This window comes from Diachasma alloeum, unplaced genomic scaffold, assembly GCF_001412515.2.
Source record: "Diachasma alloeum isolate Michigan unplaced genomic scaffold, Dall2.0 Dall_scaffold_00284, whole genome shotgun sequence".
Lineage (NCBI taxonomy): Eukaryota > Metazoa > Arthropoda > Insecta > Hymenoptera > Braconidae > Diachasma > Diachasma alloeum.
Window position 1 is genome coordinate 615,809 of NW_021680423.1, and position 72,089 is coordinate 687,897.

The 72,089-nt window shown below is 37.7% G+C and overlaps 2 protein-coding genes across 2 annotated transcripts in view; both read left to right on the plus strand.

Annotated features, from left to right (window-relative positions):
* The first annotated feature begins 10,613 nt into the window (after positions 1–10,613).
* On the plus strand, positions 10,614–44,015 carry LOC107038444 (fatty acid synthase). The gene is made up of 13 exons (XM_015257539.1): positions 10,614–15,349; positions 16,554–16,924; positions 21,995–22,271; positions 22,642–22,892; positions 25,058–25,289; positions 27,185–27,897; positions 29,100–30,594; positions 30,746–31,141; positions 36,036–36,703; positions 37,695–38,996; positions 40,796–42,094; positions 42,614–43,120; positions 43,221–44,015. Exons 1-13 carry the CDS (start codon positions 10,831–10,833, stop codon positions 43,410–43,412), a joined length of 12,222 nt encoding a protein of 4,073 aa, XP_015113025.1. The 5' UTR covers positions 10,614–10,830; the 3' UTR covers positions 43,413–44,015.
* Positions 44,016–59,270: 15,255 nt separating this feature from the next.
* LOC107038445 (fatty acid synthase) overlaps positions 59,271–72,089 on the plus strand; it is a 27,092-nt gene continuing 14,273 nt past the window's right edge. Inside the window, exons 1-5 of the mRNA XM_015257540.2 lie at positions 59,271–59,454; positions 63,782–64,032; positions 64,163–64,394; positions 64,483–65,195; positions 70,896–72,089. The exon at positions 70,896–72,089 is cut by the window's right edge and continues 295 nt beyond it. Coding sequence (XP_015113026.1) covers positions 59,271–59,454; positions 63,782–64,032; positions 64,163–64,394; positions 64,483–65,195; positions 70,896–72,089 — 2,574 coding nt within the window. The remainder of the gene's footprint in view (positions 59,455–63,781; positions 64,033–64,162; positions 64,395–64,482; positions 65,196–70,895) is intronic.

Genomic DNA, 72,089 nt, shown 5'->3' on the forward strand with positions numbered 1-72,089 from the left:
GCCGCGGGCTAGTGGTTAAAATTTTTATAATGTAGGCTTTCTACCGCAACGATTTTATTGTTCGAAATTTTAGGGGAAGAAAATTATCAACTATGAAAATCTCCTGGTATATTTTCCCAAAAACTGTAATTCCAACATAATTTTTTAATCATTGATACATCTGATAATCACTTCAATGCAGAATCATCCGTTACATGATTAACAATAGGTAATGGGTATATTGTTTAGTCGATGCTCTGATTCGCTTCAGAAACACTGCTAGAAAAAAATTGAAACTTCAGGTATCGTTTATTAATAATATTTAGGAGAGTGAAATTAAATTCGATTTAGAGGAGTGGGGGGAATGACATCATAAATTCTTAAATCTCATTGAAAAATCAATCGAATTCTAAATTTTTGAGTAGCAGGCAGACGGGAATTGTCCAATGTACACTGTTAGAAATTTTTCGAAATTTCATGGAAAATGTGGTAGTAATTCTCATGGGAGTGACATTGAATCCGATTTAAGAGAAAAATGGTTATGAAATTTCAAGTTTCAGGTAAAATTCAAGGAAATTCATGAGTTTTCAGTGGCAGCGAGCCAGAAATTTCACAAGTTGACTGAATTTTCAATGGAACATGAATATTCAGAATTAAAATGACAGGAATCTTCACTTTTTCCCTAAATTTTCCTGATTTTTCTGAAGTTTCACGGAATAATTGAACTGAAAAATCAAGTATTTTATTGATTTTCATATCATTCGAATAGGAAATCAATGAAATATATGATTTTTCAATGACGAGGTTTCCTGAAATTTCGGTGGAAATGAAATATGATGAAAATTTCCGGGATTTGACACAGAAAATTCAGACGAAAATTTTTTACAGTGTAGGGCAAAAAACAGAGGGTTTCTGATCGTGAGTAGTATCTGGGAGTCTATTCTCGAGTTGAAATTGTGCCTTCGATTTCGGTAGATCGCCTGCCACTCATGGTACGCCTTATGGGCCGCATGCGACTTGTCGAAATCGAACGCACGATTTCAACTCGAGAATAGACTCCCAGATCATATATTCAAATTTGAAGAGGAACCGAATTTATCGATTTGATAGGCGGTGAGTGTGATCAGAATTTATATGTTTACTATCCCTACCCTGAAAAAAACAAAGTTTTGTAAGAAGTACGTCTTTATTTATATTAAGAAACTGGTGGCTTGAAAATTTTCAAGAGCAAAATATCTTGCACTTGGAAAAAAAAACGTTTTGTCAAGAAATTTTGTACTTGTCTTAAAGACGAAGACAATTTATTGATGACAAGAAAACGATTTCTCAAACCAAGTATAATTGAATTAATTCATTTAATAGTTTTTTAGTCTCAATTCTAAAAAATTGAAATGCAAAAACCACTTGACTTGATTTGAAAACTCCTTTTCTTGATATCAACCAATTGCCTTCATCTTTCGGACAAGTATAAAATTTCTTAGCGTAAGATTTTTTCTTAGTGTGAGAGATTGTGCGCTTGGTAATTTTCGAGCCATGAATTTCTTGATATAAGTGAAGACGTACTTCTAAAGAAACTTTCATCTTCTTAGTGTAGAAACGAAGGTCGGTTACTAGATACTCTTGGGCTCACCTGATCAGAAACCCTCTCCTTTGTCTTATCGGGGTTTCCAATGAAAAATTTTTATGTCACACTGGGTAATAAGTCTTGTCTGTCGCACGGTGTGACATGAAATAGTATAGACCAAAAGGGCATAAATTTTGTTTTCAACGAATCTGAGTACAGACCTCGCCTTCGGCTCGACGTGTAAACTTCACATTCATCGAAAACGAAATTTGTGCCCTAGTGCTCTAGTGTACTATTATCAATGAACTCAAAATTTAAGAATACTTTTACCTGCATTTTCCTGATTTTTATCAGCTTCCATGGAATAACCGAACTGCAGTTGATGGTTAATTTTCATTGAGTTTTTTCATTGAATTGTGAATTTTCAATTACAAAAAATTGTTAAAATTTCAGTCGAACTACCGACGTCGGTGGCTGAGTGGATTAGACGCAAGTCTAGTGTGCGAAAGGTTGTGAGTTTGATTCCCCGTGGAACCGAAATTTCAACGGAAGGCTCCGGCGAGCGGGAGGTTGCTAATAGAGGAACCGCCTGTGTACCAGCATGGGTTTTCTGTGGTTTCCCCATGCTACTTCTATGTTCTGTAGGAGTGCGAATGCGGTACAGTGTAGAATCCACAGCCGCATGCATAGGGTTGGATAGAGTGCCGAATGGGACCCGGAAAGGGTCTCCGAGGCCGTAAAAAAAAAAAAAAATTCAGTCGAACTGCCACTGAAAATAAATTTGCAAAGAAAGAGGGTTCCTACAAAAAATTCAATCAAAAATTCTCACCGATGATCCGCACTGTTAGAAATTTCTTGAAATTTCAATCACAGTTTCATCTGAATTATTGATGTGAGTTCGAAATCAATTTCAAATTGAAACATTCATAAAATTTCTTGTTCATCTTGAAAAGTCAAGAAAATTGGGTTTTTCATGTTAAATAATCATTGATTTTCCAATGAAAACTTGAATTTCCAAACTCATTCGGCAAATTGAACATTACATACAATTTAATTTTCAATAGATTAAGAATTCAGAAAAGTTTTCTGAATTTTAAGAATTTTCAATATTTTTCAGTGCCGTATAGACTTGGAAATCGAGAATTACTTGAATATTCAAGAAATTAACTGATTTGTCAATGAAGAAATATACAGCAATTTCATGCAACTTTGTCATTGTTAAAAATTTCAAACTTTTTCCCTTGAAATTTCAAGACTAATTTTCTAACAGTGCATCAACCAGTAATCAAACCTCATCCCCTCATGACCGAGAACTCATTAATTCTATCAATTTATATAACAAACTTTCATTAAGGCTCAACTGCTTTTTAATGTCAAAAATTTATAATTTCTTATACTCCTTCCATACTTTCCATACTGCACGATTAATCAAATAAACCTTCGCAATTCCCGATTTCGCATAATTATAAATTTTTGAAACAACACAATGTGCTTTAACATTTCAAATTCAATGGTTTACTGAATCCCTGGGCGTTCATTCAGCGAAAGATCACGTGGGAGCGTCGACATCGTACTCCACTCCATAAAAATAAACATTCTGCCTTTCACAATTGATATGCTTCTCAGCTCATCTCTCTAATCCTCACTAAATCCATTGTACAGAATACATCTACATGAGGAAATCTTGAGCACACCTGAGAGGGAAGTTTTGGTGGTATTTTCTTCGTGGAGAGTTTCGAGTTTTAGATAAAACCCCAGATAAAACATTGAACAGTAGGAATTATTCTGGCGTCCCTGACATTTAAATTCTGTCCCGTGCACGCGCTGTGATCAAAGCCAATTCGTTTTCTCGCGCTTAGATGATCGTGATCTCACCGCACTGCGGTTTTATCCTGATATATTCACACTTTCTCCCATTTTAAACGCTGATATCCGGCATTGGAATGATAAATTTTATAATTAAAGATTGAATTCATGATTGAAGATGCGAATCGCATTGAGAGCCAGTAATATTCCCTGCACGTAGTAAAAAATACCAGGAAATTCACCGTACTAGCAGCCTGGATTGGATTCAAACGGCTCTGCTGGGCGAAATTTATCGCAAAGAAAAAAAAATTATTATTTTCTCAGCATTTTTCTTGTAACAGCAAATAAACTTTCATAAGAATGTCAAACGAGGAATTCATAAAGTCGAGAGAGTCGAGAGTCTCATTGAAATTTACCGTGCAGCACCACAGACAGAAAAAGTTTCTAGGTTCTAGTCAAAATCTCAGAAATTAAGAACTCTGTCGTACTGAAATCTAATGAGCAAGAAATCAAGGAAATGAGTGAAAGGATTATTCTATGTTCTGTTTTGTAATGATTTATTTAATAAATATTTGCAATTATTATGTCCTCTTAACTATTTGGCAATATGAACCTAACTTCGTGCGCGGTGTCGGTTATTGGGTCTTCAGTAGTGTCGGCTAACTGGGACTAGGCGACATTCGGCCGTCGGTTACTGGGTCATGGAACTCATTGACTTATTTACGTTAATATTTATTCCCAGATGCATTATTCGTAAAATTTTTTGAATTTTTCTTGTTACTGAAGTGTTCAGAATCACTTTTTGTCCAATATATATAATATTTTCGACTTAGATAACGAAATACACTAATTTTACCCGGGAATTCTTCTTAGACTGTCGGAATAAGAAATGAAATATAAAATAATAATATCTTTATGTACAAATAAGTCAGCTCATTACAGTTACTTTGTATAATAATTCATTTATGTTTTTCCCTTAGGGGATCTTTTTGTATCTCAGGGAATAATAAATTGCTTTACTAATAATAATCATAATAATAATACTGGTACCTCCACGCGGAGGTAATAACAAATCTTTCTGTAGAGATAATAAAAATAAAAAATAAAAAATCTGATGGCCTTTCCGAGCAAATAAAATTCATGTACCATTTTTAATAGGTGGATTATTCACAGTAACAATCCGACTTCATTTTTCTTCGTTTATTTAATAATATGTCGTGGAATATTTCCTGAGTTTTGCCGCTTCTAGATGGATCTTGTCGCCAGTGTTGATACGTGATTTTTTGTCTTGGAATTTCCATCTGCAAAATTATTTTTATTTTTTCTTAATGATCATTAGAACTTTTTGGTCGAGATTTTCATAAATCACACAAAAAAAATTTCTAATATTTCTATGTAAATGACTAGTTGTCCTAGATATTTTAAAAATTATCGAGTTTCTTACATGGGAAGGTAGGGGAAAACGGACCCCTAGGGCAAAACGAACCACTGACAGAAAATTGATAATTTTGATTTTTGCTTCCGAAAGGAAGTAAAAACAAAAATTCAAAGTCATTTGTGGTTTGAGGTGATTAACAAATCTGATCAAATTGCGGATTAACGACACTTCGTGTCTATAAACCTCCTGTGATGGTTACGATCCAAGGAACTCACCTTTAATTCAATACATTCAGTGTTCCTGATGTTTCTGTCAGTGGTCTGTTTTGTTCTACGTTCCCCTACGGAATCATAGTTGCACGTATCAGTCGGAATACTGCATTCAGATTTTGCTCTACATAGTCCTCTTTAGTCGAAAATTGTAAGTACACTTGAGTACTTGAAACTTTTACAAGTAATTTTTGTTCATTCGTTTTTTTTCATTATATTGAAAAACGAGCAGCAGAATTCGATAGCTGAATACTTTCCGAAAAATGAGTTTCCTATCAAGGATTTTTGACAGAAGGGAAAAATAATTGTAATGAGGAAGCATTATAATCATTATTCTAAATTCTCTGGGAGAATAATGAAATTAATTGATTCGGCATTATATAATCGTTTCAATGTTTTTTTTTCATTGAATTTGCTATTGTTCATGTTTTCTAGGAATCGGTTTTATTTGCGACAAATAAAATTAATTATTTATACTGGGCATTATTGAGATTTCGTTGCTTAGGTGCTCGGTGCTTTGCAATCTGGGATAGAGCACCTCAAGCCATTCAGTGTTTTACAAGTTCCAAGATTCTCCAAACCAGGATTGGGCATCTGTCGAGAAATGCAGTTTTTTACATGACATTCAAAAAAACCCGTAATTTATGTACTAAATGTAAAAAATGTAAAAAACCTTATAACGTCACATTTCATCGTAAAGGGTGAAACCTCGTAGATCACACCCCGCGATGGTCATAAGTCACGAGGTTCGTACTTCGCGAGGACCATACGTCTCGAGGGTCACACCTCACCAGGGCCATACATCATGAGAGCACACATCTTGATGGCCATAACTCATTATTTATTGATCTCTGTTGAATTCTTGAAGTTTTTTTCAAGATTCAGTGGAACATTCTTCAACACTGAAAGAAAAATATAATTCTTTTGACTATATTCCATCACCATCGAATTATATTCAAAAAGTCCTCAACAATTTTTCATGGGTTACGGTAACTATGGCCAGAGAAGTAATTACTACAATGGAATGAAGTCATTGCAACTATTTTATAGTTCTCCCCACGATAGATTTGTCGTGGTTACTTTTGAACTTTGGTTAGTTTAGCTGCATTTTGATTTGCAAAAATTACGCTTGTGAAATTACTATAATGTTATGTACCGCATACAAAAAAAATCGTATCGTTCATCAAAATGCCTCAACTATTTTCTTATTGTAAATCGAACTTCAGATTTTTGTCTCAGTGAATCACAGAACTAATTCAATTATCTTTGGTAGCTGCTTCAAACTCTTCTGAAGAAAATAGTTCTTTGCCAATGATCCAACTGGGCTCATCCAGTGCTCCAAATAATAAAAGGAAGAATTCAATAAAGCTTATTAGATAATGAAATTGACTTTTTCACAATGGAGATGACTTGTAACTTTGGTCTTTTGTAACGTTTGATCCTTGTGAAATTAACCCTTTACGAGGTATGACCTTCATGTCTTTGTCCTCAAAATTGAAAATTCGAGGAATCGTCGAATGTTTTTGAAAACCATGACTGGCACCACATGAAGTAAAAACAATAGTTTATGTCCCAAGTACCAAAACCCGTATTTAAATCAAACGAAGTAAAGTGAGAATTCACGGTTTATCTGTCGTAGGAACATAATATATTTTTCTTTATGATATTCAAGTGCTCAAACGGGGCAATTTAAATATTATATCACACGATTACGAGGGAGGGGGGTTCGTAGTTTGTGACGCTTCGTGACGAAGGGGGGGAGGAAGGTCTTCAGGTTGTGACGTCACATCATCATTGTTAATCGAAGAGATCGCAAATGTTATTTTCTTCGCGGCCTGGTAACCAAACCTATAGGAAATCCTATAGGAGTTTTTCATACGCGATTGTACTGATTTTTTAATAAGCAGAGTTTTTAAAAACAACGCGGAAGATTGGAAGGAAATTCGTCCAAACAAAAGAGAAAATTCTTTGTGTAATTAAGAAAAAAAATTATCAAGTAGTTTGGAACGTTTTTTAAATTTCTAGACATTCCCCACCTTAGGGGATGATTTGCAATTGAAAAAAAAATTGTTTAATAATTTGAAATATAGAGTCCACATACGAATTTCTACATCTGCAACGGCAACCCTTTCAGTATTGATATTTAAAAAAAGGAGCGTTTTCACTCCCCTAAGGAATGAGTTTCTGAAAATTCACCCTTAGTGGGTATTTACGTCACCAATTCAACCTATAGACAAAAATTCATGTTGTTAGCTTAAATATTTTGGGCAGTGCATTTTTGAAAGAGTTTTATAAAATAGAATTGATTTATCTCCTTTGCGCAATTGAACTCTGGAAAATCGGGAGAATTGAGACATTTCAAGGTGATGAAGCGATGAAAATTTTAGAATTTTTTTTTGTTAAATAGTAGCTGAATGCTACCATCTTTGAGATTTGCAACGAAGTCATTAAATGAAACTCTTTATCAGTCGAGTGCGATGGTCAGCAAGGAAGATCCCATCGTCGATAATTCAGATTTCAATTACCAGCTAATGGAATCTACATTAGCATCAATTTACGAACTCCGAAATTTCCTGGATCCTCCTAATCACTGTTCCCGTAATGCTGACTCCAGCAATAGTTGTTCAGCCAATTTACGTATTTCGATAAACTCGAACTCTATCCTTTTCATGGTTCGCTCAATGGTCATTCAGAATATCGAAGATTCATAGTAATCCTCAGTTTTGTGTATTATAGAACCATTTAAAGAGTATTTCTTATAATTACACATTAGACGATCCATGATCCAGAATTTTACAGCTATCGAATAATCTACATTCCCGTACTCAACATTTTAGAATAAGCCCGATTACATCCGATATACATCCGAATATTTCATACTCTGAACATTTATCAATTCAATTTTCACTGTATTCGCTGTTACATATACCTAATTTTAATTATTTTCCACACGATAAGTTCTCGATAATCGTTGATTCTGACAAAAACATGGTCCAATTATTCATCACCTCTAACTTTTCACATTTGGAAAAATAGTATATTTCAGGGCGAGTGCCATGGGGTTTTTTACTCACGTGAAGTTGGCGTCCGAGCCGAAGGCTTATTAAATTAAATTAATTACATTAATACTTACTTACTTAATAATAATAAATTTCGAATTTTTCATGAATTTCCTTGATAGTGAGCTTTTTGATGATTTCTCCAAATGAGATGTTTAAAATTTATTCAAGTATGTATAAATATAATTTGTCTATTAACAGTTTATCGAAGGGCTGAGGGAAGAGACTGAATCGGTTGTATAGAAGAAAGGGATAATAAGAATAATGATGATGATAACAGTCAACTAAATTGAAAATCTGTCAAGATTAGTTAAAAAAAATCTTATTCAATTTAATAAAATGAAATAAACAATGAATTACACATGATAGAAGGAAATTATGTGCAAAATAACCATTCGAAAGCATATTGTTAATTTATTAGCAAAAATAACTAGGGAAGCTTGGGGTAAAATGGACACTTTTGACTTTTTTAAAAATGTTAATGACAGGTTGAAATGGTGATGAAATTCAATAACTTTTTTTTCAATAAAAAGAGTAATTCTTGCCCTTTGTGATGAGTCTAAACTGAGCTCCATTGATAAATTTATTTCTGAGTTATGAGTAATTAAAAAAAAAGTCTAAAGTGTCCATTTTATCCCACCCTCCCCTATACTGTATGCAATACAAGAGCAATTTCTCACTTCTTTTCATTCAAATCACTCGGATTCCATTAACATCCATTTAAAATTTTATTCTATACTTTATCTATATATGAATTATTAAAAAACTCCAGAAGAGTAGATCAAATTATTAGCGACTGACGACGTAACTGTCGTATTAACTGAATCAATTCGAATAAAACCGCTTAAAATCCCCAGACACCACGGCGCATTCCCCCCACTGCTCCAATGGCATTTTCCCGGATAAAAACACGTGCCAATCCTGTCAATTGTTCCACAAACTCCCTGGTTGATTGCAAAAAAATATGCAAGAATCATTAACATTAAACGCCGACCTCAGTTAATCATTCCCAATCAACAAAAAATCGTCAATTAAAAACCAGAGTTGAAAACCAGAATTTTTAGCAGAGATGTCAGACAAGCTATGAATGTTTTTTGGGCTCAAATGAAAGAGCGGGTCGAGAAATTGCGTGCTAATGTCTCTAAACATGACAAATGTCTCTAAAGATGATGTCTGTTTTCAATTGAAAAGCCGAGTTGTGACAACATTGTCCAGTAAGGTCTAGGAGTCTTCCCTGGTTCAAAACCATCTTTAAAGGCATTTGCACGCCATTTCTCGACCCAGAAAAAATCGCCAGCAATTTCCAACGGGGTGAGACTCAGCCGTTGACTGGCATAATCAAACATTGAAATCTTTCTTTTAAAATTCCATTAATTACTCTTCGATAAAATTATATAAATTCACAAGTTTATTTGCATTTTCAATTTTATTAAACCATTCAATGATATTAGATACATGTCTCAATTCAAATGAGACTGCGCTACGCAGTGTTAATTCAAGAGTCTACTTGGGATACATATGTGTGTAATTAACAGTGGACACCCGGGGGCCTATTCTCGAAATATTTCCGTGCACGGAAGTGGCTTCGTAAACGAATTGCGTATAGGAATCATATAGGCGTTCCGTCAACGGAGTCGATTCCGCGCACGGAAATATTTCGAGAATAGGCCCCCCGGTGAGAGTAGAATCGCGGACCTTGTTCGACGATCATGTGTGCTATAGTGGGACACATGGCGCCATCTCTAATTAATATCGACAAATAAAACGAATGCTATTTCTACTCTACCGACACTGTTTGGCCGACTGCAAGGATGGTGGACAGATGTGGTTATGGACAGTTTTTTTTATATAGGGGAGGATGGGGTAAAATGGACACTTTTGACTTTTTAAAAAATATTCATAACTCAGGGACAGATTTATCAATTGCGCCCAGTCTAAGTTCATCACAAAGAGGAATCATTGTTCTTTCTATTGAAAAATAAAATTATTCCGTTGCATGAACAATTCAATAAGTCATGGACATTTCAAAAAAAGTTAAAAGTGTCCACATTTTACCCCACCCTCCCCTACAGTTGAATTTATGTACAGTTGTTCCTCAGACTTTTCACAAGTCTATGCCCAGTCGGAGCCCTCCTGAGTTTTTTGTCCAGTTCACAAACTAATGGCGCCAGGTGGCTACGCACTTTTCAATGGATCAGACAAGGATCGGATGTATCTGACGATCTTTCTTCAATACGTTTGGCAAATGGAGGGGGTGATACCTTGCTGCCATCTGTTTCAGGTTTGCAAAAAGTCCCTAATTCAAATAGCATATCAAAGTTCTCACAAGAACACCTAAAAAAAAATTAACCATCCCATTACATAAATCGTTGGTATTTCTCATGCTTATGACCCCAACAACCTCACAAAGTTAGAAAACGCTAGCAACTCGACACTTTCCTCTCGAACAATGCGACCATCTGTCACCCGCCATATTCCCCTGCAACCAATCACAAACGGGCATTATCCCAAACCGGCAGCAACAGGGCGGAATTTAAACATTCTAAAATGGAGTTTGCTCAGTTTATCGTGTGACCGTTACAACGGATGCTGTACTTGGACTCTCGTCCCCCTAAAAAATGTAATCATCCAATCAACATCCCTCCAAAAAGTGTCAAAAACCCTTCGATAATCCCTCCAAAGTGTCGACATATCCTTAAAATCAGAAATAACCCCAAAATAAATAAATGAATAAACAATAAACAACTTGGACCTCTCGTGTTTACACCTCGTAAAATGCTGGCATTACCAAAGACACCGACAAAAATGGGTAAAGAAAAATTAGAATTAGCTGTCGCAGTTCGTAATAAGCGAAAGGAACGAGCTGAGACGTCAAAAAAATTATTAGAACTCCCAGACAAGCCTCACCCCTCCTCAAGCCTAATGCATCTCCCCAACGACAAGCTTGAACTTGCAGTCCAGCTCGAATGCAAAATGAAAGAGATTCAGGAGCAGCAGAGGAGAATGCTGGAGCTCCAGGACAAGATAAGTACAAATACTAGATTAACATTATCACGTGAGAGGTCAGAGTTGGCTGAGAAGCTCGAGAGGAACATGGAGGAGCTGGAGGAGCACCAGAAGAAGCTCCTAGAGCTTCACGAGCAGAATAATTATGATTCTCAGTTAACGACAAACCTTGAGCTTCAACTGGAAGAACGAATGGTCAAACTAGAAGCCTCCAATCGAGAGAGGGATAAGCTAGAACGCCAGTTGACATCCATGAAGTCGGAGCTAGCCTCAGTCCAGCGAACCCTGCAGCTGGAGAGACAGGAGAGAAAAGATCTGGAAGAAACAGCTCTGGGTTTGATCAGAAGTGCTAAACAAAAGTGGGAAGCTGCAGAGAAGGACAAACTCTCTAGATTGAACAAACATATCGAGACTCAGACTCTTCGTATTACCGAACTTTGTACCAGCAACAACGAGATGTCCTCCAAGCTTCAACGTGCCCAGTGTGACCTGGAGACTGCTAATGCAGAGTTGAAGAAATTGAGGAGCTTCCAGGCTCAGTACAAACAGTCATTAGCTAAAACTCGAGAGCTGCGACGTCAGAGTGTCCAGGGAGTTGAAAATAAACTGGAGGAGATATCAGTGAGGGCTCATAATCAGTTAGCAGAGGTGAGGCTGAAGCTGGAACAAGAAGTAGCTAAAAACACTGAACTAGAGAGTACTTTGAGGAACGAGAGGGACGCAAATCACTGTAAATTATCGAGACTAAATATGGCATTGGAACTTGCACAGTCCGAGCTGAAAGATCTCCAGGAACAACTGAGATCGACCCAGGCGATGATTCCAGCACGAGATCAAGAAATAGCAACCCTGAAGAACCAATTAAAAGAGAAATTGAATCAGATGGAGGGGATTCACATTGCTGAGCAGACAATCGCCCAACTCACTGAACAACTCGAGAAAGTTCAAATGGAAAATGAACAAATGAAGAATCAGCTGGAGTCTACGAGAAGCGACCTGAATGACACTTTATTAAACCTCAGAAGGAGTGAAAACATCGCTGATGATCTTGAGAAAACAGCCAAAGACAAAGCAGCTCTCCAGGAACGTCTTCAGGAGTCCAAAGCCAAGGAGGACGAGCAGTTACGGAAGGTCGATACCCTTGAAGAACTTCTCCAACGGCTCCAACAGAGTGTTGCTAAATTAGAATCAGAAAATGCAGTTCTCAAACGTTCTTCAAGCTCGATTCCCTCGGGCAGTCGAGTCTCCACCACCAGAGAAAATTCTCTTAAAATATCAGAGCTGGAGCAACAAATTGAACGACTGGAGAAACAATTGGAAACAGCTAGGGAGAATGCAGCAACAGAGCGTGAAGCAGCCCGCCAAGCCCAGCGATCACTCTGGAAGAAAGAGAAAGAACTATCAGACGCTAACTTGGACAAGAGAATAGCTCTGAGAGAAGCCAAGACGTCTGAAGAAAAGATAAAATCCTTGCAGGAGGAGAAACAACGCCTGACGGATCGATTGAATAAGAAGTACCAGGAGGAAGAGGAGAAAGCAAAGAAATTATTATTAGAACTTGAATCAGCAAAGTCTTCCCTCGCTGAGATCACTAAAGAGGCTTCAAGAAACAGGATGCAGGCAGATTCAGCCCAACGAGCCTTGACCCAAGCTAATAAACAGATCGAAGAGCTTCAATCCTCCTCTGCTGCTCTTCGAAGGGAGCTAGATGTTGCGAGAAAACAAGCTAGAACAAGTCAGGATAGGGTGGACAGCTTGAATGCCGAGAACAAACGTTTGACTTTCGCCATCTCCAAGCACAATGAAGCAAAGAGCACTTTGGACGCTAAACTGGAGGCGTTGGAGCAGGAAGCAAAGGCTGATAAAGTTAACATCGACTTGTTGAAAGAAACCTGCACAGTCCTTGAAGAGCAACTGACGGATTACGAAAGATTGACTAGTGACCACGAGACTAGAGAGAACACCCTAGTCCAGGAGAAGATCAGGCTGCAGAAGGAACTAGAAATCCTAGAGCAGAAGCTTAGAGAAGCAAAAATAGGGCAGAACGAGGAGAAATCCAAGAGATTAGTTTCTGAGAAAGCGATGCAGCGATTGGAATCAGAAACGAATGAAATCGAGACTGAGAGGGACAATTTACTGACCCAGAGGAACGAGTACAAGAAGCTGGCACAGGAGCTGAACCAGCAAGTTGCTTCATTGACATCCAAATGTGGAGAACTGGAATGTGACATTGGGGAGTTACAGAGAGCGTTGGAATCAGCACGCGCAGAGGCGATGATCGTTAAAGAAGAGAGCACAGACCACTTGACTCGTCTTCATGAGCTCAAGGACATCAATCAGGACCTGATGGCTGATCTCCAAAGCAGTATTGATCAAGGACAAGAGCTGAGGATCAGAATAGCAGAGTTGGAGAGTGTTCTTGAGGAGATGAGGCAGTTTTATAATGAACACGAGATGAAGTCTGAAGGGACGAGACAGCAGCAAACGAAATTAATTGATTATCTCCAGCTCAAACTGGAGGAATGCAGCAAGAAGAAGAAGACAGTTTGCGACAGGATATTCAGGACGAAGCAGAAGGATGCTGTGATTCCGACTGGTACAGGAATGCCAGTAGGGTACAGAGAGCTGGAGAACCAATTGACTCGAGAACGTGCCAAGGTGAAGGCTCTTACTGAACAGCTACTGGTGTTGAAGGCAGCAGCAGTTACATCAGCCCCAGTTTCACCTATTGGAGACTACAAATCTGCGGACTGCAAGACTCAGGACTCGAAGAAATATCAATTTACTGAGCAACCTGATGAGGTTTTATCCAGGCAGACATCACTGCAACGAGTTCGACATAATATTCCTCACAGGTTCAACGTGGAGTTATCAATGCGAGCTGGAAAGTGTGCGGCTTGTTTGGAACCCATTCAATTTGGAAAAAGGTCTGCTATCTGCAGTGAATGCCAAATAATGACTCATCTGAAGTGTTCTCTCCTGGTTCCTGCAAACTGTGGGCTTCCTGGAGGACTAACGAAACATTTAGGGAAGAGTTGGAAAGCCAGTGACGAGAGCATCTCCACCCTCAGTGGCAGCGTCCAGACGCTGACCATTGATGAGCCTGATCACGCTGAATTGGACTCCAAAAATATTCGGAAGACTGAAGGGGTCAGCATGGAGAGTTGGGTGAAAGTTCCAGGACGTGGGAAAGCATCTTGGGAACGTAAATATGTGAGACTTGAGGGCTCATGTGTCAATGTATACGAGCACGAACCCAGTCCAGGGATGTCATCAATCAGCAGGATGGAGCTGACTGATAAAAATGGTTTCACAGTGATCGAAGATGTTCATCAGGCTGAGGTACCTGGCACTGCAAAGTCTGACATTCCCTTCATCTTCAGGGTCGAGTCCAATACGTTCAACACCTGCTGGCCCACCAACAGACTCGACATCATGGCGTTGAGTCAAGTTGACAAGAAGAGCTGGCTGAATGCTTTGAAGTCCATGGCAAGTCAGAATGGAGTCAGAGGAGCTGCTAAGAACTCGATGGTGCAGAGTGTGGTGAGATTGGAGAAGAATAGGCTAGATTTAAACTGTGTGATGGAGCTTGAGGAGGAGGGAGTTTTGCTGATTGGTGCAGAGGAGGGATTGTACTCGTACAGACCTGCAGTCTCCAAGGTGCTCACTGCTATCAGAGGGGTCAAACGAGTTCATCAGTTGACGGTGCATCCTCATCTGGGTTTGGCGCTGATGATCGCTGGGGAGGACAGGCAGTTGGTGTCCTGTGATCTGAGACAGCTGAAGAATAATGCTCTTGCTGCTGATTGTTCAAGGCCTGCCATCAACACCAACAGGATTCTCGACCGATCTGAGAGCTGCCATCTATATCAAGTGGAAGGGGATCTACTGTGCGCTGCCACTACGTCTCAAGTTGTGTTGCTTCAGTGGAGAACTGATGAGGCTAATGGGAAATTTGTATCTATCAGGGAAATGGACACCCAGGAGCCCTGCAGTTGTGCTATCTTTACCAAGGATAATCTCATCGTGGGCTGCCAGAAGTTTTTCCAGATTGATCTGAAAGATTACGGGATTGATGACTTCCCTGAGGAGGATGACAGCTCGGTAAAGGCTGCACTTGCTGGCGTAGCGAGACTAGGGATCTTCCCGGTTGCTGTACTCAATGTGTCTTGTGGGAGTCAAGTGGAACTGCTACTGTGTTATAATGAGTTTGGAGTCTTCGTTAATGAGAATGGAAAGAGGACAAGGGCGGTCGATCCTACTTGGAGTCATTTGCCTTTTGCTTTTGGTAAGAAAATTTTCATTTTGTTTTATTTAAGGATATCCAAGTACTTTGACTATTTTTTCTCCAGTGAAATGTTCTTCTGCTTTTGTAGTCGAACATCAAAGTTTTCAACAATGACGTTTAATTTTAAAGATGACAGATATTTAACAATTATTTTATTGTTTAAACTTTGCAGGTCTGAACTTGAATCTCGATATAGAACCGTTAGAAAACATTTTAAAAATCGAAAAAAAAATCGAAAAAAATCGAAAGTTTACATTTGGAGAAAGATTCATGAAATAATTTTCAAATTACAATTTTTTAAAATTACGAGCCTTTTCTATAAATAATTTATAAACAATCAATTTTCAGCCATATAAATCATTTGCTCCGAATCGTAACAAATTTATTCATATTCTAAATTTTACCAGAAATCCACTTCATACCTAAGAAAATAAGGTTTCTGAAAGGGTAAACAATTCAAATTATTTATTTATAAACAACGAATGTTAAGAAAATTATCATCATGTGCAAAATGTAATGTGTATGACGCTGAATATTCATGATTTTTTTCAAATTTTTCTCACGCAATTTAATTGGCAAATTTGATGATTGAAAATTTTTGAATCTTTAGTTTGGTTTGTACTACACTGCAAAAGATCTTTGGATATCCTTATTAATTTTTAATGCAACGATGCTGAAAATATTTGAACAAATTAGTTTCAGAAATATATAAATCCATATTTTAACTTGGTGCAGTTTTTATAGTTCCAATTTCAGTACAATCATGACGATGGTGTAAATGAGAAGAATTAATTTTTTTAAAAAACAGTTTTTAGCAAAAAAAACTGCGCTCGCAAAAAAAGTCTTCCTAAAGATCCATCTATATTTTTTCGTTCTGGAAATATTCATCAGCAACTGTAGATTCGAAGATCAGCCGATTAATTTTCTTGTTACTTTACAACTGGAAGTATAACATCGAACTATAGAATTTTTCTTTTTTATGAAATCAGTTGTTCATTTAATTTCTTATTCTTTAATAAGCCTCTTTGAAATTTTTTGATAATAATTTTCACAATGAAAAACATTATTCTATTTTTATGTAGGAAAAGTTCTGGGAAAAAAAGAAACCAATAAGATCTAAAATAATTATCCAAACGGATAACATTCAACTTGATTTTGCAATCGATAAAATACACTAATGATTTATTTCTCTGGGTTGTTACAGCATTCAGAAAGCCTTACCTCTTCATCGTCCACTTTTCATCGGTTGAGGTAATAAAACTGACATCAGAGACCTTCAGATCAACCACAAAAAATCCAGAAAGAGCTCTGATTGATTTGAACAATCCGAGATATTTGGGTCTCGCTGGATCCAGGGGAATCTACGTTGCTGTGATAAATTCTACCCTGGACATTCAGAGAATTGACGGTGTTGCTTCCATCCTGTCCAGAATGAGCGACAGTTTAAGCAGTTTGGATTCACTCTGTAATAATGACAATGACGACAGCAGTTCAGAGTTCAGTTTCACGCCAAGTCTCATGGAGACCTTGGACAATCCTTCCAAGAGGGTGCACTTTGCTGACCCCAGAGACCACTAATGAGTTTTATTTTTATTAAATTCATTTTATTAGTCAGGACTTGATTATTTGTTTAAATCTCTAGACTATTTCTACAGTAGATCGTCGCACATTACATGTCAATTATTTTGTAAATATTCCAGAAACTAATGGATGGAGAGAAAAGTGTGGAAAGACCATTTTTGAGACAATTTTCATGAAAGAGTTTTTCGACATTTTTCGTTAAACCTACCAAGTTCAGACATATTTACCAAATACATGTAGATATCATACATGAAAATATCGCTGAAACTAGTAGGTTCAGAAAAAAATTCAAAAGCACCTTTTTTGTGGATAATTATTTTTCCCCCAAAAAAATATTCTCTGAGATCAGCTTCTAAGCCCACTGATTTTTTAGATATTCTTCACTTATAATTTCACTACCAATTCATTCATCGATAGCTTTGATTAAAGAGATTTCTCTGGTCATTGACCACAATTCGTTTCAAGTTCTCCTTGCCATAAAAGTATAATTTTTATTTAAAAAAATTGTGGTATTTATTTAACATATGTGTTTGAGATAACAGAGTATTTTCCTTACTGTTCGTAATACTACCGGATGAGGCGTAGACGTACTTATAATTTAATTATATGAAAATTCAAGTAGTATTCTCAGTCCAAATGTAATTCTTTGATTAAGTAAAATGAGTGAATGAGTGCACTCACATTGTTTTAACAGTTTTGCATTATTTTTTAGATAAAAAATAGATAAATAATGACATTTTTATTTCATTAAAATGTTAAGACCATTCATGAAGTCATTGGTTGAATTCATTTCCCGGTACAATAATAATTTTTCATCACATTTTGAATTATTTCCTATTCCACTTCTCAGTTAATCTTAGTCACAAAGTACATAATAGAATAGTTATAATATATTTATCGTGGAAAAAAGAAATGATTTTTGATAAATAAAGATTTGTAATATACGTCATGCTGTGAATGTCATTCAATTGATGTTCACATTAAATTTATCCTTATTCTTGCGTCGAATCCCAAATTTTCGTTTCAATCAGCGGATATTACATGACTGATGACAGTGTTGCATTCTTCATTGACATGATTTGTTAATGTATTCACAAAAGGCAGTTATCAATTCAATCAAATTTTCAGTTTTAAACAAACGTTTGCTCACGAAAAATTCTATCATGAGGGGAATGAGTAATAAAGTGCAAAATTGAAATTTCTGTCATGATTTTAATTTTCCAGAAAATAAAAAAAATACATGAACAAATGAAAAGATAATTGAGTGAGATTTCTTATGAATTAGGGATCATAAAATAAATCAGCGAAATCCTCATTACAAATTCAATTTTTTAGGAGTCAGTACACATGTTTGGTCTAGAAATTTTTCATCATTGGAGAAAGAAAGCATATTATATGATTTTTTTTAACCAACTAGAGAGCATTTAATCCCGATTAGCATACGCATAATCTATGCAGAGTAATGCGACATCCGGCAACCCCTGACACTGAGCTATATCGGAGAATATTCATTGGGAACACACTATTAAAAAATCGTTTTTTTTTCAACGCACTAAGAGAATCGATTTGTTGTTGAACGATAACCAAGTTCAATGTCCTGGAAAGAATATTTCCATCGCTGTCTTATCCAATTATTTCCTCCTTCGCTGCACTATTGACGTACGTGGGACTTCCAATTCCACCTAAACGTATAAAACACTTTCCTGTTTATTCTTTTCGGCACCAATTTAGTCGTTGAAGTATTAGAATTTTAAATATATAAACTATTCAACAAATGATCATCAGAAAAATTCAATGGGGAGCTGTCTGCATTGAATCGGTAAAATGTAATGAACCGAATTTAAATTTTCATTGATTATACATTTACCTCAGAAACAAGGGGTCCCTCAGAAATATATCAATTCATTTTTTATGCTGGCAATTTCTTGTAGAAAAGGTCTCAAGAGAGAGAAGAGAGTAGTGGGGAGGGGGCGAGGGAGGGAGGGAGGAGTGAGCCTAGTAAAGGGAGCGAGTCACGGATGAAAAAATTTAATAGAACAACCAGCGAATTCGCTAGACAATTCTATTGGATTTCTATTGAGGTTTCTATTAGTTTTTGGCCGATTCTATTTAAACTTTCAATAGAAAATATTCTAACTCGACTTCAAACTCGACATCCGCACGGTGTGACACAAAATATTATACATCACTCAGGCATAAACTTTGTTTTCAACGAATGTAAAAACGAAAATTCGTGCCCTTGTACTCTAACGTACAATTGTTTGATTTTCTTGATGAGAAGAAAAGAAAAATACAATGAAAAAAAATTAAATATCTGAGCCGAAGAAATTCCATAGAAAATTTCGGAAGAGAATAAGTTATGTAGAAATTTCTTATCTAATTCTATTGACTTTTTCTATTGAACATTTCAATGTTGAATCAAATCGATAAAAAACTAATAGAAAGTTTAATAGAAATCCAATTGAATTTCCTAACGAATTCGCCAAGGTTTTCTATTAATTTTTTTCGTGCGTAGTGTGCGAGTGACGCAACAAGTAATGAGTTCTTTAGGGGGAGGTTTACACCAGGAATAAAACTTTTTGGTTTTTCAAGAAAAAATATTATTTTCCACGTGATTTTCAGCCAGGAATCTGATTTTATCGGTCAAAATTATCTGCGGTCACTCAAAATTAGGAATTCAAATTTTTTTAATTGAAATGTGAACTTAACAAAAATCCCCAGTGTATTTTTTTTTCAAATGGTTTTTTGAATATGATCATGAATTTTTTCTCCTCAATTATAAAAAATGCGGGAGAAGATACATTTTTGAATTTATTTGTTAATCAATATTTCTATTAATATCTCAAGAGGAAAAAAAATTACTTGTCTGAATATTACGTATAAACTTATAAGCATTTATTAATGCAAACTCTATGTTTAGGGGTCCTCATACATGTACCTAGTCTTTTATTACACAGTAATCCAGATTTCGCCAGGGCACTTCCTCCCTAAAATTCGGACGGGTGCATTTTTTTCTACGGTTTCCATTAATTTTCCATTCTTATTGGGAAAATTCATTCATTCTATTCATTCTCGTAAAAAATTGCGAGAATATAATCGATGCGGTGGAAATAACGACATTTTTTGGTTGACCAACAAACTTGAAAATGTATCTTCTCCCGCATTTTTCATAATTAAGCACCGGAAATTTGTGATTATGTATTAAAAAAACCATTTTAAAAAATACGTTGGGGATTTTTGAAAGCTGTTTTTTCCATTCAAAAAAATTTGAATCTTTAATGTTTAGCGGTCGGCGAAAAATTTGACCTACAAAATAAAATTTCTGAGGAAAAATCACGAAGAAAATACTGATTTAAAATTTTTTTTCTCGAAAAATCAAAAAGTTTTTATCCCGTGAACCTCTCCTCAAGTTGTATCTTTCATTCATTATGCTTCATGATAAATCGTTAACATTCCAAAGAACAGTTTGAGTTAATTGCCCGGGGGTTTACTTAATTTTCTATCAGACTTCAAACGTAATTCAGTTAATTTTACTCAGTATTTCGATAATTCCTGGAATTTTTCAATTCTAAAATCTAAAAAGAAGAGCTGTGGACTATAAAGTTTTCATTACAGAGCGTTGAAACTACATAACTTAATTTTCCATCTAAATAAATTTCTGTGAAGGGGAACCTGAGCTGGAATTAAAGACGAAAAGAGTAAAAATATCGGCTTTTCAACAGTTTTTTTTGAGGCAATGGAAACTGAGGTCCAAGGAAAATTTTTAGAGGTAAAAGCTTGAAAGACTACGTTTATCGGTGGAGTTCGGACAAAATTGAATGAGTTAATATGTATTAAAAGATTTTTAATAGCTCTCCAGATCAATTGAAGAATTGCTAGCCTACCGCTCTCCTTTGAAATAATTTAGTTTTTTTAAATAAGAAATCAGAAATAAAGAATTTTGGAAGTAGTCAATCGATTTAAGCCTATTTTATTATGAAGTTCATCCTCAATGAATACCTTGACATCTACGGGAGATACGTTGTTGAAAATTTTTGGATGAAAATTTGGGTACACTTCTTTTGGGGAAAATTTTATTAATTGACACTTTCACTTAAATTACAAAGAATTTTGTCACTGAAACTTCATAATTTGATGAAAAATCAATGACAACTTTAAATTTCAGTAACTTTCAAGGCATTGAGAATTCAAGCCAATTTCATATCAGATCTTCATGTTTTAATTGAAAATTTAAGTAAATTTCGGAATTCTCACCTGTTACTAAAAAATTTAGAGCTCTATTGAATTTTCCGTGAAATTTAAATTTTCATTATTTTCCCCCCTAAATTAAATTCAGTGTCACCCTCCTGAAAATTACTACTGCACTGTGCATGAAAGTTAATTTCTTTTCCATGAATACAGCAAACTTTTATCAGGGATCTGCTTTGCCGAAAAAAATGGGAACTAAAAAAGAAATCCTCTCGACAATTCCTCTTGCCTCTTAGATTCCGAGATATTTCACTAAAACTCCCCAAGAAACAAAGTTGACGTAAGACGATTGACCACTTCACTACTGAGTCACAATTGAACGAATAAAATATTGAGATCATCCTCGTTCTTCAAACACTTCAACGAAATGAAATTGCCTACCTATTCTAAAATTTGGGAAATTCTAAAGCAATTCTGCTTTAACAGAATCCCTATCTTATCCCGACCCGCAATTCTAATTAAACACTCTTCATGAAACAAAGGTCACATTGAAATTTGATTTCTATTCAAATAAGTTCAGTGGAAATCGTAAAAGGTATGGAGTTGACCCAAGAGGGTCAATCGTTCTCTCGATGAAGGAATCGAAAAGATAGTGGGAGAAACCGCTGTTATAAAAACCCCTGGGACATACTGAATCGAGCTATTGTGTCAGTCCCCCTCATTCAGGGTGCCTGTTGGGGAAAGTTAACATACTTTTATTTTCAACAAAAAATCCCCATCAAAGCCCCGAAATCATCCTTAACAATTCCGTCAACGTCTATTACAAGTGAAAAGTGCGAATTTTCATCAAGTGTATTTCTCCATCATCACAAATAGAACCGAGAATTATTTAATTATTCAAGTCATCTGGGTGAACTGATAGTGTTTTTGAGTTTATATTGTGAAAGCCAAGAAGGAACAAGGAGAATGGCGACGAAAGAGGAACCTCGTCACTACGATCCCTTTCTCAAGGCTCCTGTAGATCCTGGGGAAGAGATCGTAATATCCGGAATGTCTGGAAGATTTCCAGAGTCTGATAATATGAGACTATTCACTGAGAACCTCATGAATAAAGTCGATCTTGTGACTGATGATGGACGTCGTTGGAAATTAGGTAAATGAATGCAAATGTAATTCATCTAAATTTTGAAATTAATAGTAATTTATAAACTAATCAACTATCAATAATGACAGTTCATAACTAAATTTGCGAACCTGAATTGTTCACTATTTCCTGTTGATAATTATTGCATAATGCGAATTGAATGTGAATTTTCATAGATTCAAGGATTCTATTGACGCATGCACTCATTTTCTCTTCGATTTTTACATCGGTAATTCAGTTTGAGGGTTCAATTAAGTCGCGATGACAAAGTCACAGCCGGTCGGTCTATTTATGTTTCCGAATAGGTGAATTTATTCACCGGTCTTTTATGCTGATTACCCTTCTAGAATAATGGTTTTTTTCTTCCAATTTTTCACAGATCATCCGGAAATTCCCCAGAGAACTGGAAAGATTAATAATGTCTCGAAATTCGATGCCCTTTTCTTCGGGGTGCACTTCAAACAGGCGCACACTATGGATCCAATGTGTAGGATGTTGTTGGAGCATGCTTATGAAGCTATCGTCGATGCTGGAGTCAATCCGAGGCAGTTGAGAGGGACTAGGACGGGGGTTTTTATCGGCGCGTGCTTCTCTGAGTCTGAGAAGACGTGGTTCTATGAGAAGCTCCAGGTAAACAGCGATTTTCATTATTTTTTCATGCCAAAAAAATACTATGAAAAAAAATTGGGGAAGATTACGATTCCCCTGACGCCGCTATTTGTCATATGTTTTCCGTACCATTTTTCTTCAGGAATGTGGGAAAAATAAAGGAAAAATTCCTTCTTAATTAGTTTTTGCGATATGAACTTTTCAATCCTTATTTTTTTTAAATACGAACATTTCCATGAAGCTTTTTATACTTGAGTCCCCAATTCATACACTCACATTCCCACATTTGAATTCAATCTTTATATCTACAACCTCAAAAGAACAAAACTCAATTTTAATAAAAAAAATTTTGACGTGGATACGTCTGTGGTTTCAATATGGGGGGTAATTTTGGGAAACGGTCCTTATGTGCAGCGCCATCTATCAGAAGTCTAGAAAATTCTAGACGTTTCGAGGTAATTCGAGAAGTTTCTTGAAATTTCGAAAAAATTCAAGGAGTTTCTAGAAATTCCGAGGAAATTCAGGGAGTTTCTAGAAAATTCGAGGGAATTCAAGGAGTTTCTAGAAAATTCTAAAGAATTCAAGGAGTTTCCAGAAAATTCGAGGGAATGCAAGGAGTTTCTAGGAAATTCGAGAAAGAAGGATATCCGGCTGTATCGAAGATACAGCCGCCTGCAATTGTTTGGTTGAAGATTTTTTCGTCTGAATTTTTTTCCTGCAAAAATTGCAACAACAATCGAAGAAATTCAGTGAACGAAATCTTCAACAAACAATTTTCAGTCAAAAACGCATTTGACCAAGGCAGTGTTATCCTTGTGACCCTCGTGACCCTAGCGACTCCTTTTTTGACACTCTTGGGACCTCACTTTAACCCTTCGCTGGCCGCGCAAAAGTTACGAACGCCGATATAATCATAAATTTGAAAGATCTATGCAAAGTCTGAAAAAAATCAAGAGTAATCTAGATCGTATACTTGAAGAAGTCCCGTGAGATTTTTCATATTCAGTGTTACCCTTACTTATATATTCAAACTCAAAGTTGCCATGTTTTTCTGAAAATTCGCTTTATACACGGTACACGGCCCGCATGTTCGGAATAAAAATTTGAAAATCTAACTACTTATGACACTTTTGACGGATATTTTCATTGATAGGGCTTCTAGACACTTCAAAATGAGATGTCAAATTTTTTCAAAATTTTTCTGAGGCTTACTGTAATTTAAAAAATTGGAAAAAGTGCGGCGCGACCGACCGAGAGCGCCCGATGCATAATTGACAAGTCCCGGGTTCAAATGCCGGTCTGGATGGTCTGAACTATCCAATTTTTTAAATAAATTATTCTTGTAAATGAATATTGATGATTATCCTTTTCTACCTACTCCAAAATCCTGTCCAACAATATCCTGTCACGTCACAAGATGTGGCACGTTATATAAACTTCCGTCTTCTATGAACAATCTCCATAATTGGGGAGAAATGATGGAGTTGGAATTTTTTCATTATTTTTCCCGTAATCCTGGGGAAAAATGGTATGGAAAACATGTTAAATCATGGCGCCAAAGGAATCATAATCATGCCAAAAATTGGTTACACTGTTAAAAATTTCTAGTTTTAGGTAGAATTCAAGGTAATTAATGAGTTTTAAGTGGGAGTGAGATAGAAATTTTACAATTCGATTGAATTTTCAGTGGAACATGAATATTCAGAAACAAAATAACATGAATTTTCAATTTTTCCCTGAATTTTCCAGAAGTTTCATAAAATAATTGAATTGAAAAATCAAGAATATTATCAATTTTTAAATCATTTGAACAGAAAATCAATGGAAAATTTGATTTTTCAATGACAAAATTTCCTGAAATTTCAGTGTAACTTGAACACGATAAAAATTTCGGGAATTTGGCACGGAAAATTCAGACGAAAATTTTCAACAGTGTATTCATACTGCGGAATTTCTATAAGAGAAGTATCCATTGAATAAATGTTATAGAAAGATAAAAATTCATTAATTTTATCTATAAAATATTGCCCCATTGAATATTTTTCTATGAAGAAAAAATGTACAAAAACTAGAAAAAATAGAATTGTAAATACAAAGACAATGGTAGTGCAATAGAATTTCCAAGAAATACGCTAAGCTTTTGCATGAGATGTTCTTGAGACGATTAATTTTTCTTTCGTGCACAGGTTAACGGTTTTGGTATCACTGGATGCAGCAGAGCCATGTTGGCGAATCGTGTGTCCTACTGGCTTGGAATAACAGGACCAAGTTACACCGTGGATTCTGCCTGCAGTTCGAGTCTCTTCGCCATGGAGCATGCATACAGAGCGATCAGAAACGGCCAGTGTGATGCTGCGATAGTTGGCGGTGCTAATCTCTGTTTGCATCCTTATGTGTCTCTGCAGTTTTCACGTTTAGGTAAATAACACGACAAGGGACACGTATGAGAAAATCGTCTACAAATTTTCTATACGGATTGAGTATAGAAATTCTATAGGATTTTCGTATATGATATTCGGATATTTCTACACGGATATTTTTTATAGAAATTATTTCTATACGATTTCGATAGGTTTGATCCTATACGACCCACTGCCACATGTATAGAAACATTTCGTATGAAGTTGCGAGATTTCTCTACGTTTTTCTCTGCAGCGTTTAGACATCTTTCATATGAAAACAAAAATTTACGTAAAAATTTATATATAGAAATAATTCGTATAGAAAATTTCTATACGATTTTTTCTCACGTGGAGAAGACGTCACTCAAGGTAAAATTGAACAGAAAACCCTAGCGCATTCGGTAGGGAATTGTATTGAACTTCTATTGCAAATTCTACTATTTCTTTCGCTGATGCTATTAGAAAATTGAACAGCAGTTTCGCACGAACATCGGGGAAGCTTCTGGAAAACTGAAGAATTATTTAGAACGATAAAAAATCCTCTGGAAAATTCGGAAATCATTTGGACAACTCTCCAAGTGATCAATCCTGGCGAAATTTCTGTTAATATATTTCAGAAAATTTCAGCATTTTCTAGGACCTTCTAAGGGGTTCCAAATGTTTCTAGGATTGTTTGAAATTTCTCCAGATATTCCAGAAAATTCCGGAATTTTTGAGAACTTTTCAAAAATTTTGCAGTCAATTTCAAAACTTTTGAGGGGAGACCCAGGTGAAATTTAAAAGTCTTCGGTTGATAGAAATAAGTATCGAGCGACTTTTGATAATATGAATAGTTGAACATCAAAATAGTATATAAATGATGTTTTCCGGAGAAAATTTGTTATGTTCAACTACTCAAAATAACGGTTTTTATACAACAAAATAATTAAAAAAAAAAATTTTTATATGATTTAAGGATAATTGGGCGAGAAGGAAATGTAGGAGGTGAGACGGAGGGGTTTCTATTGTTTTCCTGCAGAAAACCAATCGCTGAACAAAAAAATTTTTCCCATTCGGATAAAAAATTCAGGCAATATTAGGGAGTATCTTCGGTTAAAAATTATTTTTGGAGCTAATCAAATTTATTTGTATCTGTTCCACGCATTGAATGGTTTTCAGATTGTTTTTTTTTTATAAATAAAAAAATATTAATCCATGTGAAAAAGTGGCAACATCGTCGATAGTTTTTTTTTCACCAGGAGCTGGAGTCTCCAAAAATTATGATTGTACAATCAAAAAAACGTTGAAAAAAAGCTGAACATTTTCAAAGAGCGGTTTTGAATAATATTGGGAAATAATCCCAATAGGGAGGGAATTGTAATTGTACTATGATAAATCCAATGATGATCCATTCATTATTTCCTCTCTATCTGACTTATTTCTTAATCTTTATTAAAAACGCTCTTTGAAAATGTTCAGTTTTTTTCTACTTTTTTTGAGTGTACAATCAAAATTTTTAGGGACTCTCGGGTGATGTAAAATCCAATGGAAATTGTAATACAGTTTAGATTATGAAGATGGAAAAACAATCGAGATAACGTTCGAAATATAGTCCACCCGGGCCTTAATTAAGATAATCGAAAAAAATACTTAATTTTATTCTATGGAATCTAACCAACATTTTGAAAAAAGAAAAGTTTGAATCGGATGAAAATTGTGGTGCGAAGAGCATTTCAAAGCCAAAAACAGAAAAAACGACGTTTTCGCCTGATGTACGGCGTAAAATAGGTTGGGTATGAAATTTTTCTTATTTTTTTAGGTATCCCATGATATATCAAAAGTCGCTCGATAGTTATTTTCATAATCAAGACTTTTAATTTTCACCTGGCTCATCATAATTAGAAATAGTTTGAAACTATCGCAATGTTCTAGGTGTTTTGGCTCCCGACGGCCGTTGTAAATCCTTCGATGCTGAGGCCAACGGTTACACAAGAAGTGAAACCGTTAGTGTAGCATTCCTCCAAAAATCCAAGGATGCAAGACGTATTTACGCAACTGTTATCCACGGAAAAACCAACTGTGATGGATTCAAAGAGCAGGGAATAACATTCCCCTCAAGTGTTATGCAGAGCGCTCTGCTGAAAGAGTTCTACGAAGAGTGCAAAGTGCCACCATCATCATTATCGTACATTGAGGCCCACGGTACTGGGACGAAAGTCGGAGACCCTGAAGAGTTAAATGCAATTGAATCTGTCTTCTGTCAGGGGAGGAAAGAGCCTCTGATGATTGGCTCCGTGAAATCGAACCTCGGCCACGCCGAGCCGGCCAGTGGAATGGGTCAAATAGCTAAAGTAGTCATCGCTAATGAAACTGGTGTGATTCCACCGAATCTACACTACAATCGACCGCGTGAGGGTGTAAAGGCTCTTGAGGAAGGAAGAATAGTAGTTGTTTCTGAACCAACACCGTGGAAAGGTGGATACGTTGGAGTCAGTTCGTTTGGTTTTGGTGGTGCTAATGCTCATATTCTTCTCAAGTCAAATCCTAAGGAGAAGATTAATGGTGGAGCGCCACAAGATGATCTTCCTCGGCTTGTGGTTGCGTCTGGGAGGACTGAGGAGGCTGTTAATTCTATTTTGACAGATGTAAGTAATTCCTATGGCTATAGTATATTTCATTAGGCTGAAAAAAAATTTTCTGGCGAATATGAGGTTTGCAGCACGAGCCGAAGGCGAGGGCTGCAATCATATTCGTCAGAATTTTTTTTTTTTGCCGTATTACGAACAATATTTTTTGTCATGACGGCCGTAGGCAGAGATTCACGGACGCGGGGCGAAACGGAGCGTCCGTGAAACGCTGACTTACGGCCGGAATGACAAAAAAAAATTTAGTAAAACTTGCGTATTTTATTTTTTTTTGAAAATCTGTCAATTTTCTTGAATTTCTCCGATTAAAAAAGTGTTTTGTAACTGTTCGAAGTGGAAATTAAGAATCTATGAAGTTTGAAAAATGAAATCATTGCTTGAATTATTCAATAATCTATTGAGAAATTGGATTAAATGAGGGTTCGAACGAAAAATTGTCGAGGTACTTAGAAATATGCACCCAGTATAAGACGACTCCTCTTCAGAATGGGTTTTTGATGAGTATGTTCGGGACTCTACGGGAGATAGGGAAATTTTCCAAAGAAAATTTTTGAAAAACCTTAAAAGCTCAAGAAAGAAAGTATCTACAGAAATTTTGCTATCCCCCTTCAATTCCTAGATATTGACGAAAAACCAGTCTAGTTGATATTAACTCATCTCGTCTCTTCTACTCGAATGAAAATAAGAAATATCTTCTTTCTTATAACTTCACGTATGACAAAATTTCATAGAAAAAGCGAATTTGCTGAAAAATTCTATTGAATTTCCATTCAATTTTCTATCAGTTTTTGGCCGATTCTATTGGATTGTTCAATACAAAATATTCTACAGAAAAAATCAATCGAATTCGGTTTTTCTATACAACTTATTCTGAGATATTTTTTATAAAATTTCCTCGGCTCAAATTTTCTAGGATTTTTTGTTTTATTTTCTTGATGGAAAGAATAGAAAAGAAACAGAAAAAAAAACTTGGAAAATTTTAGCCGAGGAAATTCTATAGAAAATATCTCAATAGAATCAATTGTATCGAAAAATGGAATTCTATTGACTTTCTATACAATATTTTCTGTTGAACATTTCAGTTGAATCGGCCAAAAACTAATATGAAGTTCAACAGAAATCCAATAGAATGGTCTAGCGGATTCGCTAGGTTTTTCTATTAAATTTTTCGTGCGTGTTGTAATTCTTCCAATTGAATTAAGGTCGAGAGTCGCCCAGTGGACGTAGAATTCGTCCGTTTGCTCCATGAGATCTACACCGAGGACATCTCAGGTCATCTTTATCGAGGCTACACAGTCCTGGGCACTGCCAATCCCGATAAGAAGATTCGAGACATCGAGCATTATCCAGGAGCCAAGCGCCCAGTCTGGTTCGTTTTCTCAGGAATGGGTTCTCAGTGGCCAACTATGGGCGCATCCCTCCTTCGTCTCCCAGTCTTCGCGAATGCCATAAAGAAATGCGATGCTGTTCTCAAACCACGTGGAGTAGATATCTACAACATCCTGACAAATCCCGACAAATCAACCTTCGATAACATCTTGAATTCCTTCGTCGGAATAGCTGCCGTGCAGATTGGCCTGGTCGATGTGCTAACAACACTCGGAATAGTCCCTGATGCAATAATTGGGCACTCAGTGGGGGAGCTGGGATGTGCTTATGCAGACGGTTGCTTCACAGCTGAGCAGATGGTCCTGGCTGCATATTCCCGAGGTCTAGCATCGATTGAAACTGATACAATAAAAGGTTCAATGGCAGCCGTTGGTCTCGGTTATGAAGACGTCAAGGATCTCTGTCCACCAGACATCGAAGTAGCTTGTCACAATGGCCCTGAGAGCTCCACCATCAGTGGACCAGCAGATTCAATGAAAGAATTCGTCGCTAAACTCACTGCAAACAAGATATTCGCTCGAGAAGTTCCATGCAGCAACATTGCTTATCACAGCAGATACATCGCTGCGGCTGGACCAAGATTGCTGGCTTACCTGAAGGAATTCATCCCAGACCCTAAACCCAGGAGTGCCAAGTGGTTCAGCACATCTGTACCGCGATCGCAGTGGGGCTCACCTCAGGCGAAGCTTTCTTCTGCTGAATATCATACAAACAATCTTCTCTCTTCTGTTCTCTTTGAAGAGACATCTGCACTCATTCCTAAAGACGCTGTTACCATTGAAATCGCACCTCATGGGCTTCTTCAAGCCATTCTGAAGAGGTCACTCAATCCTGGAGTGAGCAATATTGCTCTTACCCAACGTGGACACAAGGACAATGTCGAAGTCTTCCTTCAGGCTATGGGCAAACTTTATGATGTTGGATTGCAGCCAATCATTAGTAATTTGTATCCCGAGGTGACGTTCCCGGTGTCCAGGGGGACTCCCATGATATCGCCACTCGTCAAGTGGGAACATTCTGATGATTGGTATGTCACTTCGTACAGGATGCAGGAGAAGATCACCTCTGGAGAAAGAATCGTGGAGCTAACGCTCGCTGATGAAGATTATGAGTATATGTCGGGGCATATTATTGACGGGAGGAATCTCCTGCCTGCCACCGGGTATTTAGCACTCATCTGGGAGACTATGGGGATGATGAGGGGAGAGATGTACACTGAGGTGCCTATTGTCTTCGAAGATGTCAAGTTCCTCAGGGCTACTACGGTCTCTAAGGAGTCTTTGGAGATCACTTTGATGGTTCAGAAAGGTAAAATTATTATCTTTCGATATGGTCACTTTAATTATTGATCGTTACATTTATTCAAATAGAGATTTTTTTTCATGTTTTTCGACTCTCATTGCGTGCGTGTTGAGATCAGTTTAAATGATTCATAATTCATAATGACTGTGTTTTTAAGGAACTGGAAGATTTGAAGTCGTTGAGGGAGGAGTAGCAGTCGTCACCGGATTCGTTCGTCATACGCCAAATCCCCAGCAAGAACAAATAAGTTTCCCTCATGCTAGTGATGATGTGGAGGAAGAGATGGAGAAGAAAGACGTTTATAAGGAGCTCAGACTACGGGGGTATCAGTACTCTGGATTGTTCAAGGGCATCAAGAGTTCCACCGCGGATGGATCCAAAGGAACCCTCGTTTGGGCGAATAACTGGGTGACCTTCATGGACAACATGCTGCAAATGAAGATTCTCGGAACGGACACGCGTAATCTTCTGGTACCCACTGCCATTCAGAAGCTGACGATTGATACTAAGACACATCTGCAACAGATTCGTGATATGCCAGATGAAAACAAAGGTAATTCACCATTCTTCCAAGTAGTAAGCTGAATTTATTTGAGGTAATCATTGAGACGAAAGTGATTGATATTGTGAAGTGGTCTGGACGATTTTTAATTTTTGGTGTTCAACAGTTGTGAGTGATTTTTTTCAACTATTCGATTTTCAATTAGTTTTATTTAAAAATCGAAAAAACTTTACACATACAAAATAGTATAGTACCTGCAGAAGGCGCACTCAGTCGAAATACTACACGCACGAAAAAATTTAGTAGAAAACCCTAGTGAATTCGCCAGACCATTCTATTGGATTTCTATTGAACGTTCTATTAATTCATGGCGAATGCTACTGAAATGTTCAATAGAAATTATTCTATAGAATAAGTCAACAGAATTGCATTTTTCTATAGGGGAGAGTAGGCCAAAATTGTACATGGGGTAAAACGAAACAGTCGAAAAACGACTATTTGACGCAATTCAAGCAAAAAAATTAGTTTTTATCAATTTTTTTTACTATTGGGAGTACTAATGAGAATAATAATTTTCTGTTCGGTACAAAAAAAACATGCGGTGCTAAAAAATCACTAAAAAATCAGGCCCGCTCGCGCGCTTTGCGCGCTCGCTTTTTGGGGTGTAATCGGTAGAGGTGGGTGGAATTGGGTGTGACCCATTACAGGTCGAACCAATAACTTCCCGACCGATTCCCATTTGTCTGTTCATCAGAACAAAAAACGCAAATTTTGAAATTTCCGTCTTGATAACTACAAAACGGCTGAGACGATTTTACTTGGCATTCGCATAAAATCGAATTATATAAAGATGCATCGATTGCATGAGCAGGAATCAAATCCCATCATTTTTCTACGTAGAATTATTGAATTTTCAAAAAAAAAACTTTTTTTTTTCATTTTTCATATGTTTTATGCAAATAACTAACAAACTGCTGAGGCGATCTGTCTCATAATCTACTCGTTCTAAGTTACATTGACACGCATCAATTGAAAGAAAATGATTGGTCAGAAACACAACATTGGAACATGCACTGTCGCAACCTGAATATCTGGTAACCAGATGGCCCATGATTGACACAAAGAATAGGCTCTATGGACAATGTAACGCTCTATCCTATTGATTGCCGCGTGGAATTTGAAAATTCATTCCATTGGGTTCTTGGAATATAAAATAACATTCAATATCGAATTATCCAGAGGCTAAGCGGAATTTCAATTGCAAAATGAGACTTTTCTATTCACAGCCTTTTTTTTCAACTCGATTTCTTCAATTTTAAGTTTGTTCAATATTTCTAATTTAAGGAATTGCAGAAAAAATAAATTGAAAAATTATATAAGCGTTTACCCAACGAGTTGGTGAATGATGTTTCTGGCGAGTGTGAAGTTTACAGCCCGAGCCGAAAGTGATAATGGCGACCAGACTCAACAAAAATATCATTTTTACCGTTAATGAGTTAAAATATTATTACGAAATTCCTGCGAAATCAAGTACTGTGAAGTGCTGCTGCGAATGATGGTGGACTAATGACCAGTTTACTATTATTCGGTAATTTAATATAAAAATATTATTGAAAAAAATGAAAATTTGCGTTAATGCCCATTGATTGTCAAATGACTATCTGAAGAACATAAATTAAAAAACATTCTCAGATAATAACCAACGGATCGAGGCATGCTTTGACTATCAGTTGACTATCAATTGATTATCAATTGACTATCAGTTGATTGCCCGGTGGCTTGGCGCAGTGTGTAAGTTCGTTGCCTCACATGCGAAAGGTTCCGAGTTCAAATCCCGGCCGGGTAGAATGGTGCGATCTAACCATTTAAAGTCTTGATCATTATCGTAGTATACTCTAACCGGGTCATGAACTTAAAAAACACCGAGACAAATGTTTGCATAATGTAATAATGAATGTCAGGTTCCATGAGAATGGATTGATTGCAAAAAAAAATCAAATCACATAGTTTTTTCGTGACCCAAGCAAATCCGTGCGCGTGCTCACACACACACACACGCCCACGCACACACATCGCCGTATTTCGCATTGAGATAATATGTAATTTATCAGAGAAAAAAAATTGTTGCTTGAATGTTTATCGATTTCGAAAAGACTAGTGAACTGCTGAGTCAATGTCTTCCAGAATTCCATAATTTGTGCGTTATATCAAGATTCATTGTTTCTAATAAAAAAAATTAAAATCGCATCGTTATGCACGGAGGAATAGTCTCATTTAGAAAAAAATGCAAATTTTCGATTTTTTTCCAGATATTTTTTGGAAAAAACTGGAGAAACGCTGAGACGATCGTTTCCATAATCTAGTCAGGTTCAAGTCACATGAAAATATAGCGATTAAAAAAAAAAGTCAAATCGCATCGTTTGTTCAAGAGAAATCGTGGCACAAAATTTTTGTCACAGACGTACGCACACACATACATCCACACATACAGACAGGTACCTGAAAAAGGTCAGAAGTGGTTCCAAAGGTCATGAAACGTGGAGAAATGCTTAAATTCCCATATTCGATTTTCGGGGTCATTACAATAACTTCCTCCCTTCGGGTCGGGAAGTTAATAAATATTCGAAACCCTTATATAATGTACCGACAACCTCCACAAATGAATCCCACTCCGTTGTTAGATCTCGATCTCAACGTCCACTAGTTAGTTTGTCCACTGACTCTCCAGCAGCCAAACTAAGACCTCGTCATCAGTGAGTCTATGTTCTCTCATTCGAAACCTCAGTTTTTTATATATTTCTTATATCGAGACGACAATATTTTAACCACAATTCTCTTTTCAAATAATATGAAATATTTCATCTATAATTCAATTGATTAGATTAGGACGATTACGCTTTTCTTTTTTCATTCGATTGAAATTAACCATCACATTTTCCTTTTTCCCCTCCGGGTCTTCTCCAGGACCTTCCTCTGGATTTTGGATTTTGCTGTTTCATTTTCTTTTTAATTAAACCATTGACAAAATCTTCTTCCGTCAAAACTTCTCAATAATTTTCCATTCTACTGAATGGAAAATTATGATTCTTATCAGTGTTCCCAATAATAAAAAAAAGTTAATAAACAAAAGTAAATGAAAAAAATAGTTAAAACCTGGGTGGATTATCTTTTGAATGTGATCTTGATTGTTTTTTTTATTTTGATAATCTGAAATGATCTCCGATTGGTATTCAGTTTTACATAGCCCTGGAGTCTCCAAAAATTATGATTGTACAAGCAAAAAAAAAAACGCTGAAAAAATGCTGAATATTTTCAAAGAGCGTTTTTGAATATTGGGAAATAAACCCAATAGGGAGGAAATTGAAAATTAATAATTTTATGTATCTAATGGTCGTTTGTTACCACGATAAATTATCCATTCACTATTTCCTCTCTATCGGACTTATTTCTTAATCTTTATTAAAAACGCTCTGCATGATGTTAAATCCAATAGAAATTGTGACATATTTTATATTATGAAGATGGAAAAACAATCGAGATAACGTTCTAAAGATAATCCACCCGGGCCTTAATAAAAAAAAAGTTTTTTTACTCTCTCACCCTCCCCTACAACTTACTGTACTGACGTGTTTTCTATAGAATTTCCTCGGCTCAAATTTTATAAGTTTTCTTCATTCTATTTTTCTTTACTTTTCATCAAGAAAATCAAACAAAAAAACTCAAAAAATTTACGCCGAAGAAATTCTACAGAAAGTATCTCAATAGAATAAGTTGTATAAAAAAATAGAATTCTATTGACTTTTTCTGTGGAATATTTTCTATTGAACATTTTAATAGAATCGGCCAAAAACGAAAAGAACGTTCAATAGAAATCCAATAAAATTGTCTAGCAAATTCGTTAGGTTTTTCTATTAAATTTTTTCGTACGTGACCCTCCCAAAGGTCAAAAAACACATTTACCACGAGTGTTGAACTCTATTTTGCATCACAATGGGTAGAAAAAAACATGGAAACATGTAGCGCATTTGCTCGAAAATTCGCTTGGTTTTTATTGAACTTTTATTGCAAATCCTTTAATCCTTTACCGATTCCATTGAAAAATTCTGTATTTTTTCTGTGCAGTTTCAATACAGATATTCACTAGGAAATATTCCATGGAAAAAATCAATGGATTTTGATCATTTTATCCAATTTACTCTATGGAGATATTTTCAGCAGCAATTCCTCGACGGTGCATTTTCATTTTATTAAAAAATTGAAGCAAAAAAACATGAAAACATGAAAACAGTCAAAACATGAAAACATTCAATTCGACGAATTATGCTAGAAACAATCTCAATTGAACAAGCTTAATAGAAAAATTCAAATCTATTGATTTTCACTGTAAAATGGACGTTTCTATTTCAAAAAGTACGCACGAAAGCTGCTAAATTTGTCAATACAGGGACCATAGTAATTCAATAAACGCTGTTCACCAGCAGATGTGGTAGGTTTTTTGTAGGAAATTTTTTCGTACGTGAAAAATTGAAGTCTACGGAGAAATCATTCAGAGAGATGCATAAAGAATTAATATAGGAATACAAAGTGGAACATTCGTCATCGTCTTAAAATCTCAATATCTTAGTACATAACCGACAGATGTTAAGAGTTGAAACTCATCACAAACGTTCCGCTTGCCTCCACTCTCACTTACTGAGTGGATATTATTGACATTTTTAGATATTATTGGATTTTTTTTCTCATTTTTCATTTTTTGGGAATTATTGTATAAATTTCCTAATTCTTAAGACGCTTCTTTGGCATTTTTGCTTGAAATCAGATTTAGCTCCAAGAACTTCACCATCAACCAATTATTCTATTCAAATTTATGACATGTTATCAGAGAATATGCAAATTATAAACTGTAAACCTTTAATAATTTTATTTTTGTCCTCATCTCCTGTAGAGTTCAAGGTTTACACCAGTACTGAGCACAACGTAATTCACTCCGGTGGAGTCCAAATCCGAGGCTTGAAAGCGAGTGGTATTTCCAGAAGAAAACCAGCAGGTGACCCAGTCCTAGAAACCTACAAATTTGTAGCCCATCGAGACTGGGCGGAGACTCCCCTGAAGGATGCAGTCCGCCTGGCCACCCATCTTTCCCTTGAGAATCACCTGGGAATCAAAGTGAAAACCCTAGAGTTCCTTCAAGTGGGTGAAAAATATCCCACCGAAGATCTCCTCTCCCTCCTTCTCGCAGACACCCTGGCAGACCTCCCAATGATTCAGGCAGACGTGAGCATCGTCACCCCTGAAAACCCCTTCGGAGAAGACGAACTCCCCCAGAATATCAGCATTACAGAGCCCAAGAAATTAAACTCTGAAACCAATGCTGTAATCCTGGCCGGTAGGAACCTCTTAGCTCCTGAAAAAAGCCCAATTCTTGCAGATCTCCTCTCTTCCCTGAAAGACGGTGCCTTCGTCATCACCCTAGAATCCTCATCTCCAGAAGACATCAATCTCTCTCTGAAGAAACACCAATTCAACATCATTCTAGAGAAACTCGTCAACAACACAAAATTCTTCCTCCTCAGAAAGATAGAAAGAATACCAAAAAATACGATCATAATCCAGGTATGTGGAATTAGTTACAGCAGAGGGTATTGTGGATAATAGTTTGCCATTATGAGACTTGAAACTGATTCAGTTCTGCAGGGATAAAATAAGAAAATTCAATAGAACTTCAAAATACAGGGATCTGAAAAGAAAGAAAATTTTCATGGGAGTCTCCTCTTTCGAGAAAAAAAACTTTCGTCAAGAAACTTTGTACTTGTCCGAAAGATGAGGGCAATAGATTCATGATAAGAGAGCGGCTTCTCAAATCAAGTTAAATGGTTTGCGCATTAAAATATTGTGGATTTAAGATTAAAGAACTATTGAACAACTTAATTCAATTAGACTTAGTTTGGGAAATTAATTTCTTGTTATAAACAAATTGTCCTCGTCTTTAGGACAAATCCAAGATTTATTGACGAAAATTTTTTTCTCTTAGTGTAAGATATTTGTTGTTAAATATTTTAGAGCCATGAGTTTCTTGAGACGTACTTATGAAAAAAATATTTTTCCTCAGTGTATTTCACAGAAAATTGAATTAATTGAAACCCATTATAACACGTAGCTCACGAAAAGTATCGGTGTAAGGGAAGTGGGTGTTGATCTGGGTTTAGTGTGCCACAGGAGAAACAGAATCGAAAAAAATACCTAGGTTTATTCTTTGGAATCTAACGGACATTTGCAGGAAAAAAACTTTAAGTCGGATGAAAATTACAGTGCAAGAAGCATTTCAAATCCAAAAACAAGAAAAACGACGTTTTTGCCTGACCTACGGGGTAAAATGGGTTCGGGTACGAAATTTTTCTTAGTTTTTCAGGTGCCCCATGATATATCAAAAGTCGCTCGACAGTTATTTTCATCAAGCGAAGACTTTCAAATTTTCCTTAGGTCCCTCTTTTAATGAGATATGGGAGGCTCAAGCTTATTCTCAAAGTTCCTCTTTCCACTATCTTCCATTACGCTTCATTCACTTTATTCAGGACAAAATGATAACAATTCACCATTTCCCCAGGTAAACAACGAGGAATTCAGCTGGGTAAATAGCCTGAAAGCAGCCCTAAAAGCTGAGGTGGAGCACGAGACTTCCGGTTCCTGCAGAGTCCTGCTGATAAGTGACGTAACCTTTGAGAATGGTCTCCTGGGTCTTGTAAATTGTCTTCGAAAGGAACCGGGTGGTGAAATCGTCCGAGGAGTTCTCCTCCAGGACCCCAAATCCCCCGAATTCTCCACCCAGAATCCCCTCTACGCGGATCACCTCAAACTCGACCTAGTCATCAACGTCCTGCGATCAAAGAAAACTTGGGGATCCTACAGACACCATCACCTGCCCTCACCACAGCCCCGACCTGTGCATCATGCCTGGGCGAATCAACTCGTCAAAGGTGACCTCAACTCCTTCGCCTGGATGGAGGGCCCCATAACTCCTGAGTACAAAAACCCAGAGCTCGTGAGTGTTGTCTACTCATCACTGAACTTCAGAGATATCATGATGGCGACAGGCAAATTATCAACTGAAATTGCTGATAAAACTCGAAGTGCATCAGAGTGTGTCCTTGGGTTTGAATTCGCTGGAATAACACAGGATGGTCGCAGAGTGATGGGTCTGCTGAACACTCATCGAGCAATAACGAATTATCTAGTCAATGACCCAACACTCACCTGGGAGGTTCCAGATTGTTGGACATTGGCAGAGGCTGCAACGATTCCTTGCGTCTACGCCACCTGTTACTATGCTTTTTACACAACTGGAGGTATCAAGAAGGACATGAAGGTGCTGATTCACGCTGGATCTGGTGGCGTTGGACAAGCAGCTATCACTCTTGCTCTTTGGGTGGGCTGTGAGGTCTTCACTACTGTTGGAACTGCAGAGAAGAGAGCATTCATTAAGAAGACTTTCCCACAAATCTCGGAAGATCATATTGGAAATTCCAGAGATACCAGTTTCGAGCAGATGGTGATGGAGCAGACAGATGGACGAGGGGTGGACATTGTCCTGAATTCATTGGCTGATGATAAGCTTCAGGCATCGGTCAGGTGTCTGGCTGATGGGGGTAGGTTCTTGGAGATTGGAAAGTTCGATATGGTTAATGATAGTCCACTGGGAATGGCTATTTTCCTGAAGGAAATCAGTTTCCATGGGGTGTTACTGGATAGACTGTTCAATGCTCCTCCGGAGAAGAAGATGGAGGTCAATAGGATGATGCAGGCTGGGCTCAATGCTGGAGCTATCAAGCCGCTTAATATGACCATTTTCGAACGAGATCAGATCGAACCTGCTTTCAGGTACATGGCTGCTGGGAAACATATTGGAAAGGTAAGAGCGAAACCGAGTGGTTGAATAATTCAATCATTACTGAAGTCATTTTGATAATTAACGATAGTAATTCTAAGCCTACACGCTGTGATTTATCGGCACTACTAATTATTTGATTTCGTGATCACATTGCGAGATCAAATAATTCCAGGCTACACCCAGAAAAATGGTTTATTTGAATCAAAGAAATTGTTTCTTTGACTCTAACAGAGCATTTATTGGATTCAAATAAAGTTTATTTAATTCAAATAAATTATTTCTCCGGGTGTATTATTGATTAATTTAAACCTCTTTGAGATATTCGCAAAAAGATACGTCTAGGCTGGTATGAACGCGTAACAGTCGCCATATTATTAAAATTTATGAATTATCACGACGCGGTGTTTTCCACTTCATACTCCACAGTGGGGGTGAGCGATGTTGATTTCAATGGAATGGAATAACGTGAGTCCAAAAAAACAACTATTGATGAAGGCCTGTGCAAAAAGTTATTGCTCGATAAATGTCGCAAGATGGATTGATATAGGAATAACAATCCAAATAAAGTGCGGTAGGTGATAGATAACCCGTAGATGGTCAATAGAAATTTTCAATGCAAAATATTTAACAAAAAGAATCACTAGATTTTTATTTTATTGTAGAAATTTTTCGATATCCATTTTCTGAGTTTTTTCACTCTATTTTTTCCCTTTCATTACGAAATTCAAGCCAAAAAACTGTAAAAATTTGAGTCGAGACATTTTTAAACAAATATCACCTGAATCAATTGTATAGAATTGAGTCTTTCGACGTTTTGTAAGGTGTCCAAGTTATAAAATTCTTATCGACAATTTCTGATCTCCGGTTATTGACCTCTGGATGTCGAATATCGATGCAATGTTTACATAACACACACGGAAAAATTTAATAGAAAAACCTAAAGAATTCGCTAGACAATTCTATTGAAATGTTCAATATAGAAAATATTCTATTGAAAAAGTCAATAGAATTCGATTTTTCTATATGACTTATGGTATTGAAATATTTTCTATAGCATTTTCTTGGCTCGAATTTCCCAAGTTTTTTGCCATTCTATTTTTCTTTTTTTTCATAAAGGAAATCATACAAAAAAACTTAGAAAATTTAAGCCAAGGAAATTCTATAGAAAATATCTCAACAGAAAAAGATGCACAAAAAAATTGAAATCTATCGATTTTTTCTACGAAATATTTTCTATTCAACATGTCAATAGAGTCAGCCAAAAACTAATAAAAACTACAATAGAAATCCAATAGAATTGCCTAGCGAATGCGCTAGGTTTTTCTATGAAATTTTTTCCTGCGTGAAATTTCAACTCTGACACTTTCTGCCAAAATTGACAACTTTGTCAGGTGCTTCACATGATTTTACTGATTTTCTGACAAAAAATGTGACAATCGAGTTATTTTGAGAAAAATTTGACATACAAATGTAGTTAATGGTAAATTGTTCCATCAGAGAAAGGTAAATTTGTTTAAATTTTTTATATACAATATCTTTTTTTTGACCATCTTGAAAAAACTGGTAGGAAAGCTGCGGAGTCTTTTAATATAATCAGTGAAAATCTAATAGCTGTTTCAATCGAATATTGGTGTATTAATTGTTCATTTTTATTGGAGTAGTCATATAGGAATTCAACAGAATTTGCTTGCGAAAACGCCATGCTTTTCTATGTAATTATTTACTAAGTGAGCACATTGTCAAAAAATTGATCTAATCCCATCAATTTCCTTATTTTTCTGTTAAAGAGAGATGAATCCCATTGTCGTTCGTAATTACAGGTAATTCTCAAAATTCAAGATGAAAACAAGTTAAACCTTCCTATGCCAGCCCTCCCCATCTACCAGTGTATCACAGATCGTTCCTACCTAATCCTCGGAGGACTTGGAGGCTTCGGTTTGGAGTTAGCTGACTGGCTGGTTCTTCGGGGCGCTAAAAACCTGATCCTCACATCTCGCACAGGAATCAAGGACGGTTATCAACGAATGAGAATAAAGCTCTGGCAGAGTTACGGCGCGAAAATTACGATAATCTCTGGAAAAGACGCATCAAACCCAAAAGACTGTGAGGAGATTCTCGCGATGGCATCGAAACAAGCCCCAGTGGATGCGATTTTCAATCTCGCAGTTGTCCTCAAGGACAGCCTCTGGGAAAATCAAACACCGGAGGCATTTGAAGAGTCCTTCAAAGCCAAAGCTTGGAGTACAAGACATCTTGATAAACTTTCTAGACGATTATGTCCAAAACTTCGACATTTCGTTGTCTTTTCTTCAGTTTCTTGTGGGCGCGGCAATGCAGGACAATCAAACTATGGAATGTCCAATTCAGTTATGGAAAGAATCTGTGAGAGACGAGCTGCTGAGGGTCTTCCAGCACTTGCAATCCAGTGGGGAGCTGTTGGAGACGTTGGTCTCGTCGCAGACATGCAGGATAACGATAAAGAGCTTGTGATCGGAGGTACCCTCCAGCAAAGGATAACATCCTGTCTTCATGAACTCGATGGTTTCCTCAATCAAAGCTCTCCAATTGTTGCAAGCATGGTCGTTGCTGAAAAGAGAGCAGGTGGCTCTGGTTGCCTCAATATTGTCGACACTGTACTTAATATCATGGGTCTTAAAGACTTGAAGTCAGTTGGTGTACATACATCACTAGCTGAGCTTGGTATGGACTCTATGATGGCTGTGGAAATTAGGCAAACTTTGGAGCGTGAGTTTGAGATATTCCTGACTGCGCAGGATATTCGTGGACTAAACTTTGCCAAATTGATTGAAATGAATTCGAAGGACCTTGAACTGAAGAAGAAGACTATAAAGGTGGCGGGAGACGAGGTACCTATGGGAATCAAATTACTGGTTAGGCTGTTAGGAGAAGATGAAACGATGAAGGAAGTGTGCATGAAGCTATTGACGAAGGAGGAGAGTGGAAGGCAGGAGGTGTTCATGATTCCAGGTATTGAGGGATGTGGTGCTGTATTTTCGAATCTTGCTGGCAAGATTAGGGCGCCGGCTAGTTGTTTACAGTTGAATAATATGGACACACAATACCGCTCTATTCCGGAAATGGCGGATCAATTGTTACCTGTAAGTATTCTGCTGTTTTTAAAGTAGAATGAAAACACTTCGAAGTTAAAACTCCCTGAAAAATTGTTCACTAAAAACGAGATTTTATATAGCTTTCCATATCTTGTGGCATCACAGGATATTGTTGGGTAGGAATTTGGAGCAGGTAGAAGAGGAGACCGGATGATTCCCGATATTAGCTTACAAGAAAAAACTCCTGAAAAAATGGAAAATCCCAGACCGGTAATAGAATCTTGGACCGTCTAATAACGAGTCGGGTCCTCTTTCCGACTGAGCTATCCGGCTCCTAGCCAGTTCTTCATTTCAAATTTCTTCTACATTTTTCACTAAAGACAGTAGTTTATATCGCGTTCTACTTCTTGTGATGTTACAAGATATTGTTGAATAGGATTTTAGAGGAGATAAGAGGGGAACCAAAGTGACTCTCCATGTTAGTTTACAAGAAAAATCTACTGAAAAGACCTTCCGCTTACGCGTCGGAAAGTTGAAATTTTAACATCATCATAAAATATTTTTCAGTACATCTTGAAAAGGAATCAAGGAAGACGAAACTTCGTCCTCGTTGGATACTCATACGGATCAATCGTCGCGATTGAATTAGCAAGAAGATTAGAAGCAGAAGCTTACACTGGAAAATTGATACTCATCGATGGTGCACCACTCTTTATGAAAGCCATCAAAGATCAGCAATTAGGATCGGAGAATGACAATGATCTTCAGACGAATATTCTCGTTGGAATCGCAGACATTGCTGCGCCTGAGGACAGTGGAGATCTGTTGGTGGAACTCACGAAGTGCAAATCTTGGGAGAAGAAATTAGACCTATTCATGGCACGTGTACAACCTGATGCTTTAGGGATTTCAACTGAGCAGCGAAGAAACATTTGCACTTGTATTTATAATCGTCTGCTCGCTCTTGCTAATTATGATAATTCTAGTCTTCCACCACTCAGAACTGCAATCACTCTTCTGAAACCTACTATTGAGACTTTGAAGAATTTATCTGCAGATTATGATCTCAGCAAGGTATACTCATCGATTTTTTAAAGAATTTCTTTGTCGATTTGTCCTCTATGAATGATTCATTGAGATTCATTCTGTATTCGTTTCTATTCATTTTTCTTAGATAACAAAGGAAAAAGTGGAGTGTCATGTACTTGACGGAAATCACGTTACAATACTCGATAATCCGAAGGTAATATCTGCAATAAACGGAGAGCCACTCGAAGATGCGGCGGCATTTAAAGCTAGCATTATGGAAGATGGAAAAATCCTCACCCCTATCTACGATGCAAATCGTGGAAAATCAGCTAGTTAGAAAGGAATAATCATTATTTACTGATCCATACTTCATAAAAACTTCCTTATTTTTCTGTCCTTTGAGTCAGTGGACATCGTTTCTCAATTACTTCGTAGTTTGCACAATTTCGAATATGTCATTCATTCATGCCTTCCCTTCATAAATTAATAAGTTGGAAACTAGTATAAGTGTCAATGATCTATTCCTTCCTTCGAATCCTTATAAAAATGGAAAAATAAAGGAATAAGTGTCGCGAATACTACAGAGATAATGGTTTTCAGTTTCTTTTTTGTTTAGGTTTATTTTCGAATTAATACTCAAAGCCTCATGTTCTGCATCCCTCACATAATTCTAAAATCTTCTTATGGTGTGAAATTACTGAGTGTGAAAAGCACTCATTGGCAATTCTGGATCAAACAATAATCAAGTATTGTTATTATTATCATTACTATTATTATTATTTACTCTTTAATGAGATCGCCGAACAGTTTTCGAAGGTTCCGACTTCTCATCATGAAAAGTTCGACCAAAAAAAAGGTGAAAATAGAGGTTTGAGAAAGAGGTTAGAGAGAACGTCAAACGATTCATCGAGAATATATAAATATATGTATATGATGGTAATCTAGTTTTTTCATTTCCCTTGAGATATTTGATCATCGGCCATTTCCATTAGCAAATGTTGTTGTTTTATTGAACACGAAAAAATTCTCGGAAAATCCGATTTTACGTACATTGATAGAACAATTTAGTTGCTGTTAACATGGCTTCTTAACTATTAACACCATTCGTTGATAGTTATCGAATGATGTTAATAGTGTTGCGATCTCTGGGTTATTGGGTAGACGAAAGTCAGTGACAAAAGGTGGCCCCGAAAACTGTCCTGACCGTGACCAATTACAATGGGTAGAGACCGGGAAACAGGATGGGATCGGATTGCATGGGATAACGCACTAGGGTGCACTATGGTGGATTGCGCGGGAGTCAGAATGAAGGTCACGTAAAGAGAAAGAACCCCTCCTAATGCCATAAAAGAAATGTTTTTATTAGTGATAAAAAGAGTTTGACTACAATGATCCCAAGATAAAACCGCGAATAAAAGGAGAATTTGGAGGTTCAGAAATGAAAATAAATGAAAAGTAGAAGAAAAATAAGTGGATAACGAATTGGCATTAAACTTACAGTTGTTGATTAAATAAAATTAGGGTGGGTGTGATCACTCAGTCACGGTGATGTTGGATTCTGACGACTCCTACTAGCGTGAACAAGGAATGATTTTGATGACCAGTAGGGTTGATGGGTGACTCTCTATGACGATTCGGCCCCGAAGAGACGATCAGGTCATTGACCTTAGTATTTTAACACTCCAAATGGATAACTGGCTCGAACCGATGATTTACGACGGGAGTTTTCACTCGTCCGGTGAAAAAACGGGTATAACGGAAGTTCGACTACCTGGGCTTGTACGAAAGAATATCCCAAATGCAATAGTGAGATCCCTCTATAATTTTCTGCTTCATTCTCATCCCCCCCTTGTGATGACTACAAAGATTCTTGTCACTTGCCATCCCTTTATCAGTACCCCTGATCCCACCCCTTCTGCACAACCTTCCATAACTGATCCTTTCAGTTATCAGGCAGATTCTTGAGAAATTCCCCAGTAATCCCATCACCTCCCGCAGCTTTCCTTTTTTTCAAGGCTTTCAGAGCTCCACAGAATTTTAGATATGTAATGTCTCGGTCAAGCTCCTCTACCTCGACCCATTATTCTCATCCTTCCCAGTCCCTGTCTTTCATCCCTAGTGATGTTGGTGCCCCCAGAAGCTTTGCCATTTGGTTCAGCCGACGTTCGTCAGAGATGGAGACTCCTTTCCTCGCCTCATGAAGCCAACAGTCATTTATTGCTTTCCAAAGCTCGCCCATGTCCCTACTTGCTTGTATCCTAGTTTTCTTCGCCTCTGCGATTTCTCGCAATTTATCTTTGACCATTTGTTTCATTTTCGCTCTTTCCATCTGGAATTTGATCCTGTCCCCAACTTCATGGCTGCGAAGATAGCGTCTGGTCTGAGTAGGCTGAAGACAATGCCCCTTCGGATTTTATATTCGTCCCTAACCACAAAGGCCTATCCCTCGGACGTCCCTTCCCCACCGTCCTAATCATCCCTGTTTCTTCCGCCGCCTTGCGGATTGTGGACTTGATCCTTTCCTAGCGGGCATTAATATCTTCCCACTCCTCTGAGTTAATTTGCTCATTTCCTAAGAGGTCCTGATAACTTTCACTAAACACTGGTCTCCATATGAGTTTGACCTAGGGATGTGAAATGACCGTCATTTTTCCATTCGGTCAGGTCATGCAAAATTGACCGTTTTCTGACCATTTTCTGACACCGAGATAATTTCCCATGTAAAATGACCGTCATGAACAACCAGCGTAAAAAATTTGAGAAAATGACCAAAATTCCTCTATATAGATGCAAATTGACGGTCATTTTATTTTTGGTAATTTCTTTGGTCAGATTTTTGGTTATTTTATTTCATTAGTTAGGAATTGAATCGCATTTCATAATTTAAAATTAATGTTTATTGGATCGAATTACAAAACAATCATAAATTTGATACTCGAGTTCACTCATGATCAACTCATGAACTTAATAAACGTCAACAAAATTAATTAAATATATATCTCTGTATATATTATGTTTTTGGTCAAAAACTTCATATTAAATTAGGAGGATGCTGGATGAGGCCCGTCTTTAGTCCTTCTCTCCTTAATTCTCATAATTGCCACCGGCTCCCTCATCTAGTTCGCTCAGCTCTTCGCCTGAATTACTTGCTGAACGAATTTAGTTATCTAGTATCGCATAGACCCCTAGTGGCGACGTAGGGTCTCTATGACCGCCAGTAACTTTGCCGACACCGAGTAACTGAATAAAAATTTCTGTGTGATCTATAGTATAGATGAGAATTGACCGTCAGAATTGAATTGATCATTTTTTGAATTCCTGACCGAATCGTCAGTATCGTCAGTTATGGTACTGATGTGTTTGGGCTCATGGTGATGTCCCCTTGTCGTCGACATTACCATGTCGTTTATGGACATGGTAATTACCCGCCATGAACGAGGTAATTGACCGTCATTTGACCGGTAATTTTTGTCACTCACATCCCTAGTTTGATCTCATCTACTTTAGACTTCCCCGACCCCTTTTCCTCCGTTGCCTGTTCCGGCGCTTCAGGTACCGTTCCATTGGATCCCCGCAATGTTAAGGCAACCCCAGGTGGTCGGAGTCAATTGTAGGCCACATATTAATTTCCCCCGAAACGGACGGATCCCCTTCATGCAGAACTAGATCAAGCACTGAACCGTCGACATCATCCCGATTCTTAACGGAGGTGATAGCCCCGTCCCAGTCTCCGCTGATAGTACTATTAGCCAGCACTAGAACGTCAGTATCACAGAATTCTACCAGTTTCCTCCCTTCCCAAAGTACTTTCTTATCCTGGGATCTCTGTTCGAAACGCTGTTCCCCGTTCCCCGCTTGCACCGTGCCCACTCTGGCGTTCATCTTCCATAACTATAATGGATTCCCCTAATTCTCTACCCTCATCTATTTCACCACTTATTTCTTTCAATATTTGGTCAATCCCAACATTATTATACCCTGCAAGCAGTATACGTTTCCTACACCCTTCAGTTAACTTAATTTCAGATATGACTGCCACATTAGACCATTTCTTTACTTTGACGAGACCGAACGCGCGCTACGGCGCGCTGTAATTGCAATCATAATTGAAAATTTCAAAATTAAATTAATCATGAATTAATTAGCATAACGGACTAGCGAGGTATAGATAGTTATCGACTTTAAGTGTATGTTCTTTTTAGAATAGGATATTGCTCCCTAGAGTGTTCCTGGTCCCCACTAAAATCTACTGATGTGTCCATGTGACGTCGTTCGTGATACTTTTCAACCTCGCCATCAGGTCTTCCTGTTTGGATTTGACTACATGGGTTTCTAACAGCACTATAATATCAAAATTAGCAATATCCTTGCAAACCCTCCTTAATTTATCCCCTTTAAGCCCAGCAACATTCCAGCAGGTGGCCTTAATGAGTGTGTTTCCCCCCTCTTCACCTGCTAGTCAATTATTATTCCTATCAATACTACGGATGGAGATCCTTTCACCATCATTTACTCCTCATCCCTCAGCTCGTCCTTCCTTGATGACCAGCTCTGCTCGATCCTTGTCCTATTTATACTTGGCGTTGCCCAGCCACAGATGCCCTGCTGGAAACTCAGGACTCTCGCCGGTCTTCCCAGCTGCTTCGCACCATCAGCCGGCGCTTGTAGGTACTCAGCTACTTCCACCTCCCTCCAGGTTAAATCGTCGTCCCGCTCAATTCCCCGTTTTTCCCATTTCAAAAGGCGCTCTCTTCACCAGCGTACCCTTCTGGGAATGAGGAGCCAGTGTGAAGACGAAGTCCCAGGTGGGCAGTGTCTGAATAGCCAGTACATTGATCTTTAGACCGGTGTTACCTCGGACCAGGGTAGCGAAGTCTACCGCTTGCGTTTCCGAAAATGGGTTCATTAGCCTCTTCACCACCACGTTGTCTCGTCTCTTCTTTCTTTTATTATTTTCGTACTTCAGCTCCCCCTTACTGAACTTCTCTGGTGCTCCCTGCCTCACGGCGAGATCCTCCAGGGGGGCATTGTACCTCTTCTGTATAGACTCGTGTGGTGTCTGAGGGACCCTTCCCTGGTTCCCAAAATTTCCAACAAAATTGCTATTGTCGTTCCTTCTCATTGGGCTCTTTCCCTGCTGTGGAGATGGTAGATCCGAAGTTATCTTCAGCGTGCAAATTGCTGTGGTCCTGTCCCCTACCATCATTATTATTAGTATCTTAACTCTGCTCCACAATCCCATCCACGCCCCTGCCAAATGTTGAGTCACTCCTTCTAGAGGACTCTGTCAGTATCGAAACTCTCCTAATTTCTCCTAATCTCTAGAGACAGTTGCAAGTCCTTCCTCACGTCATCAAAGCCGTATGACACCCATTATCCCATAGTTTCTACTGACTCACTGATTTTCTCCACTCTGTCCAGGATATCACTTAGCACATCATGCAGTCTTGTGTCGAACATGTCAGATTTCCCGATTGGGGTTCTTTCCCTAGTCATCAACGTCTTCAGCATTTCCTCAATGCTGTCCAGCTTTTTGTTCAACTCTTGGTCGCCCTCTATTCTGCATGGTTCACACCAATTTTTACAGGACTGGCATTCATGGCTCTCCTTTGTGGCACTGATTCTGCTCATTTCTGTCTCCGCTTGTTAATGACGCTACATTTCCTTCACCAGTCTTTTCACCAGTTTGTCTACATGTTACTTGACGCTCTGTAACACTCCTCCCCTCTTCCAGACTGCTCTGATGTTCCCCAAGTCCTACCTCCCCACTTCCATCCTGTCATCAGCACTGCACGCTCTCGTCAAAGAGGCTGGGTCATTCACATTTTCCTCCTGATTTTCCTGGTGAACTTCTCAGCTTTCGCCTCGGAGAGCTGAGACTTCTCTTTCCTCTGAGGGGTGTGTGGGTAATTTTCCTACTGTTAGTTAAGAGATTTACCTCTGATTTCCTTAAGAAGTAATTTTCAATCCCTTTCTGTTCCCCCCCCCTGCCCACAGATTCAACTTTTCCCTGTTCCTTAGGTGGCCTGCTCCTCTTCTTCCTCGGTTTGTCTCCATCATCAGCAGCAGCTGCGGATTGAGGTTTGCATGTACCCTTTGAAATGAACTTATTTCATTCTTTCAAATTCAACATAAATCTCATTTTGCTATTACTTTTTGGAATCAAAAAATAATTTGGTATGACTGACCCTCTGAAGGTTGACATTCTTGAATAGCTCCTAAGGAAATAACCCTAACACTGCTTCTCGGAATACTTCACGATCCTTCTTTGCAATCATATCTATTGGTAAACGATTCTGGGAAGGCGTCGATGAAAAATGGATTTTATAACCCTTGACAATATTCAATATATTTTCATTTGAAGTGAGAAAAGACCAAGTCTGGATGAAATGCTGCAAATTATCCCCAATAGAACTTACAGAAGTTACTTGGCATCGGTTCGAGGAGGAAGAGGTCGCCTCTTGCCCCGGCTCTGAGTAGGTTTCTTCTCCGCTGATCTCCACGAAACTACTATCCATTTCAAAAGTATAGTCCACGAAATTTGGGGGCTGGTATCTTTGAGAAAAAAAAATCGCACGGGTATGAGACCATTTTCATTCTCTAGAGTGACTACTACCTTCGCCCAATACGGAGTTTCATTTTTTGTCATGCAATAGTTCCCGCATAATCATGATTGGAAGATGAAAAAACCTACGATTTCCGTGTGCCGCGAGAATAGAGGAACTTTGAACGAGTTCCAGAACCCCAACTTTAAAAAAAAAATCCAAATTTTTTATATGATAGCCCAAACATTCAAGAAGTGAATTGTGAAAAACAAAATCATTTTTCCACTAATAATTTGTTTTTTGATCGATAAAAATATCGATTCTAGGACAGTTTTTTCCCGGATAAAATCACCCGGACAAAATTTCCTGAACAAAATCTCCCCGAGAAAAATTTCCCTAGACAAAATCTCTCCAGACAAAATCTCCCCGAAAAAGAGTTTCCCGGAACGAAATCTCCCTAAGAAAGGAATTTGCGATTAGGAAATCGGATCCGGCCAAAATAAGTCCCCCTCTGCAACCTTTCTTATACTCGACACATCTCCAAATCACTCTCTTCGAATTTTTATCATGAAGGTAATACATATATCCTTCCCAGTAAACATTGGGCTCACAATTTGCTGGCAATTTGCTTGCTAATTTTCCGCAGTTTGGGAATAAAAATGTCAACATAATGACATCTTTATTCCCATTGACGACAAAAGTTTCCGATAACTCGTTTATTATGCATCAGCAAGTTATCATGAGAATTATCCGTAAATTTGCCGATAAGTTTGCCATCGAAAAGCAGACAAAATAACGCCAAATTTTTGTACAAAATTTGACGACAAATCTTCGACAAACGAAGGGATTGTTTTGCTTTCAAATATTGTCGTTATTTGTCTTCTAATTTCCTGGTATAGTTGAAGGGTGGGGCAAAGTTGATGTCGGGCTTAAATTTGTTAAATGGTGATTTATTTGAGGGTTATGATCCCGTGGTTATCTACCGATTATCTACCGAGCAACAATGCAAAAATACCATTGTTCCACTTTGGCCCACCCACCTCAATATCTTATTATGAACAAAATTTGTCAATATTGTGATTAAAGCAAATTCAAGTAGTGAATAAAAGTGGCTATATCGTTTCTGAACTTCAAAGTCTATTGATAATTTTGAGGAGATGTCAAGGAATTGGATCAAAATAAAAATCTTTCAAAACCCTGACCATCGTCAATCATATAGCCAATTTTTTCTGTGGTTGTGTATGAAATAAGATGACTTCTCAAATATTTTCACATTTTTGCCGCGTCTTGTCAGCAGTTGTATTGTGTTCTAAGTTGTCTTCACACACCTGTAACATGCATAAAAATCAAACAATTCAATTTGTTTTTTTCTCTTCAAAATGTGCATCTTCTCACACAATTTTCAAAGAGGAATTTTTTAATAAAATTTTCAGTGAATATATAGGACCAGAAAACAATTTTCCACCAAAGGCCAAAGTTAAGATCCCATTAGGTGGCTCCCATTTTCAATTTGAATATACGAATTCATGATGAAAAATTAAAAAGATATCAAAACTTCGTCTGCATTTGAACGTGGATGCATAATGTAAATTTGTCGCTTGAAAAATCAATGCACCTTATTCAGATCTCAAACAATTGAATGATTTTTTATGTGTTCCAATGGGATCTTCACTTTGGCCTTTGGTGAAAATATTTATTTTGGAGCCAATATATCCACTGAAATTTTTATAAACAAATAGAATAGGTACAATCGCGAAAACAAGTATTTAAAAATTTTTTTTGACGTTTTTGAAAGGAAAGCGATGGAAGAACGAAGAATAGAAAATTGATTATTTCCGTATGAAAAGTAGGTCAGAAGACACACATTTTGAAAAAATAAAAATAAATTGGTTGATTTTTACGGAAGATGTAGGTGTTCGAAGACAAAACTTGGAATAAAATATATAATAACTGCTCGCAGAATGCGTCAAAAAATCAGGAAAAATTTGAGAAGTCATCATATTTCACATACAACCCCCAAAAATATAGGCTTTATGATTGACGATGGTGAGGGTTTTGACCACGTTGAGATCACATGGCATTGCCCATATATTATTGATATAGAAATATGAGAATCTATTGTTCCTTTCAGTCAAATACCTATTCATTACGGATATTTGTCCAAAATCACAGACACCCAAATATTTTGATTTTAGTCTCCGAATGGAAGCCTTGTAATCGTTCGATTATCATTTTCTAATTTTGGTTGGGAATGATGTAGGATGGTTTGGAAGAAAAAAATCACGTTTTCTTTCGCTTTTTCAATAAGAAAAATTAAAAACAGGCGTCGAATGAGTACACGACATTTTTTCATATGGAAGTCTCTAGAATATTTCTCATTGCGTAAAGAAGAAGTGTAGAGGTATATCTCGGATTTACGGCTCTTCTTACAACTAATAAAGTAAATTTTTAATAAAGTTATTGGAAAATAAATCATCAATAAGGGAAATAAACTAAAAACCAAAATACTAAATAAAATGAACAAAGTTAATAAACAAACAAAGATATCAAGCTTTGGGATTGATCACAAACGTTCCGTTCTGCCCCACTCACTCCTATGTGGATATATTTGTTTATTGAAAACATTATCAGAAATTAATGTTTAAATGTCGTGAAAAAAAGTTAATAAACAAACAAAGATATCAAGCTTTGGGATTGATCACAAACGTTCCGTTCTGCCCCACTCACTCCTATGTGGATATATTTGTTTATTGAAAACATTATCAGAAATTAATGTTTAAATGTCGTGAAAAAAAGTTAATAAACAAACAAAGATATCAAGCTTTGGGATTGATCACAAACGTTCCGTTCTGCCCCACTCACTCCTATGTGGATATATTTGTTTATTGAAAACATTATCAGAAATTAATGTTTAAATGTCGTGAAAAAAAAGATGGTTCCGCTTTCTCCACATGTCAGATCGATCTTTCAAAGGTGGTGGCTTCAATCGCGACCATTCTGCTGTTGATGACGATAGCATTCCTTCATTGACTTTAGATGGAGAGACAGGAAGGTTCTCAGTTGGCGATCATTACAATGGGGAAGGCCTCGATGACGACGTATGGCCATCAAACAGGCTTGCAAAAATCTCGTGCCTTTCAAGAGCATTTTCCCCGCCACTTCACGGGTAATTGTCACCTGCATCACAAAACCATTCTCTATCTCTAATGCTGCACGTAGAACATCATTCGCTGCCTTCTTAAGTGTTCCACCTGAAGCTTGTGCCAAATGTGTAACAACATGATCAAATTCGTCTTGGGTTGCATTTTCGAACATTTGGATTGCTTCCCGTGATTCAAATTTCAAGCAATTTGGTTTATTAACGTAACCATTCCCATTACGTTGTCGTCGTATTTCTCGACCGATATCTCCAAATCCACGACGCATTTCTGTAAGTAATCCATCTATCTGCCTATGTATCCTTTCATTTTGAGGGGGGCGATTCTCTGCCTCTCCATCCATCTCTCGAGGATCCTGTCGTTGGGCCTGTGGTCCAAGTGCTCCGAGTGCTACTGGTCGTATGGGAGGAAAGTTCCCATACCCGAATTGCGGAATTTCTGGAGGGACAAAGACACCGTTACGATTGATTGAGTAAAACTGATTCATGTTATATCCTTGATATACGTTGAGTGGATTCATTGCGTTATGCATCATCGGCTGCAAATTATATAATCCTCGACCTGCTTCCTGAGCAGCATTTCCAGCTGCTTGTCGAACGTCTTGTTGTAATCCATTAACATGCTCTTGACCACCAGCAATATTTGCTGCATTCTGTAGCCCAGGCGGCTGGAGAAGGTACGCTTGATTCTGCCCACCATTGAACACGCCAGGTTGAATCATATTGTCTGGAATTTGGATTGGTGGCGGTGGTCTGTTGAGAATCTGCTGCAGACCATTTTCTTGTAGTACACGAACAGCTGCGTTTGGCTTCTGGGGTAATGGGTCCAGGACATTTAGTGGTGGGCGAGCAAGGGGGTCCACATTCTCCCTTCCATTTTGTCCCTCCATATTTCCTAGCATTACAATTGGAGGCTGTGGTACATTGGCCCCACTGTGTTCCCGATTGTCTCTTTGGAGTGCAAAAACGCCAGCGTTAGGTTACTGGACTAATGGATTCAGGAGATTTGGTGGTGGACGAGCCAGGGAGTCCATGGCTTCAGCTTGCTGCAACATCTTCTCTCCTCCATTTTGTACCCCTGACATCCCAATTGGGAGCTGTAGGACATTGATTCCACTCTGCTCCTGATTGTCCCTTTGCAGTGGAGAAACTGCTGTTCCTGGTTGCTGGGGTAATGGATTTAGATTTGGTGGTGGGGAAACAGAGGGTTGAACATTATTGAGTAGCTCCTGCCATCCAAGCGCTTGGAGGCTGTTCGCAACAAACTGCTCGTTTGACTGATGGTGTAGTGGAGGGAGTTGTGCTGAATTTGGACAAATTGGTAATTGTGGCTGTTGTGAATTTACTTCTTGTTGTGGATGGATTGGTGGTCGAAGGCTCCCTTCCTGCTCCAGGTGTTGCAAGTGAGAGCGATTCTGCGTTGATCTACAAGGGGCTTCAAGACTATTGGGAGCACTCTGTGAATCAGGAGGAGCTTTGTGAAGTCCAGATACGACTGCATCTTGCTGCTGGTTGTCGATGTCCATGGTATCGGGCTGCTGTGGGCTCAATGTTGCATGTGGAAGGCTTCCAACATCTTTTTGGCAATTATGAGGTACTTCTGGTCGTGATGATATTACGTCTCGTAACTGAACGACAGGAGGTGAATGAGTGACATGTGTATCGGTACGTGACGATGATATTGTCTGCGATAGCAACTATTGTTCAGCACTCCCATTGACACCAGCCTCCTCATCATTCCTGGACTGCTGAACGTTTTCCTGCTGCTGAGTTTGAGGGTCAAACTCGATCGTTTCCTGTCAATTGCAAATAATATTGTCACAATTGTTGTTATAGACGGGTACAAAATGGCGTACATAAGATCGATTAATTGGCAATCACGAATGAAAAAATTTAATAGAAAATCTTAGCAAATTCGCTAGAAAATTCTATTGGATTTCTATCAAATTTTCTACAAGTTGTTTGCCGTTTCTATTGACATGTTTGATCGGAAATATTCTGTAGAAAAAGTCAATAGAAATCGATTCCCCATAGATTTTCTTCGGCTCAAATTTTCAAATTTTTTTGTTTGATTTTCTTGAAGGAAAGAAAATAATAGCGTTTTTCTTCGCGTGATTATTTTCAGATTAAACATTTTATGTTTCTTTCCAAGCGATTTTTGCTGGTTTGGATTTTGACGTATTTCTTCGGAGACAGAAATCTCGATAAAACAATTGAACCCTAACAGACAAGGGGGGGGGGGGGGAGGGGCTCATCTGCTTTATCGACATTTCTGTCTCGGAGGAAATGTCAAAATCTAATCCAGAAAAAATCGCGTTGAAAGAAACGCGAAATTTTTAATCTGAAAATAATTACGCGAAGAAAAAAGCTATAAAAATGGAATGAAAAAAAATTTGAAAATTTGAGCCAAGAAAATTTTATAGAAAATATCTCAATAGAATAAGTTTTATAGAAACATGAAATTCTATTGACTTTTTCTATATAATGTTTTCTATTAAAAATGTCAATAGAAACGGCAAAAAATTTATAGATAATTTAATAGAAGTCCAATAGAATTTTCTAGGGAATTCGCTAGAATTTTCTATAAAATTTTTTCGTGCGTAAATAGATGCTTGAGAAACGTATAAATAATCAAGATGGGAGGGAAACGCACGAAACTATTTCATAGATTATTCTTGTATGATATTATTCATAGATTATTAAAATACAAAATATATCCCGTGAAGTAAACCGCTCGTGAAATTTGCACGGGAAAATAACCGCCCGAATACTCCTGCTTCACGCTTGTGATTTATTTCAACATAATTTTGCAGCTCTCGTGGTATAATGGGCGAGAAATCGAGCGAATCGATAGACAATTATATTACATTCCTATTGATGTTATATTGAATATTCTACTGATATTTGTGGGATTCTACTTTCAGAAAATATCTAATAAAAACTATTTTATAGAAAAATCAGTATGATTCTATCTTTCTCGAGCATTTTTTTCTATCGACACCTTTTCAATAGGAATTACTCGAATCAATTTTATCCTTTTCTTCACACAATTATTTATCCTTGTTCTTCTCTTTCTATTAGAAGTAAAATAAATTCTTTCTCTCTCGTATACCCTCTCGAGTTTTTTCGAATTTCACCTTATCTCCCCCCTCCCCCCTAACCCCCTAGCACGCATTCGCCAGAGAAACAAGGGAAAAACCTCACTTGAAGGAAACACCTGCCCTGGTACAGTCGTCTCTACCCCTTGAGCTTCAAAATTCATCGGGTATTTCCCTCAGAATTTTCTGCAAACTAACTAGAGTATCAAGTTGTGCAGGTTTTAAAATCCCGAAACGTATGAAAAAATTCAATCGAAAAACCTGGCGCTTTTTCTAAGAAATTCAATTATATTTTTATCGAAATTTTATAAGAATTCTATTTGTTTTTTGTGCAATTATTCTATAGAAGATATTTAATAAGCTGCATAAATACGAGAATTCCTCAATTCATTCAAATCTCCAATTGAACATTATTATTCAGTGCGGAAATACACTCAATTGTCTGTTGAATCTGAAATTTCATGATTCTTCCCCTTTAAATCGCATCATGTGTTACTGTCTGGAAAATTCAAGGATATATTCAGTTATTGTAATACCCCAAGACCTTCAAAATCATCGAATATTTCCCGATAGCTTCGTTGCGTAGCAACGAGAGGGATGAGTTTTGCAGGATAAAAATCACGAGCGCGAAACGCGAGGGATTTTTCTGCAAAACTCATCACGATCGTTGATACGCAGGGAAGTTTGAGGAAAATATTCGATGAATTTTGAAGGTCGAGGGGTATTCGGAGGAGAATTTCCTTCCTGCTGGGTTCGAGAAATTAGAGTGCAGTGGTCGAGGTCACGTGGCACCTTACACGAACATCTCACAGAAGGGGGAAAAAACAAATGCTGGAGCAAATCGACTCACTTCAGAGGACTCTTTATCTCGATTTAAATCAACACAACCTCACATAAAGCCATTTTTCACAAGGTGAAATGTCAAAAACCTGGAGAACAATTAACAGGCTACTACTGTGGAATTATCAGTTTGATAATTCACCCGTAGCCCGGTGAATTATAAAAATAATTCTGGCATGAAGGTTTCACGTGACCTCGAATACTGCGCTCCGATTGGGCGAATCCAGGAGGGCGGAAATTCTCAGTAGTAATATCACAAGACCTCCAAAATTACTGAATTTTTCCCCGATTATTTTGTTGCGTAGCAACGAAAGGGAGAAGTTTTGGAGATTAAAATTCTTGTGCAAAACTTATCCCGATAGTTGATACGCAGGAAAACATGAGGGAAATATTCGATTAATTTTGGAGGTCGAGTAGTATCCGCCATTTTGAGGATAATAGTATCCAAGAATTGCTGATAAATTTTAACTCATTGGACAATTTTGTTTACCGGGGAGTCGCAGTTCGAGACTTGAATTTTTGAATTTTCAATGAATCAAATGAAGTACTCTCCAGCTCATTAAAAAAAATAGACTCCACACTGGCGTTAACGAATAACAAATACTCAATAATGAGTGACCGAGTTCAATACCCTCTTAAGGTATTTATAAATTCGAGAGACGCACAGCGACGCTCAATGCTTAATTCTCAAATTGAGAGGTTGATATGAGTATTGTTATGAGCTGATAAGCTTATAACAATGTTAATTAATTTTTTTTACACATTAGCCTAATAAGACGAATGTTTTAAGATTGATTTCGGTAGCGAAATCGATTTTGTATTTATTACAAAATGATTTGGATTGTTAAAGAGTTTGATATCGCTGGAAACCACACGGCACAATTTGATTCATTGTTGGTAATTTGTAACATGAGTATTAATTCTCTCAATCAGTGGAGAGTCATTAAAATATTTTGAAAGCAATGAGGAGAATTTTCAAAAATCGTCAATGGCATCAATTTAATTGAAATATTTTTTTAGGGCTCGGCTCTGATAAAATGGTTTCAACGAAAAAAACTATTGTTTTTTTCGTGGCAGAAAAATTAAGAGAAGGTTGAGGAAAAATGCATTTTTATATTCATTGCCATTGATCCTATTTCTGCGAAATGACTGGTCTACAATATTTGTTTTTATTTTTCAAATTTTCAGCAGGTCTCGAAAAATTTCATAGAAAAATCTAATGTATTCCTAAAAACATGATATTGAAATTTTATTGAAGTTCTGAAACATTCCGAAGCTTTTCAGGGCATCTCAAGAAATGGGAAATATTCAAAAGAAAATACTTGATTGGAACAAAAAATAAAAGATTTCCATAGTTCTGAAGAACTTATTTAATTTTTTAGGTTTTGTTTCATCAATTTTGTTTCTGCTCTCAATTAATCCCTCAAACCCAGCGTCTGTGAAATGTTCAATATTTTCGAAAATATAGAAATTTATAAGTTCGTATAAACATTGTTGTCAAATTAGTGAATCGTGTTGCTATTTAGTGCGCAACGTGGTTAATGACAAAAGTACCCCGTACTTAAGGAATTGAACAGATCGAGCAAAAAAACTTGAAACATTTGAGCCGAGGAATTTTTACAGAAACAATCTCATTCTAATGAATTGTACAGAAAGATAAAAAACAAAAGATTTTACCTATTGAAAAAAATGCACTGGAAAGCTCCGAAATTTTGTCGGTAGAATCGACGATAAACGAATGAAATTTTCAATAGAAGTCCAATAGAAATCAGATAGAATTATTTAGTAAATGCGTTTTATTTTTCTATGAAATTTTGTTCGTATATGGTGCTTCAGTATGAGCACTTCGTTGTTGAAAATCAACGCTCAATTGACTTGATTGGCATTAATTATTCTCTTATCAGCATGTAGATAATTAGAAAAATTTACAAAAATTTTGGAAAAATTATAAAAATTGTACCGTTTTAAGCAGAGTTCCATTAGAATCTGAGGTTATAATTCAATAGAAGGAAGGCAATACAACTCGTATAGGCCGCAGACGGGCGACAGGAAGTTTAGAAAAAATTCATGGCAAACGAGTCAAATTCTTTCGGCGAGTGAATCTCTTTTTATCAGATCGGAATTGTAAGCAATGGATAGTTTCAATATATTCAAGTGCACTGCTATCAGAATTATTTAGAATAGTAAATAGTGTTACCACCGAGCGGAAGTCACCGTCCATCTGATTCTGATTAGGGCAATTGCGCAGAACAATTGTGGAATTAAATAATATTGAATTGACCCGGACGGCTAATCAAATCCCCTCGTTTCATATGCTAATTCTAGAAAGTGGGAAAGGGGTGATGTTATAAGAAGACTAGAACAGCCTGCAGCGATTTATTGTGTCGGTGTGAAGTCGGAGATTCACTCTGTAGCTTCATCGTTTGAAGCCACAATAAATACTGAATCGATTTTCTGATAATCCCATGTGAGGAGTGAATTTTCAAGATTTCGTAGAAGTAATTATTACGGTATAAATAGATAGTACTTATCAAGTTCAGTGAAAGGAATAAATTATGGCATTACAAGAAGTTCTTCCTTACAATCCGTTTTTGAAAACCCCAATGGATCCTGATGAAGAGATTGTTATATCTGGTATTTCTGGAAGATTTCCAGAGTCTGATAATTTGCACCAATTTCGAGAAAATCTTATGAACAAAGTTGATCTGATCACTGATGATTCTCGTCGCTGGATATTAGGCAAGTAAATGAAGAGCGTGAACTTTTACCCGAGTGGAAATTTTAGTCAGGTCTTGATTAGACACTGATCAGATTACCTTATCAGTTTTTGATCAGGCATGTAACGCTATAATTTTGAATTTGCCACTAGGGTTTCGCCGCCTACCATCATTAGGCATTAATTAAATTTAAAATTTTTTGAGAGAAAAAATTAGTAACTTCCTAGCCGGGAATCGAACCCGGGACCTCCCAATGTCGCGTCGGGTGCTCTTACCATCTGAGCTACCAGGACACTTACGAATTTCACTCTCAATTTGAATCATACCCGAGTGGAAATTTTAGTCAGGTCTTGATCAGACACTGATCAGGTTACCTTATCAGTTTTTGATCAGGTATGTAACGCTATAATTTTGAATTTTCGACTAGGGTACTTCGCGCGCGAAAACGTGTCTTTATGAATTGTGTATGGAATCCTCTCCGTATTCATGAAAAAAAATCTAGTGCTCAAGTAGAAATTTCATCAGGCAGGTCTTTTGGCAGGAAAGACCCTGTTCCGGTATCAATACGGTATACCTGATTGATTACAGCATGCCACATCAGGATCGGAAGGGGACCATTGCATGTTCACCTTACCAATAAAATTCTAAAGTTCAAGCAGGCATGCCTAATCATGCCCAAGTCAGGGCCTTTTGAGCGTACCGTAAAAAAAAAATTGAAGTTCTATCCGACATGTCTAATAAGACCAATACCAGGGAATTTTTCCGTCTGCCTTAATTGAATATGAGTACTCGTTGAGTATACCGCATACTACCAATTCGATTCGGCCATGATCAGGACCGGGTAAGGTATCCAGACAATCCTTAACTTCGAAAATTTTATAAATTCAGTACGGCGAACCTGATCCGGCGATGATCAGGTCCGTGTAAGGCTTGCCGTACGGGACTTTTACCAAAATTTTTACCAAGCAAAGAGTTGGGGTGGAAGTGGAAAAGGCGGGAGGGTCGGAGAGGAGGCGGGATGATTATCAGGAATGTTATACTAATTGATATTATTGTAGATTAGTTCAATACTAGGGGAGGGTAGGGTAAAACGGACCGGCAGCGCAAAACGGATCCCTAGGGCAAAACAGACCACTGACAGAAAATTGGTAATTTTTGTTTTTATTCTTTTCTTCAAATCAGGAACACTGAATGTGTTGAATTAAAAGTGAGTTTCTTGAATCGTAACCATTACAGGGGTTTTATAGACAACAAGTGTCGTTGAACTGTAATTTGATCAGATTTGCTAATCACCTCAAACCACAAATGATTTCGAATTTGCTCCATTCGGAAGCAGAAACAAAAATTATCAATTTTCTGTCAGTGGTCCGTTTTGGCCTGGGGTCCGTTTTGCCGTACTCTCCCCTATCATGTTATTGGGAGTATTATTGATATGCACAAAACAAATAGTCATTTCCAAGAATGACACGGTAGTCGAGTGGATAGGGTACAGAATTACTAACCGAAACGTTCAGAATTCAAGTCCCGCTCCGGGTGATTTTTTTCCTTTATTTTCTCGACCCGCCTGTTCTCGGACCAATATTTATTCATTTATTATGTATTTTTCGCCTAATTTATTAATCCAGACAGCAATTTATTCATTAGTAACAAAGTCTGTTAACCAGGCAAGGGCGAGACGTGACTGCCTGTCATGGCCTTTATTAGGTTTGGAAATTAGATTCTGATTATAATCAGAATCTGATTTCCAAACCTGATAAAGGCATAAATGCTTTACATTAGATTTCCGATTAGGTCCTGATGTGGCAATCTTAACAGGATCGAATCTTTCCAATAGCACAGTGGACCAGGCCCTGACCAGTCAAGTACTAAAATTTCTACTCGGGTGATGTTGACTAAAATTCTTGGCTATTTCTGGGAGAATTTCATATAAACTTGCAGGCTCGGAATTTTTTCCAGGCCCTCAGCTTGTGTCCTTTTGCCCCTGCTGTCACTAGAATTATGGTAAAGTTTCTCTCTCCGTGTACTGGAAAATAAAATACATGGGATAAAAAATCGTGCTATGTGTAAAATTTCTGGGAGATAAGGAAAACTACAGCACTATTGGGTATCTGAACCATCAGAAAAGTTACGGAACAATAGAAATTATCGTGCTAGTGCATGAAATTTCCATGGGATTTTTCCCTTGAACTCCGACGTGGAATACAATAGGATAAAGCAAAAATTAGCAGGTATTTTTGGAAAACAGAGAAGGGTAGGGCAAAATGGAACATTTGTGATCTACTTCAGTGCTTGATATTCTTGGCGTATTTGCTCTTTTCCTCCGGCTCAATCACCTGTATGTGCAATCGTTTTCATTCTCATTATTCTTTTATCTTTGTTTTTTAGTCCACGGACGTGTTTTTGTATGTTTTTATTAATTTTTTTCCTCAAATTCTTTGAGTCATTCATTATTAAATGAGCTTATACTTTAGAATATCTTTATTTTGTCAACAGAGACATTGGGATTTTGAGTCGATAACAAACGTTCCACTTTGGCCCACCTTCCCCTATGTAAAAGTATTTTTAATCGATTTCCAGAATCATTTGGGAATTCGCAACAAATTATTTTATTTAAAACTTAATTAGGAGTATTGACTCACAGCTTTTTTTAACACACCATGATACATTGAACACCGTGGTAAATGCTAGCACGCGTCTTCCATCTTTTCTATTCGTTCTGGTTATATCTCATCGAAGAGGCAAGCACCATGCCTACTCCGGTATTACTGCCCTTCAGTCTTATCTCCGACGCTATGTCTATGTCCTCATCCTTGTTTATGTTCATATTTGTGGGCATATCCGTCTTCGAAGCAATGATTATGCCTGTGCCTACATGCGGTCGGCACCCTCGTAGATGCGCCCTCAAATCAATGGTATTCAATATTTCGTAGTCAATCTTGAAACGCGAGTATAAAGGGATCGCATCTTTGAAAATATTCCGATCATGTTGAACGTCTCGGTAGTAATACTAAGAATTGGTTGAATCCTATGAAAGCATTGTTGCAGTACCGAAATGACGCTTCGTCTTTGAGGATCTGCCAATGACTAGCGCCACCGCGGCCGTAAGCAGCCGGGGCAGTGATGCCCTTTCATTATGCGTCTTTTCCTGTCAGATTCGATTATCCATTTTTCAATTAATTGTTTATAATCATTTTCATTGTAAAAAGCAATACCACCGATGAGAATCATATTCCCAATTCATCAGCTATTAAATTTTCATATCACAATAAATGGTTTGCTCATGTTCCAATTCCTGTGTTCTCATACTATAATTACAATCAATTTCTTATAGAACACACTGGAGAGTGTGAATTTCTAAAATTAAATGTTTGTTGATACTCTGATAAAAGTGCCTGTCCGCTCTGTTGTCAATTTTTCGTTTATTCATACGGTAATTCAATGAATATATTGTTCGGCTCATCAATATAATTGCGTGCTTAGAATATTGGCATCTCGTGTTTTCAGCGCCAAACTGAAAATTAAAACTTAATTAGGAGTATTGACTCACAGCTTTTTTTTATTTATATAAGGAATTTTGAATCTGCATACTAATATTATTTATTGAAAGTAAAAAAAATCGATCAACATTTTCACTTAGATTGAATTCTATTAATTCTAATCGACTTTATTCGAAGAAAACCTCAGTAAATGCAGTATTAAGAAAGTAGAATTACTCTATTTTCCTATAACCTAATGATTTGAACATTCATGATTCGTTTATTCATGTTTTGACGATTGCACTCATGAAAAACGCCTTACTTTTTCCATTTGTCTAAGATATCCGCCATGTTCGAGTTCTCATTTTCGATTCGAGATATTGCTCATGCCATTCTTTTTCTTTTAGAAAGAACAATAATTTTTTATGAAAGCATCACAATCTGCGAACGGTCTCAGCAGGTGATATCAAGAATTTTATCTTACGAATTCCGAACAATCATTTGCTTAGATATTTTTTCCATATGGGGCAAAAGATACAGGCAAAATACTGCTGCGCACGGTAAAATGGGTTTATTTCGACGGATCCGAAAAAATTCTTGTGCCATCACCCGAAATTTTGTTGCGTACGTAATCATACAGGAATCGTTCGCTGTGAATACGTGAGAAATTTCTCTATTCTGCAATAAAATTTCCGATGCTGACATCGGATCCAATGAAATGAACTCATTTTACGGCAACAGTAATTTTTCCTATATTTTTCTCTCCGTGCATATGTCATGCGTCTCGAGTATCACAGATATGAGAGGAGCGAAAAATATATATTAAAGTATATTCTTCATTTAAGTATAATAAGCCACTTTATCTCTCCACAGATCACCCGGAAATTCCCCAAGCGACTGGAAAAGTAAATTATATTGAGAAGTTTGACGCAGCTTTTTTCGGTTATGACTTTAAGGAAGCCCACACAATGGATCCCCAGGGTAGAATGTTGATGGAGCACGCTTATGAAGCTATCGTTGATGCTGGAGTCAATCCCAAGAACTTGAGAGGCACTAACACTGGGGTGTTCGTGGGGGCATGTTGCGCAGAGTCTGAGATCGTTTGGATTTACCAAAAACTTCAGGTGCACATGATTTTTTCTTTTATTCTATAGTGAAATTTTGATCCCACTTGAATTCAATGTTCTTCTCAATGAGAGTTATGATTGTTTGATTAATCAATTATTGATCAATTAATTCTTTTTTGCTGAATAGAAAGATGGGTATGGTGTTACTGGATCGTGCCGGGCTATGCTAGCGAATCGATTGAGTCAATGGCTGGGAGTAAAAGGACCAAGTTACACTGTCGATTCTGCCTGCAGTTCGAGTCTCTTCGCCATGGAGCATGCATACAGAGCCCTCCGGACTGGTCTGTGTGATTATGCTCTCGTTGGTGGCACCAATCTTTGTCTTCACCCCTATGTGTCATTTCAATTTTCGCGTTTAGGTAAAAAAGCGTGAAATGAGTGTTGAATCATATAGATTAAGGGAGGCAATGAATGAAGATATCAAAAGAAATAATTTGATTATTCCAGGTGTTTTGTCTCGTGACGGTCGATCGAAACCGTTTGATAACAGCGCGAATGGTTATGCGAGGGGTGAGACTATAAGCGTCGTTTTTCTTCAGAAAGCCAAGGATGCAAAGCGTATTTATGCAAACATGATTCATGCAAAAACGAATTGCGACGGTTTTAAACCACAGGGAATTACGTTCCCATCGAGTCAGATTCAGAGTGTTCTCCTGAAGGATTTCTATGAAGAGTGCAAAGTATCACCATCTTCATTGGCATATCTTGAGGCTCATGGTACTGGTACGAAGGTGGGAGACCCTGAGGAGCTGAATGCAATTGAAGCCATCTTCTGTCCTGGTAGAAAAGAACCACTGAAAATTGGCTCAGTTAAATCTAACATTGGGCATGCTGAGCCGGCTAGTGGGATGGGTCAAATTGCTAAAGTTGTTATTGCCAATGAAACTGGCATTATTCCACCGAATTTACATTATAAGGAGCCACGTGAGGGTGTCAAAGCGCTTGCAGATGGAAAACTAAAGGTTGTTATTGAACCAACGCCTTGGAGTGGAGGATACGTTGGTATTAGTTCGTTTGGCTTCGGTGGTGCCAATGCCCATGTTTTGCTCAAGTCGAATCCTAAGGAGAAGATCAATGGTGGTGCACCTCAGGATGATCTGCCGAGGCTCGTTATTGCTTCCGGAAGGACTGAGGATGCTGTTGAAACCATTTTGGCAGATGTAAGTATGACGTGGGAGGTTTTCGTCCTTCCTTAATCAAGTCACATTTCGACTGGAAAATTAAAACCGATTAGTCTCGGTACGAGCTCACGGGGAGTTTGCCATTTTGGAATGTTTAGGGGAGGATTGATGAGGGTTTCTTCTCAATAACCGAACACGAGTTGAAATAAGATCAATATAATTAACTGAAAATAATATTTGACTACAAAATCAAACTGATAACACAGTGCAATTAAATTAGGGCCACCCCGGGCCGGAGAATGAAACTTATATTACTGGATATATTTTTCTGCGCTGATTCAAAATCTTTTTGAGAAATCGTCCTAGTCCCCTCCGGTTCTGGGAAAAAAGTGTTAAAGTTGGAAAAATGACGAAAATAGAGGATCTTGGAGATGAATAAAAATTTGAAATTTTGATCGAATGACAGCTGAAAAAAAAACCATTATCTCATAAAAACTCCGTGCAATCGATTCAAAAATCATTTTGGAAATTAAGCCGGGCAATATTGGCCTAAAAAATTAAGTTATTAGCATTAAAAAAATAAAATTGTGGAAAAATGGAATGGCGCAGAGGGGGGCAGTCGGCAATTGTTTTCACCCGCGAGAATCGACGCCAAATTCAATTCAGACTCTCCACGTCTTATAAGATTGGAATTTTCTGAGGTTCAAAATTATGGATCTTGATTGGACACGGCAAAAGATTGCTCTACTGTAACAGGAGTATGTCCGTCAGGTTTGTCAAGAGTGTCATTCGACTTGAATAATTGAAAAAAATGGAGAATGCTCATTGGTGGAATATTGAATCGCCCAGTTTGGAGTATTTTCTGCCGCTTCGAGAGAGTATTGCTTGAGAGACTAAAATTATGATTTCTCACGATTCATTTGTACTAATAACATACTCTCGGTCAGTTTTTTTACATCCAACTCCTCAGGAAAGGAATCACTCGCAATAGACTTGAAAGAGAACCCGGAGGCCCGTCCCCTTTTCTATTGCATTACCAAAATCGATGAAAAATCAAATTTTCCTTTATTCATGTGACGTTAGGAGTTTATTTGTCCTTTAATACTCTTGTTTCACTCCGACCTCGGCTAGTCTCGGTGAGCTCACGGGTGGTTCGCTCAATCGGAGGGATAAGTGAAGGATAGAGGGAGGGTTAACGATATTAAACCGACCGTACTGATGTTGGTAAAATAACTATATATTAACTTTAATTTATACACGGTAGTGTTTAATGGGTCGGTATAACGCGGTTCTTGACTCGACTTTGGGACCTTGACTCGACTTTGTTATTGGTTGGCTGAAGGCCTGAGCTCAGAGATCCGCTCTGTTTCGCTCCTGATCGTACGCTGACGTACTCTGGTGCTTCCCGAGTCGTCCAAACTCGTCAAAGTCCCAAAATGCTTACCTAAGCAATCCCACGGTTTTCTTCACTAATACGGTTTCGTGCATTCGTTTGTATAGAAACCTACACAGTCAAACAGTTCAGCACCCTGAACTGGACCTGTAGAAACCGTGGAACTGCTTACGCTGGTGTCCATGGGACACCGTGGGACTGCTGAGCAATCTTTGGATGAAGGAAATGAGAAATCTCGTTTCCCGTTCCCATTGTCCACCACTTTGGGCATAATAATTATAATTATTAAATAAATCGACGTATTGATCGATCTCAATACGTCACATTCAACATTTCAACAATATGTATAACAAATTCATGAACGTTTTTCCATCAACATTTCATTTTTTTTGCATCATCAAGAACTCGCAAAGAAATCCTGAGTGACTTTCATTTGTGAGTGGTATTGTCTGCCGTGATCAGTGTCCAACAGTAGTCTGCTAGCATATTTATGGGCTTTTTCCCATGGTATCGCTTTTCCATGACTGCCATGTCTTGATATGATGGAATCTCTCCCCATGCTCATCACAAACGTCGACCAAATCTCTCAGGAAACAATCCAAATGAGAGTAAAGGAAATGCACTTTTAACGACAAATTACATCCCATTTCTTGGAAATTCTCGAGCATCTCAGCAACGATTTGTTCGTAGTCTGTAGAACGGTGACTTCCAAGAAACTCATTGAAGACTCTTTTGACGGAATTCCATGTTTTCTTCTCGATTTCATTCAATGTCTTCTGAAAAAGTGAGTTTTGAAAATAGTTCTTTAAAGTAATACAGTGCCGGCCCATCTTTCTGAAGAGCTTTCACAAAATTCTTTATTACTCCGAGTTTGATATAAAGGGTAAACAGATTTTCTCAGCAGGTGCAAAGGGCGTTCAGACCACATTTCGTTCACCAGAAATGAAATCTTCCCGTAGGGGCCAGCTCTCTTGTGTATAATGCTGTTTTTGAGCACGACTATCCCGCGGGCAAAGGAAGCACCCGTACTTCGTAAATCCCAATTGCATTCCCATTACTAGGGAATTGGTGACGTTCGTAGTCGACTTTCTCCAGTACGTACTTGACAGTTTCATGAGTTTCCTTTAAATTGGTAGAATATGCAATTGGGACTGATGGGAGAGCAGTTCCTATGTGGAGGAGAACAGCTTTTAAGCTGCTACAAGAAGGGTCAATGAACAGACGCCACTCTTTTGGGTCATACTTGACACCCATTCCCTTTATCAAACCATCAACATTCATGCAATAGCGAAGCAGTGGGTCTTGCCGCAAAAACTCACACAACTCCTCATCTCGATGGAGGTAATGTATAATTCGTACACCAGGTTGCAAACAATTCCATCCTTTCAACCTGGAACCCAATAACTCTGCTATCGATTTTGAGACGTCTGTTTTTCTAACCAAGTCATCCAGCTGTTCTTGGCTCAAAGATCCCGAACGGCTTATTGATGTCGGTTCGTGAGGAACGTACTCTGGGTTGTCACTTATTTTTTGACCGTTCTCTTTTTCAGTTGATTGGTCGGACGGGGATGAAGGTGAATCATCACTTGGATTTTCAGTGGTTGGGCTTGATTTTGGAGATGATGATGGTAAATCAATGAAGTCAACACTTAGATATTTGATCAGGTGTTTACTCTTCATGTTGTATCCTAATAAATCAGTTAGGCAGAAGTAACAATCTATCAGGTGATTAGTCTGCTGTCTCTATCTTGCTGGGACTCTAAAGGGCATCTTTTGTCTCTTTTTCAACTGAGAGCTGAATCTTGCGACGACAATGGTTGCAGTAGTAATGTGGAACCCAAGGTTTATCCAGATTTAGAATTACCTTTCCAAAAACTTTCTCATAAGATGTCTTCAGAGATGGTATGGTGGCTTCCCTCTGAGACTTTGGTGTGCACATTACACGTAGGTAATAGAAACAGTCCGGTGAATTTTTGCATTCTCGAGGAATTCTTTTCAATTCCAGAACTTTCAAGCGATAGTTCTTAAACTCCTGGACTAGTAATATAACTCTAACCGTTTACATTCCTCTGTGTGAAGCTGGTAATTATTTTACAAAACAGTCTTCTGTTAAAAAGAATTACTACTCTGTGCCATAAATTCCATCATTAATTCCACTGTTCTAAGGATATAACACGATGAATGAGTAGTAAGGGGGTAAAACAAACTAAAGTAGCACAACTTAGAAGAACAAAAAAAAATAGATTTCGAGGAGTTAGTGAATCGGCAGAGTATCATCTTCAGTGGCAAGGTAGAAAATGCACATGAGTCAACTTGACTCCTCAATAATCCTAATTGATGAATGATAAAACGAGATGAGTGAGATCCACTCCAGTGTGAATTTTGGGTGAATATTTTCGAATCTAAGGGAAATGGGGGAATTGTCGTGAAGTAAGGCAGAATGAGAAATACAAAAAAAAGTGTCTAAAACTATTTCGCGATCTCCTTTGAATTCTGAGTTGTTCAGCAGAAAATGCCCCCCCCCCCCATGGATACTTTTTCATGGATATCGATAAATTTGGAAGGAAGAGATAGTTATGTTTATAGGGATCTCTATGGAGATCTCTATATATAGAATCAGAATATATAGAGTCAGAATCGATAGGGAGATCCCTATCGATTCTGACTCTATAGAGATCCCTATAAACACAACTATCTCTTCACACAGGGAGATTCATGAAACATCCAGAATTTCTTTGCATTCTTTGTGTACTACATTGTTGTCAACTTCCATTCGTTTACGAGCAGAAATAATAGGATAAAATAACTTATACATATCTGTTCTCCATTCAAAATTGTCTCTAGCGAGTTGGGTACTGTTTCATTATCGCGGCCTCCTCCTCTCCTCTTGAGGAACCCTGATAGATATGGTTGAACTGAGGAGATTGTGATCGTCAAATTTACCCCCACTTTTCCCAATCCCTACTACAATCCTTGTCTCCCACCTGACACTCAGGGCCACAATCTGCTCAGTCCGACAGTACTCACATGTTACTGCGCCCACTTCCCTTACGATCCAAATTTATTTATCGCCCATTAAGACGTAAAGCAGCCCAGAGAGACAACAGATTAGTTGCGTCTTCGAGCTGAGAAAAATATAAAAATGATTTTTGAAGAGAATCAAAGACTAATTTCTTTGGTAAGAAAACATCCAGAGTTGTGGAGTGATTGCTTCAGGGATTTCTGTGACGTTAATCAATTGGTGTGGATTGCCTGTGTCGAGAGCTATGTCCCCAGCTTTCAGGTATTCATTTAATAAAAATCATTTCATTCTGCTCTAGTCTGAACTTGGTTTGAATGAGAATTTAAGGACTTCCTTCCCTTACGATACGGAATCAAGCGTGGGCACGATTCAAGGGTTTACTGAATCGTTTCATCTTCCTCCTCGACTTAAGACGAGCGACTCAAGTTCCGCCTTATAGATTGGTATCCAGACCTGACTGGCCTCTGTTCAACGATCTATCTTTCATGAAAGCTCGAGTCATCCAATATAAAAGTGAGAGAAAGCATCAATGTCGATGGTAAAAAAAAATAGGTGTCAATAAGAAGCAACTACTGATAGTGGTGACGAAAATCTCCAGCCTGGATAACAATAACGGAAATATTATTCCCCTCCTCCTAAATTTTTTGACGAAAGAATAATGTGATATTTGAATTTATGATAAACATATACTCAATCATTAAGCGCAATCAATTTAAGCAGCGGAGGGGGCTAACACTATTTCTCAAAAAGATATGGAATCAGCGCAGAAAAATATATTCACTGGTATAAGTTTCATTCTCCGGCACGGGATGGTTGTAATTTTGTTGTACCGTGTAATGGGTTCGGTATCGCGCGCGGTGCCAAGATTTTTACCAAGGAGTGGAGATCCGTTCAAGTCCAACTTCTCCCGCAACGTGTGTTAGACACCATGCGTCATATAAGTAAATCTTTCTTTCATATATGGCGGTGCTGAAAAATATAAATACGAAATATTTCCATTACTCACGGGAAAAAAATCAACAAAAAATTATGCGAAATGTGAAGATAAAAATATCGAACGGTGGACTGTGGAAATTTCTTAAAAATACAGAGAAAAGGATTCTTTGTTGTACTTTCCTATCAATACCTCTCAAATTGTGCGGTTCGCGTGGGGGAAATTACGTTGAAAAGAGGGAAATTCATCCTTTGTTTCGCTTTTTTGTTGACTTAGGAAATAAGAATCCTTGAAATATATTTTTATTCTTCAATTATCTAAATTATACAGTAATTTTCCATCGATTTTTCTCTCTATGTTCATAACCGAAATTTTTCTATTTGAATTCAGGTCGAAAACCGTCCTGTTGACATCGAGTACGTTCGCTTGTTACACGATCTCCACGCAGAGAACCTTGCAGGTCACCCTTATCGAGGCTACACGATTCTCGGTGGCTCAAGACTCGGAAATAAGCTTCGAGAAATCAAGCACTATCCAGGAACCACATCGCCAGTTTGGTTCGTCTTCTCGGGATTGGAGTCCCAGTGGCCAGCGATAGGGCCGTCTCTTTTCCAATTCTCAGTCTTCACAAATGCCATAACCAAATGTGATTCAATTCTCAAACTTTATGGAGTTGACATCCTCAGTATCCTGACCAGTACTACCGGATTGACTTGCGATAACATCTTGAATTTCTTCGTTGCAATATCTGCTATTCAAATAGGTTTTGTTGACCTTCTAACATCTTTAAATATAATTCCTGACGGTATTATTGGACACTCGTTTGGAGAACTGAACTGTGCCTATGCAGATGGTTCCCTGACACTAGAGCAAACGATTCTGGGAGTATATTCCTTAGCTCTAGTTTTATCAGGAACGAGCACAATTAGCGGTTCAATGGCAATAGTCAATCTTGGTTACCGAGAGCTTAAGAATCTCTGTCCATCAGACATCGAAGTCGTCTGGCACAACAGTCCTGAAAGGTCTACTCTGAGTGGTCCTGCAGAGTCGATAAAAGTCTTTGTCGCTCATCTTAACTTAAACAACATCCGTGCTGAAGAAATTCCCTGCGGCAATATCGCTTATCATAGCAGGCACATTGCAGGTATTAGATCGAGGCTCTTTGCGCACCTGCAGAAAATTATTCCAGAGCCTAAACCTAGGAGTTCGAAATGGTGCAGCACATCTGTACCTCAATTCCAATGGGATTCGCGGCAGGCCAGACTGTCTTCCGCTGAATATCATACAAATAGCTTTCTCTCGTATGTACTTTTCGAGGAGACGTCTGCATTAATTCCTGAAGATGCTGTCATCATCGAAATTGGACCGCATGGGCTCTTCCAAGATGCTCTGAAGAGATCTGTTATTTCCGAAACCATCCCTCTCACTCAAAGTGGATATGAAAACAGTGCTGAAGCCATCTTACAGGCAATTGGAAAGCTGTATGATGTTGGACGACAACCGCAAATTTGGAAGCTTTACCCTGAAATCAAATTTCCAGTGTCCAGAGGGACTCCTATGTTATCTCCTCTCATTAAGTGGGAT

Excerpts from the sequence above, each read along its gene's own strand:
- LOC107038444 (XM_015257539.1), top strand. The coding sequence starts at position 10,831 with ATGCTGGCATTACCAAAGACACCGACAAAAATGGGTAAAGAAAAATTA. Across the intron at positions 25,290-27,184 it reads TCTGCAGTTTTCACGTTTAG|GTGTTTTGGCTCCCGACGGC; the intron begins GTAAATAACACG and ends GCAATGTTCTAG. Across the intron at positions 27,898-29,099 it reads TTAATTCTATTTTGACAGAT|GTCGAGAGTCGCCCAGTGGA; the intron begins GTAAGTAATTCC and ends AATTGAATTAAG.